Source organism: Geotrypetes seraphini, chromosome 11 (genome assembly GCF_902459505.1).
Source record: "Geotrypetes seraphini chromosome 11, aGeoSer1.1, whole genome shotgun sequence".
Lineage (NCBI taxonomy): Eukaryota > Metazoa > Chordata > Amphibia > Gymnophiona > Dermophiidae > Geotrypetes > Geotrypetes seraphini.
Genome location: NC_047094.1, coordinates 121047860 through 121109944, shown reverse-complemented (window position 1 = coordinate 121109944; position 62085 = coordinate 121047860). Strand labels below are relative to the sequence as shown.

Below are 62085 nucleotides of genomic sequence, written 5' to 3'. Positions count from 1 at the left end.
AATGTTAATTATCATTCCTATTCCAGGATTTGTCAAAGAGGTCAAAGCAGATGGCTCTATGCACTATCACCTCAGTAACAACCATACAAAAATAGACAAATATAACCCCCTCCCTTTTTACTAAACCACGATAGTAGTTTTTAGCACAGGGAGCTGCGCTGAATGCCCAGCGCTGCTCTCGACACTCATAGGCTCCCTGCGCTAAAAACCTCTATTGCGGTTTAGTAAAAAGGGACCTTAGTGTAAAATATAGACAGCAGATATAAATTCAGACACATTTTGATCACTAAATTTAAAATAAAATCATTTTCCCTACCTTGTCTGGTGATTTCATGAGTCTCTGGTTGCACTTTCTTCTTCTGACTGTGCATACAATCTTTCTTCCCTTCTTTTAGCCTGTATGCTTCTTCTCCTCCAGACCTCATTCCTTCCCCCCAACTTTTCCTTCCTCTTCCCTGCCCTTTCTTTCTCTCTGCCTCCCTTTCATTTTTTTCTGTTTCTCTTCTTTCCTTCTGTCTCCCTGCCTGCCCTTTTTCTTTCTTTCTCCCTGCCCTCCCCCAAGCCACTGCCATTGCCATCGGGGACCAGGACCCAAACGCCACCAATAACAGGCCCCAAACTCTCCCCGACGTCAATTCTGCTGTCGGGAAGAGGAAGGCTGATCAGCCCAAGATCGTGATCAACCTATTGGGGGAAATGCTGCCGGGTCCTGCCTTCGCGGAAACAGAAAGTAGGCAGGACCCGGCAGGAAGAAGAACAAATGCTTCACTAGCCTGTCTCCCGCATTAGCCCATAGCGAACGCTTGCTTCAGGGCTCTCAACATGTGCGTGCAGGCTTCCCTTCTTCCCCCCCTCCCCGGACATAACTTCCGGTTTCGGAGGGAAGAGAAGAGAAGCCTGCACGCACACGTTAGAGCCCGGAGCATAAGTTCGCTACGGGCTGAAATTTCCAAGCCGGTTTTTTTGGGGGGGGGTTTAATGTTCAGCAGCGGCAGATGACAGCTGGGCGGACCGCCCAGCTAAAAGGCCCTAGGGAGAACACTGGAGAGGAAGGCTGATCGGCCGGTAGATCAGGACGGCAACACGAGTGCGATCGACTCGAGTTGCCTTCCTGAGCTACTGGTCGATCGCGATCGACGCGTTGGGCACCCCTGGCTTTGAGTATCTTATGATTAGAGGTTTCTCGGAATACATAATACAGCGACTTCACCTGCTACTGTAAACACACAGCCAAGCAAATCCTGACGTGTTGCACCCATTTATGTAATATTTAGAAGAGAATTAGCAGGGAATCTGAGAAACTATCACCCACTGGTTTACACGTCGTCACGAAATTCCTGCATGGTATGCGCAAACCTAACAAGCACCTTGAAGTAGGGATTCAGTCCTGATAGAATTCGAAAAGGAATGGCTAGTTATTTAAATCAGTGGTTCCCAACCCTGTCCTGGAGGACCACCAGGCCAATCGGGTTTTCAGGCTAGCCCTAATGAATATGCATGAGAGAGATTTGCATATAATGGAAGTGAGAGGCATGCAAATCTGCTCATGCATATTCATTAGGGCTAGCCTGAAAACCCGATTGGCCTGGTGGTCCTCCAGGACAGGGTTGGGAACCACTGATGTAAATTGTCTAAGGCAGGGGTGTCCAATGTCGGTCCTCGAGGGCCGCAGTCCAGTCGGATTTTCAGGATTTCCCCAATGAATATACATGAGGTCTATTTGCATGCACTGCTTTCATTGTATGCTAATAGATCTCATGCATATTCATTGGGGAAATCCTGAAAACCCGACTGGATTGCGGCCCTCGAGGACCGACATTGGACACCCCTGGTCTAAGGGACTAGGGCAGGGGTAGGCAATTCCGGTCCTCCAGAGCCTGAGCCAGATCAAGTTTTCAGGATCTCCACAATGAATATGTATGAGATGGATTTGCATGCACTGCCTCCTTGAGATGCAAATCTATCTCATGCATATTTATTGTGGAGATCCTGAAAACCTGACCTGGCTCCGGCTCTTGAGGACCGGAATTGCCTACCCGTGGACTAGGGCGACCTCCCCATCTTATAAAAAACAGAGTAAATTTTGGATGACCTGGGAACCTTATATACAGCAATTATCAGTCAGAGCAGGCAGTTTTGCAGTAAATTCATTACATTTGTAATCATAAAGTGAAGCACTATTTATTAGTAATATTTAGAAATGGGATGGGAAGGAGGGAGGGTGTGTTGGGAGGTACTTTACGGTGTTTCAGTTGTGATGATAATTGATTGTTGATTTCCTTGAATTTATATATCTACAATGCATTAACTGAGTTGAGATGATATTCTTTGTAAGATTTTTGTTATGTATATTTTATTTTTAAAACTCAATAAAAATGATTGAACATTAAATTGTCTAAGAGGGAATAAGAGGAAGTGGGCTGAGCTCCTGGGTGTTGCTGCAGCTGCAATTAGAAGTACTGTGGTTTTAAGCAAGAGTGACTAATAGAGCTTTCTTAGCAGCGTTTTTAGCTGAGGTTCAGCACCATGAAGTGGACAGCTCCCGTGCCCTAGAGAAACAGCCGCAGCAAATAGCTTGCCTTGCTGCTTTTCGGATTCTTGAAATGTGTGTGGAGAGGGCGATACTTTTAAGAAAGCAAGCCTATGAAATGAATGGCATTATTCTTTAATCTCTGCACCAAGTCTTCAATGTGTAGATTTTCTGGAAAATGATAGCATGGATTCATGGGCTAGAAGCAAAATGGTCTAGTTTTAGAGGGAGGGACCCCTTTTGCCATGAAAGGATCGTCGTCATTCTTTGCAGCTAATATTTTGCTGATTCGATCATTATCATTTCTAAGAGCTGTGCCATGTAATACAGCAGCTGGAAGAGGTCTTTGACTAAAGAACGGTGCTGCAGATTTTTCTTCCAAGACATACTATGTTGAAATACCCGTTTTGGGACTTGAAGGATGCAGGTGAGGGCAAAAAGGTTTTGCTTCCTCAAGACCCAGAGTAGCTACATATGCATGCTTTCTAGCAGAGAATGACATGGGGACAAACTTTTCCCTGTCCCCGCAGGAACTCATTTTCCCATCCAGTCCAGGCCAGATTTTTTTCTTGTCCTTGCCCCATTCCTGCAAGCTCTGTCCTCAACTGCACAAGCCTCAAACACTTTAAAATCATAAGTGTTAGAGGATTGTGCAGTTAAGGCAGAGCTTACAGGAATGGGGAAAGACAGGGACAAAACTCACGGGGAGAAAGGGTAAAATGCGTACCTCGCGGATCTAAAACCGCACGTCCTTAAAAATCTGAGGTCCGTGTCCATGCCGCTCGTAGTTTCTGTCTCTTACAGACCTCTATGAGATTTTAGCTCTGACAAATCCATCTCAGCATAGGGAGGGAAAAGTATTAGGATCCGTCAGCGCTAAAATCTCATAGAGGTCTGTCAGAGCCAAATTCTATGTCGGGCTTAAAGGATAAGCAGAGCGCAAAATGGTTAAACAGCCCTGTTAAGCGCCGGGTTTTCTGGATCTCCTGAAAGAGACCTCCAATTTGTGATCCAGGAAGCCTGATTCACTATAGTGCACCCTTATTTTAAACTATAATAAGATTCGGCAGACTTAAACCTATACATAAGAAGGCTTCTGCTCTGCCGCTCCAGCACTAGTCTCTGGCTCTGACAGACCTCGATGAGATTTTAGCGCTGATGGATCCTAATACTTTTCCCTCTCTATGCTGAGACGGATCCGTGAGTGCTAAAATCTCATAGAGGTCTGTAAGAGACAGAAACTAAGAGTGGCATGGAAACGGACCTCAGATTTTTAAGATCCGCGAGGTCCGTCAGGTCCTTGAGGTCCGTGTTTTACCCTTTCCCCTCGCCGGGACGGGACAGGAAAATTGAGTTCCCGTGGGGTCATTCTCTACTTTACAGCATAAGCAAGGAAACCTTTTCATCCTTTCCAAGAAAATATATTTCCAGAAGATCATCCCCAATAACAAATTCTACATCTGGACTGCTGTCTGACAAGAACAGAAAATAATGACGCAAATAAGGAGAAAGTTTTCAAACCTTTGACCAGGTTATTCGAGGTTTTGATGCATTTCATTCATGATATTGAATATACTCAGTTCAAATGCCTTTACAATTTGTACATCTTCAAGTGTTCCATGTTCGCTGGGAGGGTTCTCCCTGGTGGATACAATATTACTCACACCTTATGAAAACTAAACCAATTACACAGGGACCAGGGTTAGGGTTACCATATGGCTCCAGAAAAAGGAGGACAGATTGAGACATCCGGTTTTAATTCCATTGTCTCATTTTGTCCTCCTTTTTCTGGAGCCATATGGTAACCCTAACCAGGGGGGGGGGGGGGGAAAGAAATATTTTCAAAGAATTTATTCCAACTATAGCAGGGGTAGGGAACTCCGGTCCTTGAGATCCGTATTCCAGTCGGGTTTTCAGGATTTCCCCAATGAATAGGCATGAGATCTATTTGCATGCACTGCTTTCAATGCCTATTCATTGGGGAAATCCTGAAAACCCGACTGGAATATGGCTCTCGAGGACCGGAGTTCCCTACCCCTGAACTATAGCACCAAAAGGAAATTGATGGTATTGTCCTTTTCTAGATTTTAAAAGTGCTCACTCTGTTTCAATTTAAATACTTCAAAGCAGAAAAGGAACCGTAATTTAAATCATCAGATCAGGAGATTAAATATGCACAGAAGTATATAAAAACAAAGAAGATTTGGAAAAAGAATAATTCCAAGGTTCAAAAAGAAGCAGGAATCTTAATGTGGAAAGTATTTTTGTGTCACTTTCTAGGGTTATGGTTAAGTGAAGCAGAAAAAAGAATAGTCAATAGAATTTCCTGCAGCCTATGACACAGGAAAATTACGCATAGTAGATTTCATACCCTCAAATAAACTTAAAAATCTGTTTAAGACTCTGATGTTGTTTGCAGGCGCATTAACAGCGGGATCTGGATAGACCCTGCTGTCTGCCTACATATATATATATATATACACATAATCACCAACCCCTTATCTTTACCCCTTTCTTCATTCTCAAAAACCACTAAGAGTCATTTTTGTTGGTAAAATTAGCCGCAGCTCAGTTTATTAACCAAACATATAAAAATTTAACTTCATTAACATAATGAATTTGAATAAACCAAAACCTCCCGAGCTACAGAGTGTCTTAATTTATTCCCTCAACCCTGCCACCACAGCAAGAGTCAGAGGGGTGGCATGACCCTCATGCCCCTTTCCCGGGTCACCTGACCTACCGGGCACGGCTCCCTGCCGTCCCAACACTCATCACCTGATGAGCCTCCTGACCCTGTAGCTCAGGAATCCGCCACAGGCCTGTAACCTTACAGGCCCCCCCCCAATAAACCGAGCTGAGGCTACACACCCAACCCAAGAACCCTCTCACAACCTACGGAGAAATCATCCAACAGGAGATCCCAACCAACATCAGAGAGGTGTACTCTATCCCTATGATACAGACCCGCACACGTGACATCCACCCAGTCATGCAGGATCTGACCACCCCCAAACTCCACCACCCATTTTCCCACCTGCCGATTAAACTTCCCCAGCCCCCTGGTCCAACGCCTAGACGCTAGACACCGAGGCCGGGGAACAACGTCCGACCAAACCACCCTAGCCCTCGGGAACCACTGAAACACTACCCGCAAGTCATCTTTGATCATGTTGATGAGTTGTCTCCCAGACATGTTATCGAAATCATTACCCCCCAAATGTAACAAGATGATGTCCGGATGACGGGTACAACCGCGCTGATCCGCCAAAAAAGACAGCAGATGACGCCATCGCATGTCGCGTTGACCCCACCAGGACACACGGGACTCCGCGATGACCCAAGCCAAGATGACGTCCCCCTGGGCGGATAGTTGCTCGTTCACCGGCCCAATGAATGAACGAATGGCCCACAATCCAAACGGAATAACCCCTCCATCTGGCATCTGAAAAGCAAAACAACAAGCTCAGCATAGTACAGTACCACACACCCGCCCACACTGCAACACCCAGATTCTCCCCACTCACTGGCCCCTATTCCCTTCCTCCGCTCCCGATACGTCGCTCCCAGGTCTAATGTAACCCCGAAAAGCTCCAGAAACCCAGCGCCCGATGCGTTGAATGCCGGCCTCTGGCAAGCCAGCTGCACTAGCACTCGTCGCCACACCAATTCGGAAAGAGTGCGTCCCGAACCGCCCAGGCTCCATTCCACATCTCGCCAATACCCGCCGCAAAACAGCCAGGAATTGGAACCGCGACAACGGAGCCCCATCCGCATGTATAAACAGGACCGGAGAATCCCCACTACGCACTGCTAAATAAGCTCCCATCCGTTCAACGGGACAAGAGATACACCCGGCCACACGCCTTAGCAAAACCCACTGACCCCGACCCTCTTGGTCAGTTTTAGAACTGACCACATAAACATGTACCGACTGAGAACCCAAATGCACATGAGAACCCCCTACCTCTGGCCCCATCCGTGGCACTGACCAACAACTCGCCCACTCGAAACGCACCGAAAAAGGCCAAAGAATAGGCAGCCCGAAACAAACAGGCCTCGAAAGGGGAACTAGCAACCTCCGGCAAAACCTGAAGCAACCGCACCAGCAGCTCATGCCGAATCGGCAATCTAGTGTCCCCCCTCTCAGGCACTGCTCTACCCATGGCCCGAAGCAAACGCTGCAGCATGAAACTGGACGAAGGGCAAGCCTAACCCAGAGCCCGGCAGAAAAAGGAAAAACCAGCCAAACGCCCACGCACCCCCCCCCCCCCCGTGAAACCCCAGCTCTGAAGGAATCCAGCACAAAGTCCTCCAGGAAGGACTCGGCCACATCCCCCGGGGACCAACCTCTACCAGACAAAAAGAGCGCTACTACCCGAAACCCTGCAGAATACCGGGACCACGTGGCAGGAGCTACCGACAGGCGGAGCATCTCCCAAACTCCTTCACGTCCAGGCGCCACAAATGCTCCGGCATCGCAGTACCTTCCTCCGCTGCCTCTGGCGCCAGCCGACGAAACTGCTGAAAATTGAAACGGGATAAAGCGTCAGCAATTCCATTCTGTATCCCAGGGACATGACGCGCTCTAATAAACAAGTTGAGCCGTAAGCAGCGCAGCACCAACGCCCGCATCAGCCCATTAACAGCTAAACAGCGGGCAGCCTGTCTGTTAACCACCTCCACCACACCCATGTTATCACACCAGAAAACAACTTTGCGATCACGCAACAGGTCAGGCCACAATTCACAGGCAACTACCAAGGGGAATAATTCCAGAAGAGTGATATTTTTGGTAAGACCCCCCCCTCAACCCAATCCGCAGGCCACTGCGCAGCGCACCAAGCACCCTTACAATACAGACCAAAACCAACTCCACCCGCAGCATCAGAGTACAGTTCTAGATCTCCATTAGACACCCCCGGCGCCTGCATAGGCAAGATGCCGTTAAAATCCCGCAAAAAAACAAACCCACATACGGAGGTCCGCCCGCACACCCGCTGGGAGCCTCAAAAAATGCTTCCTGTCGCGCACCCCTGCTGTGGCCGCAGCCAAGCGGCGGGAAAAAGCTCTTCCCATGGGCAAAACCCTACATGCGAAATTGAGAGAGCCCAGCAGTGACTGGACCGCCTGCAATGTGGTCTTCTGCGAAGCCAACACGAGCTCAATAAAACCTATCAACTGTTGAACTTTGGCCGTCGGCAGGCGCGTCACCAACGCCACCGTATCCAACTCAATATCCAGAAACAACAGGGAGGACACCGGACCCTCCGACTTCTCCTGGGCCAAGAAGAACTCCTCTGCCAGTTGCTCAAAAACCTCCTTCAACCGAGCACAATCATTAGAACCCCCAGCACCAATGAACAGAAAATCGTCCAAATAATGTACCACCGAATCCAAACCCGCCTGCCGCACCACCACCCAATGCAAAAAAGAACTGAAGAGTTCAAAATAGGCGCAAGAAACGGAACAGCCCATAGGCAAACAACGGTCATAGAAATAAGCGCCATCAAAACGAAAACCGAGAAGAGGATAAGACCGCGGATGAATGGGTAACAGACGAAAAGCAGATGCAATATCGACCTTTGCCAACAAAGCACCCCTACTAGCTTTCAGAATGAACTGCAAGGCACAATCCACAGACGAATAACGCACAGAACACAGGTCACGGGGAATACCATCATTCTCCGAGGCGCCAACCGGTCTCGAAAGGTTGTGAATCAAGCAAAACTTGCCCGGCTCTTTTTTAGGGATCACCGCCAATGGTGAAACCATCATTTCCGGGAAAGGGCGCTCGTGGAAAGGCCCTGCAATCCGACCGAAGCTAAGTTCCTCCCTCAACTTATCACGAACCACCGCAGACAATTGAGAAACAGAAACCGCATTGCGCACCCGTGCAACCGAAATCTCACCCTGAAAAGGAATCTCAAAACCAAAAGAAAAACCACGTTCCAAAATCTCCGCCGCACGAACCTTGCCATAACGGCGCAACCACGGACGCAAGGCCCCCACCCGAATAGGAGTGGGCAACTGCCCCGGCAAACCCTCATTTGCTCGCAGCGGCCGGACCCCCCTGCTGGACGTTTTGGGCACTTGAGGGCGGAATGCGGCTGTCCACATTGAGAGCAGACATGGCGGAACCTGCAGTCTGGGAACGGACAGCTGGATTTGTTAAATCTCCAACAAAAATCTGATCTCCCTCCCACTCCCGCCCCCGCCCCCACCCCTGCTCGAAAGGGCCGACCACCCCCCGCACTCCCTGGCGGGCCACGGCCACTCACCACAGGCGCACTCAAAGGCTTGGCTGACATGTGTGTGAGCCACAAGTTAACATCTTGCGTGCCCCACGACATGTGGGCATTCTCCTCCATCTTGTCTCTAAAAGCCTCGTCGTAGTTAAGCCACGACCAGCCCCCAAAACGCTGATAAGAATCAAGTACGGAGTCCGCATAAGCCAACAACAGCCCATAGTCCCCTGGACGCGCACGCCCCCAAACACTAGCCAGCCGCAAAAAGGAGCGCATCCAATTAAGGATGGACCGAGCTACTGGTAACTGCTTAGACTCACTAATCCCACGCTTCGATTTCTTCCGACTGCGACGATGAACTCTGCCCTCCATAAGCTGAAATATATCAATACAGGAACGCCGCCGAATCTTGCGCCGCAGTGCTCTCGGTACTTTCTCCCAGAGTTCTGTCAACGCTACTAATGCCGGAGCACCCCGACTCGGCCCAGCCGGCGCCTCGCCACCGCCAACCACTGAACCGCTCGCGCCGCCAGTAATATGCCCAGAAGAAGACGCAGAAGACGATGAAGAAGAAGAGGAAGACCCAGAAGAAGATGACCCCCTACGCCGCCTCCGTCTACCCCTCCCACGCTTCCTGACCTTCTTCCCCCCAGCAACCACCGCAGGCGCCACATTACCCGATGTAGATGGTCCCGCGACGATCTCCGCAGCCGACACGCCACTCGCAGCAGGACCGGCCTCCGAAGTAGATCCGTGTATAGACACAGAGGCGCTGCCCCCAGCAGCCCCCACCGGAGCAGAAAAACCAGCAGTGCCACCACCAGCCCCTGCCCTCGCCGTCTCTGGGTCGCAGGACACCGTCGCCACCGCTCTTGCATCCCGCTGCATCTCCGACACGCCTCCAGCTGAGCTGGACGGATGGCTCCAGGCTGCTTCAGTGCTGTAGGGGCGCTCAGGCGCCGACGAACCCTGTGAAAATAAAGCAGAGCCAGGAAACCACCAACAGGCATTTGCCAACCCGGCCCCCCAAAACCAGAAGCCCCCAAACCACCAGGGTAGCCACTTCCCCCCCAAGGGGAACAAGAGGAACCCGGCCCCCAACCTACCGGACCCGCCCACCATTGAGGAAAACCCCACGGAGCACCCCATGTACCCTGCAAACCAGAAGGACAGGGGCCCAGACCTCCGCCCAAAGGGGTCTGAGGCCTCGCCCCTTCAACTACCGCGCCCAACGCACCGCCCCGCTCCCCCCTCCCACCAACCGGTAAGGACTCACCACCCCTTGCAGACCCACCAGCAAATACTAACCCCCCAACATCAGCCTGAACAGCAGACACCCCTCCAGAGCCACCTTCCACAGTTAACCCAGTCTCCTCCAACAGTGCACTAGAAGTGCCTGAGCTGCAGCCAGCCGGCCCGGCAGAACTCTTCCCGCCCGACTTCCCCTTCCTCTTCTTAGACTGTGACCCTGCACATGGCCCCGCAGCCCCAACGGAAGCCCTCCCACGCAAACCCAAACCGGAGCTGGCGATCGCGATGGCCGACAACGCCTCCGCTTTCGACCGCCTCTCCGGCCTACCAACCCCACTGCCACCCACCTGCTCGGACGGGTCCTCCACCAACGAGGAACCCGCCAACAGGGAGACCTCTACTTCCTCCTCCGACGCCGACTCAGACTCCCGACGAGCAGCCATAATGTTTATTGTTTTTTTATTTTTATTTTTTGGCAACAGCACGAGCCCGCTCTGCACACACGTGCCGGATGAAAAAACCGCCCTGGAGGACCTGAGGAGGAGTCGAGTCCTCCAGGGTGCCGGCTATAAACCCTCGCCCCCGCGCCGATCCACCAATTAATTTAAACTATCTACCCTGACAGGCTCTACAACCAATCGATGCCTGTCTATTTCTGCCCTTCCCCCTAACTACCCTAACCCGCCTACTCCCCCAGCCGACGGGCAGCGCGAGGGCTCTACCAGCCCCGCATTACTTCCGCCCGTCGACACAAGGTCTTGGGCTCCTATTTTTGTTACACCACCTCCTACTACTTATAGCTGCTAAATTTCCTTGACATAATCATTTTCCATAAATCAACTGAGACTTTCCTTTGTAAAAAGTTTGATTCAGACTTTTCTGTCTACTCATTTTGATTTGTTTATATTGTACTGGGTAAGAGGCAACATTGGCCCAAATTCACTAAGCAAACCGACCCCTTAGCAACCCCGGCACGATTCACTTACCTGTCTTCCGACCAACCTCCGATCCGCACATGCAAATGAGGGCTACAGCATGCAAAGTAGGCAAGGATGCGATTCACTAAGCAAAACCCTGCAACACCGACTGGGCTGGCCGATCAAAAAAAAAGTCGCTGAAGCCTTTTGCAACTGCCCTGCCTTCTGCAGCCCCACTCTCTGCCCTGTCAGCCCCGAAGTCCTGCCAGCCCCGAACTCCTGCAGCCCGATCTCTCCTGCTGCCCCGATTCTACCACCCTTCCCTGTGTGTGCACAAAACCCTTCCCTTAAGAAGAGGGAACAGTAGTAGGGACAGTAGTGTCCCGGCGGGTCTCTCTCAAGCCTCGCCCCACTCCAGCACCACCAAGATCGATTCCCCGTAGTGCAAGCCCGTGATTTTAACCCGCAGACTTAAGCGGGTTAAAACCACGGGCTCCAAATGTCCTGTTTCACATTCCCTTTCCCTCTGCCCTAGAAAAAAAGTTACGTTTTTTTTAAAAACGGCCCTGGCTCGAACAGGTATGCGCAGACCAGCATGCATGCAGATCGCGCAACAGCGATCCGTGCGGGCAGATGGGGGCATTCCTCCGATCGCCCCCATCTGCATATTTTTCCTTTCAGAATTTGTCGGACCTGCCCCCGATTGGGCAGGTAAGTGAATCCTGGCCATTTATCGCATCTAGAATTATTCTCACCCAGCATCAGCCGTGTTTATGGAATATCAGGTGTCTAGAAGATATTGTCTCATTCACCACTCTGCACTGATTTTTGAGAGGTTCAATTGATACCGATATTAGAAAGGAAGCGCAGTGATTTTTACGTGATCTTGATTCTTTGCTCAAAAACAGACCCTGACGTAGGCAAGTCTGCTGAAACATGCCACATGTCAGATCATTTGAGTAGCTCCAATAAAGTACTTCCTTCATCCCACTTTTGGCTCACAGCATTTTTCTTGCTGGATTATTCTACTGTAACACATGATCGTTTACTACAGTTTATGCCACTCAGAGCACATAATTGGTATGCAATTGAATAATGCAATTTGTATACAAAATTTTTGAGTGGTGTTATTCATGGAAAAGTAATGCCATCTCAGAGCTGACATTAGGAACAGGCACAAAGAATAAAACCTTGCAAACTCCCCCCCCCCCCCCCACACACACACACACTCCACACACATACACAAAAAACGATCCCTCTACTCCCAGGAGATAAAGAGTCTTTGTTGAGGTTCTGGGAGGGGTGTAGAAGCCTTCTGCTGGGGAGTCACATTGAGGGGTTTTACTTTATATACCAACCCTGTTCATGGCCCAACTCCTTCAATAAGATAGATAACATTTTGTGAAGCTTATTCTAAGTTGTATTATTAATTTACTATGGGGGTTACCTGCCTTCAGCACTGGTTTTTCCATCAGTTAATTAAACTGTGCTATAATACAACATGTCAAAGCTTAGTAACTTCCCTTCCCCTTATTTCCTTTCTGAAACCCCAGAGGGAGGGCTGTTTTGTTTCTGGTCCTCTTCTGGCTATCTCTGGGTTCACTAAGCCTTCTTGAGTCTGTAGAGTCACCCTATGCTCCTACTATATTTCTTTTCCTGTCTGCTCATGGGTGATCTTAGTACCCAAAGACTGAAGATAGACCTCGGTCCTTCTTTCTCCCCAGGTTCCACCTCTTAACCTTTCCCTCCCCGATACTTTTCTGCAATTCATTTGGTAGAAGCTGATGTCAAAAGGGACAAAATGCTAATTCAAAGCTGCATTTGCAGGAAAAGGTAGTTCATTACATGCAAAATTGTATCTAAATTAAAAAAATTAATGAGCTGTTTCAGTGCAAATTCTTTAAAGATGTCTCATTAATGTTAACATTCAGAAAACCAGGCATGTGAAATCAGCTTATTTCTACCATTTTTCATGACAAAGGACTTTCACTCTCAGTATTATCCCTGTGGTAAATTTCACCAGTTCTCTCTATGTGTACAATTTTTCTCTTAGAAAATGTCCATACGACTCTTGTTTAATTTAATTTAATTTTTTTTTTGTACACCACTTATAGCCTATGAGGGGCAAAATCAAAAGATACATCTAAGTCCGATTTGGATGTGGGGCGCTAGTCGCCCAAAGTTGGCACCGGTAAAATGTCCATTCTTGAAAAACACGTCTAAACTATTCCTTTTTTTTGAAAATCATCTATCTGTACATCCAGGCGTTTGTTCATACAGAACGCCAGTAGGTCTATCTTTATACCACTTTCTCAACCAAAAAATTGTCCAAGTCCCAAATGCTCAGAACAAGTCCTTTTGGATGTGGGAGGGGTCATTATTGTGATGGACTGGCCACCCAGACATGGGAACAGAGCAATGGGGCACCTTTCAGGGCACTGCTGTGAACTTCACAAAGGAATGACAGATAAACATCTCATCAGAACTCCCTTATAGGTCATGGTGAGCCCCCAAAACACCCCAAATCCACTATACCCACCTGTCTACAACCCCAATATCCCTTATGGCTGAAGGTGTCACCTATATAGCAGTACAGTAGGGTTTGGGGGGTTGGTGGGCTCATATTTTCCACCATGAATGTAGTGACTTATGGGCCTGGGTCCTGATCTCTGTGGTTTACACTGTGCAGCTCTACTAGGCTTTCCTATACCAGGTGCTGATGTTCCGTAGGCAGGTATATATATTTTTATTCTGAACTTTGAGGGGTGCAATGGGGTTGTAGCATGAAATGATTTTATAATTGTGATAAGATCTTAAAATATGTACCATGATATAGTTAATGTTGCTGGGGTTATGAATTTTGAATTTTAATTATTGCCTGACCCAATAGATCATTTTATTCTGAGGGACTTAAAGTAAAAATGATATGGTTTTATAATTTTGCTTGGAGTTAAAATGTTTTTATAGTTCTTCTTGGAGTTAAGATGGTTTTATAATTATTAATTTGATGGATTTTAAAAGTGAATTTCTGATATGGTCTTTAAGTCAGTACAACCATCTGTTTAGAAGGGTGTTAAATGCCCCCATTCAATAGAACACAAAAGGATGGACTGAGCCATCACCTTCAGAAAGTGTTAAGTACACGTATTCAGATAAGACAAAAGACATGGCCAGGGTGCATACCAGAGCTAAGCATCAGTGGAAATAGATTAATAGAAGCTCTTCACACCAAAATCATCTCTGGGCTACTCCAATCAGCAAGAACAATAGAAGCTTATCACATCGTTTTAAATCACTCAGACATAGATTCACACCACATTCAGCAAGGACTCTCTATATTGGGACATCTTTCCAAGCCATTGTAATTCAACCATCATCCACCTAGGAACAGAGAATGGATTCTATTTTTAGAACAGGTCTCAACCCTATAAACATAAAGTGGAATCCGTTCTCAGTAGGGAAGATGCTCACTCTCCCTCTGGAACCAGCCTGGATCAAGTTACAATTCTGAAGGCATCGGCGCAGTGCGCCACGGCCTCAAGGAAAGCTAACAGAATGTTGGGTATCATTAAGAAGGGTATCACGACCAGGACGAGGGAAGTCATCATGCCGCTGTATCGTGCAATGGTGCGGCCGCATCTGGAGTACTGTGTCCAGTACTGGTCGCCGCACCTCAAGAAGGACATGGCGATACTAGAGGGAGTACAGAGAAGAGCGACTAAACTGATAAAGGGAATGGAAAATCTCCCATATACCGACAGATTAAAACAGCTAGGACTTTTCTCCCTGGAAAAGCGGAGACTTAGAGGAGACATGATAGAAACCTTCAAGATCCTGAAGGGCATAGAAAAAGTAGACAGGGACAGATTTTTCAAATTAAGGGGCAACACAAGTACAAGGGGGCACTCGGAGAAACTGAAAGGGGACAGGTATAGAACAAACGCTAGGAAGTTCTTCTTCACTCAGAGGGTGGTGGATACATGGAACGAGCTTCCAGAGGCTGTTGTAGACAAGAAAACATTAAATGGTTTCAAAGAAGGTTTGGATAGATTCCTAGAAGAAAAAGGGATTGAAGGGTACAGATAGATATATACCACTGCTCAGGCAATGGGCTTGATGGGCCACCGCGGGAGCGGACCGCTGAGCAGGATGGACCTCTGGTCTGCCTCAGCGGAGGCAACTTCTTATGTTCTTATGTTCTCCTCCATAGATCATCATGCTGCTTCACTAGGCCATGCAACTTCTGCTCCATTTTAAGGACTATTCACATTGTGAGTAACTTTTTGGAATCCAGATAAATTATTCCTTCTGCTTTAGCAACATTTGCCTTGTGCAATCTTTATTGTCTTTGCTCAAAAGGTCCTATCTATAACAACTGCCTACCTGCTTGATTAAAGTTTCAGTTTGCTTATAAATGTTCTGAGTCTTAGGGCTCCTTTTATGAAGGCGCGCTAGCGTTTTTAGCGCATGCACCAGATTAGTGCGCGCTATAGCGTGCGCTAGCTGAAAAACCACCGCCTGCTCAAGAGGAGGCGGTAGCAGCTAGCACGCGCGGCATTTTAGCGTGCACTATTCTGCGCGTTAAGGCCCTAACACGCCTTCGTAAAAAGAGCTCTTAGGTCTTGAATAAGTATTTATATATATTTAATTGTTATTACAGAGTTGTTTTAACCAAGCAAGCTAACTTCCCCCCCCACCCCCAATTAATATTTCTTTATAAAATATATTCCTCTCTATGAGGAATATATTTTATTGGTGGAGATTAATAATAATTTCATTGGTGGAGATTAATAATAATTTTTATAACATATTCATTCTCACTTTTAACATCCGTCACTAAACTTAGCAGATCAGTGCTGGTATCTACTCCAACCTAACCACCTTAGGCTCTTGGGGATTTTTCCTTTTCATAGCTAAGGGAAGTGTGTCGGTATTTCTAGTTCACTGTATCTAGAGCAGTGGTCTCAAACTCACGGCCTGGAGGCCACATGCGGCCCACCAGGTACTATTGTGAGGCCCTCAGTATGTTTATCATAATCACAAAAGTAAAATAAAACAGTTTCTTGATCATATGTCTCTTTAGCTATAAATTGAGATTGAGAGGGGACATGATCGAAACATTCAAGGTACTGAAGGGGATAGACTTAGTAGATAAGGACAGGTTGTTCACCCTCTCCAAGGTAGGGAGAACGAGAGGTCACTCTCTAAAGTTGAAAGGGGATAGATTCCGTACAAACGTAAGGAAGTTCTTCTTCACCCAGAGAGTGGTAGAAAGCTGGAACGCTTTTCCAGAGGCTGTTATAGGGGAAAACACCCTCCAAGGATTTAAGACAAAGTTAGATAAGTTTCTGCTGAACAAGAACGTGCGCTGGTAGGGCTAGTCTCAGTTAGGGTGCTGGTCTTAGACCAGAAGGCCGCCGCGTGAGCGGACTTCTGGGCATGATGGACCACTGGTCTGACTCAGCAGTGGCAAATTCTTATGTTCTTATGTACAATATTATTATTAAGACTTAGCCCAAAGGAAAGATTTATAAACTATAAAGCGTTTTACCTTATGCAAAATTGTCATTTCTTTAATAAGACATTAACTGTTTTTTTTCTGAAGCCCTCCAAGTACCTACAGATTCAAAATGTGACCCTGGAAAGGGTTTGAGTTGGAGACCACTGATCTAGAGTGAACCGAGCTCTTATAAATGCTGCACTAAATCGTGTCTCACTCGAGCAGCCAGATATATAAAGAAGTCAGTACCGTGAATGATTCCATAGCAACATATCTCAAAAAAGTCTTGACAAACATATGCCCAAAAATATGTTATTATCCTTACTTTGACATCTCTGTCCATAGTAGTGTAAAACACATTCTGGTGATGATGCTAACATGACGACTTCTTGAATCAAGCCAGAAAATGAGCAAGGCTTAATCTGGAAGGATATACGAGTATGTACAAATGACAGCAAGGCAACCTAAAGACAGAGCTTCACTTCAACAGAAAATGCAATAAGTCTTGCTCTTAAACAAGCTTTGCTCAAGGGGAGAGTGTGGCATAGTGGTTAGAGCTGAGGTTGTGGGTTCAAGCCCATACTGCTCCCTGTGACCCCCGGGCAAGTCACTTAATCCCCCCCAGGTGCATTAGATAGATTGTGAGACAATCAGGACAGACAGGGAAGGTGCTTGAGGACCCGCATAAATTCACGCAAACCATTCTGAGCTCCCCTATGAGAACAGTAGAGAAAATTGAACAAATAAATTCTGAAAATAGGACTTAAGGGGGAATGTATCAATGTGTGCTACTGTTAAGATGAGTTAGATCTCATTGCAGAAAATGGTCCCATGTGTTAAAACAGCACAACTTGTGATAAAAATAACTCATCTTAATGGTAGCACACATTGATACATTCCCCCCTTACTGTTCATACATGCATTTGGCTCTGAAAATAAGATTTAGGTTAATGCTAACTACTGTATCTGATTTTGAATCAGATGAAAGTTTGATACAGCACAAAAACTAATATTGTCCTGTAGTGCAACCATAAATGATGTTTATGATATTGGGCTCCTTATACAAAGCCACGGTAGCAATTCCTGGTGCAGCAAATGCAACAAAGCCTATAGGAACTGAATGGGTTTTGTCGCATTTGCCACGTGGGAATCACGACTGTGGCTTTGTAAAAGAAGCCCTTGGATTTGCAGTGGAAAAATAAAGTCAATATAAATATAATTTGTTCATTTATTTTGACTGTTCATCTTTTAGATCGATTGCACAGTCCTTGGTTCTCATCAAAAAATCATTAGGAGGATGCAAATCATCCAAAAATATGGCTGTGCATCTAATTTTCAATCTAAATCAGAACATGTAACACCATACTATCGAAAGTTGCATTGGCTTGTGGTAGAGGCAAGAATAATTTTTAAATTAGAAACATAGAACCATGATGGCAGATAAAAAGGCCAAATGGCCCATCCACAGCATCCACTATCTCCTCGTCTCCCTATTGGCTAAGGCTCTTAACATTTGCATCTCCTCTTCCTATAGGCTAAGGCTCTTTACACCTGCATTGTGATTTCATAGAACTTTATAGTTATGGAAACATAGTAACATGATGGCAGATAAAAAGGCCAAATGGCCCATCCGCAGCATCCACTATCTCCTCGTCTCCCTATTGGCTAAGGCTCTTAACATTTGCATCTCCTCTTCCTATTGGCTAAGGCCTTTACACCTGCATTGTGAGGTCATAGAACTTTATGGTTATAGAAACATAGTAACATGATGGCAGATAAAAAGGCCAAATGGCCCATCCGCAGTATCCACTATCTCCTCGTCTCCCTATTGGCTAAGGCTCTTAACATTTGCATCTCCTCTTCCTATAGGCTAAGGCTCTTTACACCTGCATTGTGATGTCATAGAACTTTATGGTTATAGAAACATAGTAACATGATGGCAGATAAAAAGGCCAAATGGCCCATCCACAGCATCCACTATCTCTTCCTCTCTCTAAGAGATCCCACGTGCCTATCTCAGGCTTTCTTGAATTCAGACACAGTCTCTGTCTCCACCACCTCTTCCAGGAGACTGTTCCACACATCTACCACCCTTTCTGTAAAAAAAGTATTTCCTTAGATTACTCCTGAACCTATCACCTCTTAACTTCATCCTATGCCCTCTCATTCCAGAGCTTCCTTTCAAATGAAAGACTTGACTCATGTATATTTAAACATCTTTATCATTATCTCCCCTCTCTCATCTTTCCTCCAAAGTATACAGATTGAGATCTTTAAGTCTGTCCCTATACGCTTTATGTTGAAGACCACGCACCATTTTAGTAGCCTTCCTCTGGACCAATTCCATCATTTTTATATTTTTTTGAAGGTGCGACCTCCAGAATTGTACACAATATTCTAAATAAGGTCTCACCATTTAGAATATTGTGTATAATTCTGGAGGCTGCACCTTCAAAAAGAATTAGAAAGGATGGTTCGTATTTATTATAAAACGTTATATGGTCTTGTACCAAGTTACTTTTGAGATCATTTTAAACTAGTAGAAAACAGACATTCTTCACAATACACAATCTTTTTATTTTCCCCCTCAATAAAAGGTTGTGTATACAAAAATATTTCTTAAATAGAACCCTATCCTTTCAGGCAGAACTTTGGAACAAAAGTTTTAATAATAATAATAACTTTATTTTTATATACCACAAACAGTTCTAAGCAGTTTACAAGGAAAGAGACTGTATATAGACAGCGACATTACAGAGAACTTTCGAAATTACATTGGCATGCTAAGTTTAGTCAGGTTTATCTGGAAGTGTTTTGGAAGTACATCAGGCTGAGGTACATCAGGTTGAAGTGGGGTCAGAGAAATTTAGTGGTTTGATCTTTAATTCTTCTTACCAGGTCTTTTTAGAAGATCGTTAAAAATGTATCTGTTTGATAAATATGTATAAACTAGATAAGTTAATAGTTTCTTAATGTTATATTTTATATATAATGTATTGTCTTGTGGTGTAAATTCTCTGTGTTTTTACAGTTCTTATTTCTTATTGTAAACTGCATTGAACCGTGAGGTACTGTGGAATATAAATAAATTTATTATTATTATTATTTATTATATGCATAGGGATCTCTAAAGCAGTGGTTCCCAACCCTGTCCTGGAGGAACACCAGGCCAATTGGGTTTTCAGGCTAGCCCTAATGAATATGCATGAAGCAAATTTGCATGCCTATCACTTCCATCATATGCAAATCTCTCTCATGCATATTCATTAGGGCTAGCCTGAAAACCCGATTGGCCTGGTGTTCCTCCAGGACAGGGTTGGGAATCACTGCTCTAAAGTTCTATTATACTGGGGGTAAACACCTCTTGTGGTCCTTCTAATTAATGTAATGTGATTTTTCTCTGCCACCCAGTGTTTCTACAACTACAGAGAGCTCGCCTTGGGAGGTTCTGATAGGAAGAAACCTCATTTTGGAGGGAAAACTGAATAAGCAATAAAGAGTTGGGTAACTCAACCATCGTACCATATTAGAATAGGAGTCTTTGGCTAGCCGAGCCATTGAACCATCACAAATGAAGTGATAGGGGTTGTTCAGGAAACTGCACCACACAGTACTGTAATGCTTACCTTAGAAAAGGGAAAATAAAACGGTTTCCAGAGGATAACTTTAAAAGCTGAGACAACAAGGCCAGGGTTTCTGCAGTACCTAATATTAGCATGTATTTTGCTAATATATCACCAAAACAATGATGTGAAATTCTTCAATCTTATCTTTAAATCCGCAATATGTACATCAACTCCCCAATTACTAAAATATCCGAATAAAATATGAATGTATCGCACGGCCTCAGCCCCACCACTCCACTGCCAATTATAAGTTTATAGCGGGAAGCATTACGTGGACCTTCATCATTAGTCAATAAATAATCTTTTTCTTATATAAATATTTTTTCTTAACTTTTTCCTTTAATTTAGATTTTCATATTACACCTAAATTAAAGGAAAAAATATTTATATAAGAAAAAGATTATTTATTGACTAATGATGAAGGTCCACGTAATGCTTCCCGCTATAAACTTATAATTGGCGGTGGAGTGGTGGGGCTGAGGCCGTGCAATACATTCATATTTTATTCGGATATTTTAGTAATTGGGGAGTTGATAATATAGCGTGCATCATTGCCCTTTAACACACATTAAGGGCTCCTTTTACGAAGGTGCGCTAGCGTTTTTAGCACACGCACAAGATTAACGCATGCTATAGTGTGCGCTAGCTGAAAAACTACCGCCTGCTTAAAAGGAGGCGGTAGCAGCTAGTGCGCGTGGTATGTTAGCGCGCTAAAACCGCTAGCGCACCTTTGTAAAAGGAGCCCTAAGGTGCGTTAGGGCACTAACGTGCGGAACAGCGCACGCTGAATTGCCTGGCATTAGTTCTAGCCACGTAGCGCGCAGTAATATCCTGCATGCGCTAAAAATCTACCGCACCTTAGTAAAAAGAGACTTAAGGGGCAAATAACGCACATTAGAGCCATACTACATATTAATAACTCCCCCTACCCTTATAACCCACTAAACAAACTCTTCCTCTAACCATGTCTTTTTCCTCTACTGCACTGATTATTACAACATGTTGCTTTATATCACCCCCGTTTTTATTGTACTCCTGTTGTTAAAAAAAAGAGGAAATCACATATTCCCTTCATGTACAGAACTTATACACCCTTGCTGGGTAAGATCACATTCTGAAGTCGGCTGCACAAATAACCTAGAGTACTCACAGCTGTTATTAAACATAAAAACAATTATTATTCTAAACCATATCATAACACTGCTGAGATCAGACTTGTTTAACATGCAGGAAAATCTGCCAAAGCAACAGACGCACAGAGCCGGAGGCTGCTTCAAGCTGAAAGGATAATTTAACGTGATTGGAGAGAAACAAGATCCTTCCAAATTACTTATAAAGGCCAATCATTTTTTCATCTCGGAAATTGTCTGTGAAATATATGGGCATATTCACATTACAATCTTTTATGTGCATGCGCCATTTGTTCCTCATCTAATAGACAAGAGCTCATTTAATTCTACAGTGTCTTTATCTAAGGCAATCTAAAAGCGTATCTGCTTCATATTTAAATTTAATGCATTGACGCTGATGAATTCTTCTGGCTTATTATTATGCACGAGCCTCTCAGCAGTGCAAATAAGAAAAAGTTCAGTGCTGCAGCCAGGGAACAGAAACATTTTGGGAATATGGGAGTCTTTGCCTTCAATCACTTATGTTTCGAATTAGGTTGCCATTTCCTACAAAATATATTTACTGGCAATCTGGCAGGGTTACAGAGCACATTATTTATATGATATAAATGAGAAGAAAAAAATCCCCCAAACATCCCTTCTATGTAATATCATAACCCAGTCATTGCATTAACGGTTCTTAGTATTCTAAAGGCCAAGGCCTTGTTTCTCCTTCAGATTTGAATAGAGAATGACATGGGGACAAATTTCTCCCCGGTCCCACAGGAATTCATTTTCCCATCCCATCCCCGCAAGTTCTTTTCCTGTCTTTGCCCGATTCCTGCAAGTTCCATCCTCAAACACAAGCCTCAAACAGTTGAAAATCCTAAGTAGCAACATTCTAGAGCTCAGATTGTGATGTCATAATGCCTCATTCCACCAATGCCTAAGCTCCGTCCTCATCTGCACAAGCCTCAAACCCTTTAAAATCCTAAGCAGCAACATTCTAGAGCTCAGATTGTGATGTCATAATGCCTCATTCCACCAATGCCTAAGCTCCGTCCTCATCTTCACAAGCCTCAAACCCTTTAAAATCATAAGCAGCAACATTCTAGAGCTCAGATTGGATGTCATAATGCCTCATTCCACCAATGCCTAAGCTCCATCCTCATCTGCACAAGCCTCAAACACTTTAAAATTATAAGTATTCCAGGCTTGTGCAGTTAAGGCAGAGCTTACAGGAATTGGACAGCGATAGTGACAAAACTCACGGAACAGGATGGGGAAATTGAGTTCCCCTTATTCTCTAGATTAGAACTCATTATATACCCATTCTGAATTTTATTGGTGTTTCTGTTGTGCAAGTCTTCCCTACCACCTAGTCCAGGGTCCTCTAAATGCTGCTTCCGCCATGCTCCAAGCCCCTAGTGCGCCATTGAGAAATTCCTGGACTAGAAATCATAGTAATACAATACATGACAGCACACAAAGACAGTGGCGTAGTCAGCTCCAGTTCCCCATCGCACTCTCAGTCACCCAGCCCCATTCTCTCACCCCACTCGTCATTCAACTCCCACACCCCCTTCCCCCAGTTTATCACTCCCACTTTCCTGCTCCCTAATAGCCAATTCCCCGGCTCTTCCCTCCTCCGATTACCCAATATGTAAACCACTTTGACTGTAACCACAGAACGGTGGTACATCAAGACCCATTTCCTTTCCTCCCAGCAGCCACTCACCTCCACGCTTTTACTTCCACCAATCACCCATCCCCTTGCTCCTTCCCCCAGTGCCCCTAGCCAGTCCTCTCCATGCTCTATCCTTTCTGCCGCTCAACATTCAAAATAAAATAGTTTTTGGAACAACTGTTGACCTATTGTGAAGGTTTGTCACACCTCTTGTGCTCTCTTGTACCACAGACAGCCTGAATGGACCCATGAAAGGCTTTCAGTCCTTGAATAAGAAACAAGTGAAGGAAAGCATTTTTAAAAATACTATTTTTGCCTTCAAGTTTATTAGGTGTTTCTATTTATTTTATTTTTTATTTATTCATTCAATTTTCTATACCGTTCTCTCAGGGGAGCTCAGAATGGTTTTACATGAATTTATTCAGATTCTCAAGCATTTTTCCCTGTCCTGGTAGGCTCACAATCTACCTAATGTACCTGGGGCATTGGGGGGAATAAGTGACTTGCCCAGGGTCACAAGGAGCAGCGTGGGTTTGAACCCACAACCCCAGGGTGCTGAGGCTGTAGCTTTAACCACTGCACCACTCTAGAAATCAAAATGTAGTAAAAGTGAGCCAAGTATAGGACAGTGAAGCCATTGTGACATCACTGATGAGGTTGGCTCTTAGGCATTGGTGGAAAGAGGCATTATGACATCACAATACCAGCTCTGCTTATCAGAGGCTGAAACTTTTCACACTATTTATTTATTCAATTTTCTATACCATTCTCTCAGGGGAGCTCAGAATGGTTTTACATGAATTTATTCAGGTTCTCAAGCATTTTTCCCTGTCCTGGTGGGCTCACAATTTACCTAATGTACCTGGGGCAATGGGGGGATTAAGTGACTTGCCCAGGGTCACAAGGAGCAGCACTGGGTTTGAACCCACAACCCCAGGGTGCTGAGGCTAGAGCTTTAACCACTAGCTGTGTCACACACTCCCCCCTACCGCCTACCAAGGTTTATCTAAGCGGTTTTACAATCAGGGACTCAAGCATTTTGCCTATCTGTCCCGGTGGGCTCACAATATATCTAACGTACCTGGGGCTATGGAGGACTGAGTGACTTGCCCAAGGTCACAAGGAGCACCGCGGGACTTGAACCCACAACCCCAGGGTGCTGAGGCTGTAGCTCCAACCACGTACACCTCTTAAGAATAAAGCCAAGCATTCTAGTATAGCTAATTATTGGTCACTACCTGGACCATCTTAATATAAAAGTTTTTGTTACGACACGGGCAGCATTTTCTTGCGGCGTTTGGACGGAGTCATTAGCACTGTATTACATGCCTGGAGCCATTTTTTGACCGAGCTGCACTGTCAGCGCGCCAGTGTCCTGCATGCTATTGACGGTGTACCTTTGGTGACCTGTTAAATGCGTGCAGGACATTGGCGTGCTGACAATTCCACCCCGACATTTGCACGCAGGATTAATGCGCATGCCACTCTATGCCTTTATGCCTTCCCATTTGTGCTCTGAGGGGGTGTGGGGGGGGGAACGCCCTCCCCACTACACTTACAACTCACGCGTGCTCTGATGGGGGATGTGGGGGGGGAACCCCCACTATACTCACACTTTCGTTCAGGGAGGGTGTGGGGGAAACGCCCCCCTCCCACTACACTTACAATTCACGCTCTCATCACGTAAAACTCGCTCCGGGGGGACAATTCTGCCTCGACAATTCAATTTCCTTCATGCACGCACTTGTCACTGCGCACATTTGACTGAGCGGCATTGTCGGCGCACCAATGTTCTGCACGCTATTGACGGTGTACCATTTTTTTTTTTAGACACACCTTAAATCAGCGCCATCTACTGGATTACATGTCTACCTCGGAGGAAGGCTTTCTAGTGGAAGCTGAAACAGGGGCCATATTGGGTCCAAAGATATAAGCAAAAGGACTCTATAAAAGGCTTGGATTTTAATATATGCAATATTCTTTTTATCTTATGATTATTCTTAATAAATTGCAATTGTTCCAGAGGTTGATGTGCACCGTCCCTTCCCCACTTGTTTTTTGCTCTGTTCTGCTCTGCGTGGGGTTGAGTTTTCCTTTCTAATCTAATCTTCTATTTGTGTGTGGCTCATACTACCTATACAGGCTCAAGGCAACTGTAAAGAGAGGTAGGAGGGGAGAGAAAGAGAAGGGGGAGAGAGGAGGTGGATAGGTAAGAGGGAGAGGAAGGGAAGTCTTTCTCTTGTGGAGTCCATCGTAATGTAAAACAGAGAAGATTATGAATACATAAGGAAGTAAACAGCAATTCCAATCAGCATTTTTTATTTAGAATTTTTAAACCAGTCTTTAGTGAAGAAGGCAGTATAAAAATGGGATGAAATATTTCCTTGGTAGTGCTAAAAAAAAAAAAAACCCAACAAACCTCTGTCGCTATAAAGGATCCTAAGAGCTTCCAAGAAAACATCAAATCTCGTGCCAAATTGGGCAGCTTTTGAGCCTCACCAGAAGCACAGTGAATTAAAATAAAATAGCCATTTAGCTGACTGGCAAGTGGCCCGAGGTAAACTTGTTTCTTTCTCATCCCTCATTCTTCGCCTTCTGCACTTAGTTAAGGAAATTTGCTCCGAATGGGAAAATGATAACAATGTCCATCACAAGAAAATCATTTCTGTAATCAGAAGTCATTATAAGCTTCAATTCATGGGGGGGGGGGGGGGATTTCTTTCTACTTTGTCAGTATCCAAAACTGACCACATCGTTCTGTGTTGAAGAAGATTACTTGGAACTGCTCTTTATAAATACAATCGGTTTATGAAACCCGGTTGGAGAAAATGAAGCGCTAGGCCTTTACCGTCCCATCGTTTTCCACTCACAGCCACAACTTCGGCATCTGAAAGAGAGAAAAGGAGATGCCATTCCAGAATTGAGGTGCTCGCTCATTTCTAGAGCGCTACAGAGGTCTCGGTGGGCGACACATTGGCCTCCAGTGACCACAACATGGTATGGTTCAATCTTAGGAAAGGTTTCACTAAATCTAACACGCTGACCAAGGTCCTCAAATTCAAGGACACAAACTTCCAAGACATGGGTTCCTTTGTTCACCAGGCGCTACTAAGCCAAGCAAAAACCGATAGCGTGGAAGAAATGTGGTCGACATTGAAAGCCACCATACAAGAAGCGACAAACCGCTATGTTAAATTAGTAAGTAAGCGGCGAAGAAACAACAAGCCACAATGGTTCACTGCGGAGATCTCGGACCTCATCAAGGAAAAGAAAAAAGCTTTCATCTCTTACAAACAATCGGGGAAACAAGACTCTAGGGCAGACTACCTGACCAAGTCAAAAGCAGTCAAAACAGCAGTCAGGGAGGCTAAATTTCACATGGAGGAGTCTCTGGCAAAGAACATCCAGAAGAGAGATAAATCCTTCTTCAGGTATATCAGTGATAGAAGTAAAAACTCTGGCGGGATTGTACGTCTAAGGAAACCAAACGGAGACTATGTGGAAAAGGATTCCGAAAAAGCCCAGCTATTAAATGAATACTTCAGCTCAGTCTTCACCCGTGAAGCGCCGGGGCTTGGCCCTCAACTACAGACAAGGGCAGACTCAGTTGACCCATTTAGTAACTTCGAATTCACGCCCAGCAGTGTCTACGATGAGCTGTCAAAACTCAAGGTTAACAAGGCAATGGGGCCTGACAACCTACACCCCAGGGTGCTTAGGGAGTTGAGTGATGTCTTGGCAGAGCCACTGTCGGCACTCTTCAACCTCTCCCTTAGTACGGGAAGCGTCCCGTTGGACTGGAGGACGGCTAACGTCATTCCACTCCACAAGAAAGGCTCAAAGATGGAGACAGCAAACTAAAGACCAGTGAGTCTAACATCTATAGTGAGCAAACTTATGGAAACTCTGATCAAACGACAATTGGATAAGATCCTGGATGAGGAAAATCTACGGGACCCCCGTCAACATGGATTTACTAAGGGAAGATCATGTCAATCCAACCTGATCAGCTTCTTTGACTGGGTGACGGGGAAGCTGGATGTTGGGGAGTCCCTGGACATCGTGTACCTGGACTTTAGCAAAGCATTCGATAGCGTACCACACCGCAGGTTGCTGAACAAGATGAGTTCTATAGGATTAGGTGACACATTGACGAAATGGGTTAGGAACTGGCTGGGTGGTAGGCTTCAAAGGGTAGTGGTGAACGGCACCCCCTCAGAAATGACGGAGGTGATCAGTGGAGTGCCACAGGGTTCGGTCTTGGGACCGACCCTATTCAACATCTTTATAAGAGACTTGGCAGAAGGGCTTCGAGGTAAAATAGCATTATTCGCCGATGACGCCAAACTAAGTAATGTAGTGGGAAAATGCACAACGGACGAAGATTCAATGCCCGACAACATGATGCACGACCTACTCCTACTGGAGCGCTGGTCTAGGACCTGGCAACTCAGCTTCAATGCCAAAAAATGCAAAGTCATGCACCTAGGCAACCACAATCCATACAAGACTTATACTCTTAATGGTGAGATCCTAACAAGAACGGTTGCAGAACGGGACTTGGGGGTGATCGTCAGTGAGGACATGAAGGCTGCCAGCCAGGTAGAGCAGGCCTCATCCAAGGCAAGACAGATCCTAGGTTGCATTCGCAGGGGTTTCGTCAGCCGTAAGCCGGAAGTCATTATGCCATTGTATAGATCCATGGTGAGGCCCCACCTGGAATACTGTGTGCAATTCTGGAGACCACATTATCGCAAAGATGTGCTGAGATTGGAGTCGGTTCAGAGACTGGCCACCCGGATGGTCTCGGGACTCAAAGATCTCCCGTACGAAGAGAGGTTAGACAAACTGCGGCTATACTCGCTTGAGGAGCGCAGAGAGAGGGGGGACATGATCGAGACGTTCAAGTATCTCACGGGCCGCATTGTAGCGGAAGAAGATATCTTCTTTTTCAAGGGACCCACGGCAACAAGAGGGCATCCGTGAAAAATCAGAGGCGGGAAACTACGAGGTGACACCAGGAAATTCTTTTTCACTGAAAGGGTGGTTGATCGCTGGAATAGTCTTCCACTGCAGGTGATTGAGGCCAGCAGCGTGCCTGATTTTAAGGCCAAATGGGATCGACACGTGGGCTCTATTCACTAGGCAAAGGTAGGGGAGGGTCATTAGGGTGGGCAGACTAGATGGGCCGTGGCCCTTATCTGCCGTCTATTTCTATGTTTCTATGTTTCTATGTTACTGTACAATACATATTCAAGAGACAGTACCTGCTCAGTAGAGCTTACAAGCTAATCAAGCGTACAAACAGGACGAGGGGCTTAGGGAGTTTCTCAGAGAGGGAATGATGAAAACAGGCATGGGAGCTTTACAAGCGAGTGGGAATTAGGACTTAAAAGCAATCTCAAAAAGGTGGGCATTTAGCCTAGATTTGAATACTACCAGAGGCGGAGCTTAACGTACAGACTCAGGTAGTCTGCTTCAGGCGTGAGGTGCAGCAAGAGAGAAAGGAGGTAGCCTGGAGTTGGCAGTAGAGGAGAAGGGTACAGATAGGAGGGACATATAGAGTTGCTTCCTTGGTGCTTTGGAGGTCATTTGGTTCGTTGGAGAAGGTGCTACATATGAGATTTTGGTTCTCTGGAAAGGCATTGAATGCACTGGGGAAGGTATTACAGATGATATTTAGATTCCCCGAAAAGGCACAGCTGATGACTTATAGCAGCTTAGAGATTGGCTGAGCTCCAGGGACACTATGTAAAGCTTAAAAGGCATGTGAGTAATCTGGAAATTCTGTTCTTGGACATTTTAATTAGAAAATCTAAAGACCGTTTCATTGCCATTGTATATTGAAGCCCCACAGGCCATTCCTGCTTGTGTTCTACAATCCTCTCCAGTAGCCACAGACTTCCAAAAAAACTGCTCTTACTTGCCATTTCAATGGATATGCCCCCATCATCCAAAATGGACCAAGAACGACTAGCAATAATAATAATAACTTATGCTGGAATTCAAAAAAACTAAGCAAAACTTAAAACAAAAACATAACAAAACAAAATAACGCAAAACATACATTTTTAAAGTTATAATGTGCGCAGTCAGTCCTGATGAAGCAGGTTTTGGGAAACACGATTGGTGTTGAGGAAGCTGCTATCGTGGATTGTTTGAAGATTTTTGCACATGAATTTTCAACATTTTCTCTTTGGGGACATGGAGTATCACTTTGAGGGATTTAATTAATTGATCACGTGGGCTATCCCGGCAGCGATTCATCTTTCAATGGACAGCATTCCGCCTGACCGTCTGAAAACACTCTTACAGCACAGAGATGAGCTAAGTACTAAGGGCCCGTGCTGTTCCCGGCACTCATTGAGTTCCTATGAGCGTCGGGAGCAGCGCAGGTGATTCAGCGTGGCTCCCCATGCTAAAACCGCTAGCGCGGTTTAGTAGAAGAGGGGGCAAGTCTTCAATAAGTTTTGATTTGCGATTCATGGATATTGAGAGTGTGACAATCTAGTGATAATATTGGCAGGCAGGTAGGGCATGCTATGATGCTTGAATAATATCCATATAAACACTGCTGCCTGTGTTGGATGGGTGGTTCTGACTGAGTACATTATAACTTAAAAAATTTATGTTTTACGTTAATTTGTTTTGTTATGTTTATGTTTTAATTTTTGCTTAGTTTTTTGAATTCCAGCAAAAATTATTGTTAGGTTTTGGGAATTCGGTATTTAATTAGAGTATTCTCCTAAACAGTTTTTTTTATTAGCAATAATAATATTCATCAAAATGCATTTACAAAATATAGCAAATATATCAGTAGTGGACCTCTCAGATCAGTGGCGTAGTAAGGAGAGTGCGGGTGGAGGGGAAGCGGTCTGCCCACAGGCGCAGTCTTCCGAAGGGCACAGTACCCAGCCTCCTCTCCGCACCTCCCGCTCCTCTCCATGCCGTGCGCGCACACTCCTTGCCTTACCCCTTCGCGGTTTTGTAAAAGGAGGGGTTATTGTATTTAGCTTAGAAATAGCAAAATCTAAACCTGAAACAGTAATAGAAATACAGTCCACCTCCGAAATTCATGGGGGTTCCTTTCCAGGAGCACCCATGAATTTTGAAAAACCGCAAATATTGTTTGCAGTTTAGGAGTGCTTTCTGCGGCAGGCAGATTTCACTTGGGGGAGACCCCGATTGCCAGTGGGGGGCCGCAATCTCTGAGCCGGCAGTTTTGGCGGGAACTTCGCTGCTTCTGCTACCATGGCGGTGGGTGATCAACTGCCGTGTCCTTCCCTGGAGTCCCTCAGTAGCTCTGCTGGTGACGATCAGAGGCAGAAGAGTACGGTCTGTGAATTTTCCCCTGACTTTATTTTGGCAGAGCCGGTAACATACTTTCAAAATGAAAGTCGCTTTGTCATGGGGCAGTCATTCGCAGTATTTTCTGACCGCCTCTTCCCAGGAGAGATGGTCAGAAAATACCGCAAATGACTGAGTCCGTGAATCGTGAACTACGAATTTGCAGGGGTATACAGGATACACATTTAACAGCTCTGCAGAACAATTATAATAGAAATATGATAAACGTCAGTAAAATGACAAACAATTAGAACTATGAATCAAATAGAATGCTCTTTATGTCCTCAACAATATAATGCATTCAAGGTAGGCATAACTATGAGGAGAAAAGACCTCAGTGTCACGTTGGATTTAGTAAAAATACCTAATCCTCCGGACAAACCAACTCCAAAAAAATATTGTGAAGATGCAGACACATCCTCGATCTGGAAAAACTCCACACTCTTTAAATTCTATACTTGAGTAAAAATATTGATCAAATAAGTAGCATAATAACTTTCAAATGTTACAACAGCTCAATAGCTACATAATATCAGTCCTCACAAAACTCAAAGCAAAGAAAGAAAAAACAAAAACTTATCTGCAGCAGAAATTTCTTCCACACAGAGTGTGAGCAGGGTGCAAAAAAGAGGTATTTAGAAAGGGTCTGAGTACATCCAAACTAGAATGGTGCTCTTCAATGGACCCTCTTCAGCAAACTCCCCGACGGGGCCCCCCTTCCGCTACAATAAGCTTCGTCAGGGGAAATATGCTGCAAAAACAAAAAACATTATACAAAAAGCATGAGATAAACTTCAACATAGCACATCAATGATCTGCTACAATTCTGTAGTACCTTCAACCGCTTCAAATTTCTTGCCACCCAAATGGCTGAGGAGTCATGTACGTTTTTTGACGTACATGAAAACCTATTTCCGGGACACTGAGGAGCGTCCCGGAAATAGGTTTTCATGTACGTCAAAAAACGTAATGTTGTCAGAAAAAACAGCACTAAAAAATCAAAAATATAAAGAGCAAACACTGAAAAACAAAAAAGGCGGAGAAATGTCTAAGTCCGTTTGGGCCTAAGTCGCAAGTCGCCCAAAGTCGGACACGGGAAAAGGTCCATTTTCGAAAAATATGTCCAGCATATTTTTTTTTTCTAAAATCGTCTAACTGTACATCCAGCTGTCTGATCGCCCAGACCGCTAAGTCACCCATCTTTATACCCCATTTTCAACCAAAAATTTGTCCAACTCAAAAACACTTAGAAAAAAGACCTATGAGCATCGGAGCAGTTACTGCCACCGCTGGAAGTATAAACCGCGCTATGGTTTTGTAAAAGGCGGGGTTAATGATTATCATTTAAATATGAGGAGGTTTCCAATATGGCAGACATACGTAGGGTTATCAGACGTCTGGATTTCGCCGGACATGTTCTCTTTTTGAGGACCTGTTCGGGGGTCCGGACGGATTTTCATAACCCGGCACTTTGGGTTTTGAAAAGCTGTGTTGGGCAGGGAACAAGTCTGCACATGCGTGGCTGTCACGCGATGATGTCATCACGTAGCGTCCGCGCATGAGCGGACTTCCTCCCTGCCCGACAAAAGCAGGCGGTGGGGGTGTGGCTAGGGTGGGCTTGGGGGCGGGGCTAGGGCATGGATGGGCAGAACTAGGTGGTCCGGATTTTCCGAAAGGAAAATCTGGCAACCCTAGACACACATATCTACACCCGCTACTTTTCTCTCGGATCAGTAGCATGGAATCTTGCTATCCTTCGGGATGCTACCAGGTACTTGTGTCTTGGACTGGCCACTGTTGGAAGCAGGATACGAGGCTAGATGGGATTCCTATGTTCTTTTATTAACGGTCTCTTTTACAAAGCCGCGTTAGCAGCTGCCGCACAGCAATAGCCCCGAAGCCCTTTAAACCTCTATGGCCTTCGGGGCCGTTAGCACAGTGCGGCGCAGTGCTTTCCCTGCAGCTCAGCTCAGGCCCCCGGCTCCCTCACGGACCTCACAGATCTGAACTGCACGTCATATCCTTAAAAATCCGAGGTCCGCACCACTTTTAGTCTCTGGCTCCGACAGAGCTCTATGACAATTTAACTCTGATGGATCCTAGCATAGGGAGGGAAAAGCATTAGGATCTGTCAGAGTTAAATTGTCATAGAGCTCTGTCAGAGCCAGAGACTAAAAGTGGCACGGACCTCAAAAATGGCGCGGACCTCGGATTTTTAAGGACGTGACGTGCAGTTCAGATCCGTGAGGTCCGCGAGGGAGCCGGGGGCCTGAGCTGAGCTGCAGGGAAAGCGAAGGCGGACTTGTCAATGCACGGACCTCGGACTTTTAAGGACGTGCGGTTTTAGATCCGCGAGGTCCGTAAGGTCCGTGTTTTACCCCTTCCCCATATCCATTAATCAAACCATTCATTTTACTCATACACAGCAAGCAGAGAGCAATCGGCAACCACAAGGGCATACAGGTACTGTGAAAAAAATGAGATGATTTAGTTAATCCCCATCTGACTTTTATTCAGAAACAAAAGGTTTAAGGTTTATTAGACCTGATTGTGAATGCTGATTCTTTATTAGATTCACCAATCATCTTCGGAAGTCTAGCTACAATATAAGATTACAAATTAGAAAAGCACTTAGAATACATATGAAATCTTTTCTACACATTGGTTTCCGGCTAGTAATAGGACGGTGCACGGAGGAAGATGTTAAGTTCAGCAGGAGGGCAGACAGGGATTAAACAAATGGTAAATAGACTGTCTCCCAGCCCCCGATGCACGATCTTAGATATAGCGGCACTAGAAAAGATTCAAAGAAGAGCGACCAAGATGGCAAAGGGGATGGAACGCCTCTTGTATGAGGAAAGACTAAAAAGGTTAGGGCTCTTCAGCTTGGAAAAGAGATGGCTGAGGGGAGATATGATTGAAGTCTACAAAATCCTGAGTGGAGTAGAACGGGTACAAGTGGATCAATTTTTCGCTCCGTCAAAAATTGCAAAGACTAGGGGACACTCAATGAAGTTACAGGGAAATATTTTTACAACCAATAGGAGGAAATACTTTTTCACTCAGAGAATAGTTAAGCTCTGGAACGCGTTGCCAGAGGATGTGGTAAGAGCGGATAGCGTAGCTGGTTTTAAGAAAGGTTTGGACAAATTCCTGGAGGAAAAGTCCATAGTCTGTTATTAAGACATGGGGGAAGCCTCTGCTTGCCCTGGATCGGTAGCATGGAATGTTGCTACTCTTTGGGTTTTGGCCAAACCTGGGTTGGCCACCGAGAGAACAGGCTACTGGGCTTGATGGGCCATTGGCCTGACCCAGTATTCATATGCTCTTATGTTGTTCTTTTTTTTCTGTTTTTTTGTCTTGATGGAGTTACATACAGGGCTGGCCCAACCATTAGGTAGAAGTAAGCAATCACCTAAGGTAGCAACTTTAGGAGCTTTCTAGGAGCAGCAACAATCAAAGTAAACCAATGTTTTTTGACATTCACATAAGCAAAACAAAGTGGGAAGGTGGAGATGTTCCAGAAGGAGTCTTTATTGACAGTAAGATAAAAACAAGCAGCAACTCATTGCTGCATGCGTTTCGATATACAAGGTGCCTTCCTCGGGAGTCTTGAAATTTGTTGTGTTTTAAAGGTACCTTTTGGAGGGGGAAAAAAAGCCGTTGCTTCTCTTATAAAGAAGATTGAGACTGGCTTTCTTTTGATTTCCTATCAAGGGTCAAACTCTGTGACGCCATCCGTAACAGAAAATGTCATTGCAGTGTTTTTTTGAGAGCCAGTCTAAATCTTGGCTCGCTGCTGCCGAGGGCTATGCCCCCCCCCCCTCTGTTGGCTGGGCTGAGAACTTTTCAGCGACCCCTCGTAGAATATCATGTCCAGAATTTCCAGTTGCACTTTATGAATTTTGTCCCAGGTCCCTAAGATGCCCCAGTTTAATGTATGTATTTATGTTGTGCTTTCTCCTTGGTCTCTCGAGGTAAGTTACATTGATACAGAAGAAATGATAAACAGTAGTAGTAATACAGCACATATTTCCCTGTCCCCGGAGAGCTAAGAATCTAAAAGCTAGAATTACCACATTAACATTCATTATTGGGAAACAAGTGCTTTTTATAGAATAACACTTAGCGTCGATCCTCTGAGTGCCAGACTTGTGCCTGCTGAAATATCGAATAAATCCTGGCACTCAAGTTGGGCACGCAACTGTATGGAACACTCCTGTCCCGGCAAACAAAACAACAATTGGCGCTCAGTCTCTTTTATCACGATGGGCTTGACATGATGGGCTTGACACCAGGGCCTGCCTCAGGGGTCTCGCGGCAATCGGATCTCACAAAATCCGCAGACGCGCATTCAAGGACTTAGCTGACAAAAGATGACTTGAGCCCCAACGCTGTCACGTCTTCTCCAATCTCCCCAACAAGTGACCTTGTTTCACCAATGTTTGGCTCATCAGGGGAAGAAACAATACAGCCTTGAAAAGTGCAGCCACGCTGAAACCAGCTTCTGGAGAAGACGTGACAGTGTTGGAGCTCAAATCATCTTTTGTCAGCTAAGTCCTTGAATGTGCCTCCGGGTGACTTTGCCCTTTTCTAAACCTGAGTTGTCCTGGGAGGGAGTTTTTTTGCCAGTGAAAGTATCAAAAGCAGTTTTGATTTATACCTTTTGGTCTATACTGCTACATTAGTCTGAGGCATTTCTCTCTTTTTTTGGATGCATGCTGGGTTTGAAGAGGGGGGTACCTCGGTGCCACGATCACACAACATTTTGAACCATTATACAAAAATTCTAAATCACATAAAGGTGACAGTGTCGTGGCTGGCATAAGAAAATGGATGAGCATGCTCAGGACTTAGTTTCAGGCAATGCACACTGAGGGAGAACTTAATAGGGAATGGGAGGAGAGGGTAAGACTGGAGGGAGAGAAGAAAGAATGAAATCTGAGTGGATAGCAAAGCAGAAAAGGAAGAAACAGAGGGAAGAGCTAAAAGGACAAGATCGGTGTAATATAGACAGACGTAGGTGAGGTGGGAAAGAATACACAGAAGAGAGGAGAAAAGGCAAATAACAGATATTGTAAAGAGAGTTAGGAGAAAAGAGAAAGAAGAAAGAGAGACGAGGACCATTAATGTTGGAAAAATAAAATGCCTAGTCAATGGTAGAAATACATCCACTGTGAGGAACAGCTGACTCAATTGGTGGTAATGGATCCAACACGGTCCACGTTTCGGCGTATACGAGGCTTCCTCAGGGGTCTAGGTCAGTGTATACATGATTGATTTACTGGGTAGGATGTAAATGCAAACCAAACACTCCTTGTTCGATAGAGAAGCCAAAGTCGAAAAAGAGTAGATGTGTTTGCCTTGATTCTACTTTTTAATAAACAACATTTCAAGACCATTACATTCCACAGTTTCTGCGGTTACCAAAGTTAGGCACCAGGATGATCCATGTTAAGCACATATTCTGTAAAGGGTGCTCTGCATGGAGTGTTCTTTATGGAAGATTTGCTTAATGCATTTCACATCCAACTTTGGGTGCAAGCCTTCACATCTGCCAAAGGCTGGTATAAATCTCGCTGACCAGCCGATGGTAGATTGGCACTCAACTGTAGGTATTTTATAACATCAGAAACCTAAATAAGGGGAGAGTGTGGTGTGGTGGTTAAAGCTCCAGCCTCAGCACCCTGGGGTTGTGGGTTCAAACCCACGCTGCTCCTTGTGACCCTTAATCCCCCCCTTGCCCCAGGTACATTAGGTAGATTGTGAATCCTCCAGGACAGGCAGGGAAAAATGCTTCAACACCTGAATAAATTCATGTAAACTGTTCTGAGCTCCCTTGGGAGAACAGCTTAGAAAATTGAATAAATACCGGTAAATAGTGTGAAGAGTTTCAGCCTCTGTTAACCAGAGCTGGAATTGTGACATCAGTCTTCACGAGGGAGAATACAACCAACATTCCGGAACCCGAGGAAATTGTAATAGGAGACCAAAATGATAAGCTGGTCAATTTAGAGGTAAGCCAAGAGGATGTACTCAAGCAGATAGACAGACTAAAAAGCGACAAATCGCCAGGTCCGGATGGCATTCACCCAAGGGTAGAAACATAGAAACATAGAAAGATGACGGCAGATAAGGGCCATATAGCCCATCAAGTCTGCCCACACTATTTACCCACCCCCTTAAGTCTTCTGACCCCTTAAGTATAATTGTAATTATACTGTCACTCTACTGACCCGCTCATTCAAGTCCTAGTGACCCTATCCCTTGGCATGACCCCGTAGGGATCCCACATGGGTATCCCACTTGTTCTTGAAGTCTGGGATGCTGCGTGCCTCGACCACCTGCACTGGAAGCTTGTTCCAATGCTCGATCACTCTCTCCGTGAAGAAGTACTTCCTTGCATCTCCACGAAACTTCCCTCCCCTGAGTTTGAGTGGATGTCCTCTTGTGGTCGAGGGTCCCCTGAGAAGGAAGATATCCTCTTCCATCTCGACCCGTCCCGTGATGTACTTAAATGTCTCAATCATGTCTCCCCTCTCTCTGCGCTCTTCAAGAGTGTAGAGCTGCAATTTGCTCAGTCTTTCCTCGTACGGGAGACCCTTTAGCCCCGAGACCATCCTGGTGGCCATCCGCTGAACCGATTCAATTCTGAGCACATCCTTATGGTAATGTGGCCTCCAGAATTGCACACAGTACTCCAGATGAGGTCTCACCATGGCTCTGTACAATGGCATCATGACTTCAGGTTTCCTGTTGACGAAGCTTCTCTTGATACAACCTATCATCTGCCGTGCTTTAGATGAAGCCTTCTCCACTTGAGTGGCTGCCTTCATGTCAGCACTGATGATTACTCCTAAGTCTCGTTCTGCCGTAGTCCTGGTTAAAGTTTCTCCATTCAGGGTGTAAGTTCTGCAAGGATTTCCGTTACCGAGATGCATGACCTTACATTTCTTGGCGTTAAAGCCCAGCTGCCACATCAAGGACCAACTTTCTAAAGTACGCAGGTCTTGCTCCATAGCATCTTGTAGATTATGGCCGTTTACTATATTGCATAGTTTGGCGTCATCAGCGAATAAGGTTACTTTGCCTTGAAGCCCTTGAGTCAGATCCCCAATGAATATGTTGAAGAGGAGTGGGCCCAGGACCGAACCCTGTGGCACTCCGCTAGTCACCTCCGACATTTTAGAGCGGGTACCGTTAACTACCACCCTCTGAAGTCTGCCATGAAGCCAATCTTTAACCCATGCAGTTAGAGTCTCTCCTAATCCCATCGATTTCATCTTGTTCAGCAGCCTGCGGTGTGGGACGCTGTCGAACGCTTTGCTGAAGTCCAGGTACACGACGTCCAAGGACTCTCCTGAGTCCAGTCTTCTTGTTACCCAGTCAAAGAAGTTGATTAGATTTGACTGGCATGACCTACCCTTGGTGAATCCATGTTGGCTGGGATCCTGGAGATTTCCCTCGTTCAGGATCGTATCTAATTTATACTTAATTAGTGTTTCCATGAGTTTACACACTATTGAGGTGAGGCTTACCGGTCTATAGTTTGCAGCCTCAGCCTTGCAACCCTTTTTATGTAGAGGAATGACGTTGGCTGTTTTCCAATCTAACGGAACTTTCCCCGTACTTAGTGAGAGATTGAAGAGCACTGCTAACGGTTCCGCCAGAACGTCTCTCAATTCTCTGAGCACTCTTGGGTGTAAATTGTCCGGTCCCATGGCCTTGTTTACCTTTAGCCTTGCCAGTTCGTTGTAAACGTCCCCAGGTGTGAACTCAAAATTCTGAAACGGGTCATCCACGTCTTGTTTTATCATCAACTGTGGTCCGTGTCCCGGTGCTTCGCAGGTGAAGACTGAGCAGAAATATTCATTTAGTAGTTCTGCTTTTTCTGAGTCCGCCACCGTGTAGTTCCCGTCCGGTTGTCTAAGGCGTACTATACCGTCTGTATTCCTTTTCCTATCACTGATATACCTAAAGAAGGATTTGTCCCCTTTTTTAATGTTCTTTGCCAGAGTTTCTTCCACTCGAAGTTTGGCCTCCCTAACTGCTGTTTTGACCGTTGCAGATCTGGTCTTATATTCTACTTTAGTTTCTCTTCTCTGCGTACGTTTGTAGGAAAGAAATGCTTTTTTCTTTTCCTTAATGAGGTGCGAGATCTCTTCAGTGAACCATTGGGGTTTGTTGTTTCTTTGTCGTTTATCTACTGATTTTATGTAGCGATTAGTTGCTTCGTGTATGGATGATTTTAGGTACGACCACATAGTTTCCACATTGCTGGTCCCTGCATGGTCCTGCAGCGTCTGATGAACGAAATCCCCCATGCGTGCGAAGTCGGTGCCCCGGAATTGGAGCACCTTTGTTTTTGTAATTGATTTAGGGGATCCTTTCCCAAGGTTGAACCATACCATGTTACGAAATAGCGGAGCCACTTCGACAAATATGCAACCTATCCCTAAAAACCGGAGAGATCCCGGAGGACTGGAAAATAGCAAATGTCATGCCCATCTTCAAGAAGGGCTCAAGGGGCGACCCAGGAAACTACAGGCCGGTGAGCCTGACCTCAGTCCCGGGAAAGATGATGGAGGCACTGATTAAGGACAGCATCTGTGAACACATCGAAAACAATGGGCAGCTAAAACTGAGTCAGCATGGCTTCTGCAAGGGTAGGTCATGCCTCACAAACTTATTGCACTTCTTTGAGGGGGTGAACAGCCAGGTGGATAAAGGGGAATCTATAGATATCATTTACCTCGACTTCCAAAAAGCCTTCGACAAGGTACCACACGAGAGACTGCTCAAAAAGATATGGAACCACGGGGTGCCAAGGGGAGGTCCACCGATGGATCAAGAACTGGCTGGCAAACAGGAAACAGAGGGTTGGCGTAAAGGGCCATTACTCGGACTGGAAAGGGGTCACGAGCGGAGTTCCACAGGGGTCGGTGCTGGGACCGCTCCTGTTCAATATCTACATAAACGACCTAGAAGCGGGAACCAAGTGTGAGGTCATAAAATTTGCAGATGACACCAAACTATACAGCAGGGCTCAAACGAGGGAAGACTGCGAAGATCTCCAAAAGGATCTAACGCAGCTGGAAAAGTGGGCCGAAAAATGGCAAATGAGCTTCAACGTAGGGAAATGCAAGGTCATGCACGTGGGGAAAAAGAACCCGATGTTCACTTACAAAATGGGGGGAACACCACTAGGGGTCAGTAACCTGGAAAGAGACCTGGGAGTGATGGTAGACGCAACACTGAAGGCATCGGCGCAGTGCGCCACAGCCTCAAGGAAAGCAAACAGAATGTTGGGTATCATTAAGAAGGGTATCACGACCAGGACGAGGGAAGTCATCATGCCGCTGTATCGTGCAATGGTGCGGCCGCATCTGGAGTACTGTGTCCAGTACTGGTCGCCGTACCTCAAGAAGGACATGGCGGTACTTGAGGGAGTACAGAGAAGAGCGACCAAACTGATAAAGGGAATGGAAAATCTCCCATATACCGACAGATTAAAGCAGCTAGGACTTTTCTCCCTGGAAAAGCGGAGACTTAGAGGAGACATGATAGAAACCTTCAAGATCCTGAAGGGCATAGAAAAAGTAGACAGGGACAGATTTTTCAAATTATGGGGCAACACAAGTACAAGGGGGAACTCGGAGAAATTGAAAGGGGACAGGTTTAGAACAAACGCTAGGAAGTTCTTCTTCACTCAGAGGGTGGTGGATACATGGAACGCGCTTCCAGAGGCTGTGGTAGACAGGAACACATTAAATGGTTTCAAAGAAGGTTTGGATAGATTCCTAGAAGAAAAAGGGATTGAGGGGTATAGATAGATATAGTCCACTGCTCAGGCAATGGGCTTGATGGGCCGCCGCGGGAGCGGACCGCTGGGCAGGATGGACCTATGGTCTGACTCAGCGGAGGCAACTTCTTATGTTCTTATGTTCTTACATCATAATGCCTCATTCCACCAATGCCTATGAGCCAACCTCATCAGTGATGTCACAATGGATCGATTGTCCTATACTTGGCTCACTTTTACTACATTTTGATTTCTAGACTAGTGCAGTGGTTAAAGCTACAGCCTTAGCACTCTGGGGTTGTGGGTTCAAACCCACGCTGCTCCTTGTGACCCTGGGCAAGTCACTTAATCCCCCCACCCAATTGCCACAGTACCCTTAGCTTTCAGGGTCACACTGAGCATACACTTCACACATTATATGTGTATCAATATAATAATATAAATGAGTTTTTCCAACTTGTCTTGACTATTCTAACAGGGAAAATATGTATTTGGAAAGGCACTATGAAAGTCAGGCATGCATATTATAGAATAGAGGAGATCCATACATATCTCTTAATTAATGCCACTAAAATGCTTAACTACGATGATTGATAGTTAGGGCCTAATTGACTAATTAGTTTAGGCATGGATATGGGTTCGGCACCCAAATTTTGGTGACCTATACAGAATCCAGGAGCTAATGACCAGATTTAGAGCCCTTGGCCCGTTGCCATAGCAAACCTGCTGCATTGTTCCTGGCTTCAACATCATTGCTGAAGAGTATGACAGTATAAAAGCATAACCCAGAAGGAAATAAAATGCTTACAGATCATGCAAAATACCTCAATTACAATTATATTTAATGCAAAGAAGTACAATCACGTTACGCTACTTGGGGGTAATGGTGGACATGACAATGAAGCCGACGGCACAGTGCGCAGCGGCCGCTAAGAAGGCAAACAGAATGCTAGGCATAATCAAGAAGGGTATTACAACCAGAATGAAAGAAGTTATCCTGCCATTGTATCAGGCGATGGTGCGTCCGCATCTGGAGTACCGCGTCCGATATTGGTCGCCGTACCTTAAGAAGGACATGGCGTTACTCGAGAGGGTTCAGAGGAGAGCGACGCGTCTGATAAAGGGGATGGAAAACCTTTCATACGCTGAGAGATTGGAGAAACTGGGTCTCTTTTCCCTGGAGAAGAGGAGACTTAGAGGGGATAGGTTCAAATCAAATGCAAGGAAGTTTTTCTTCACCCAAAGGGTCGTGGACAAATGGAATGCGCTCCCGGAGGAAGTGATCCGGCAGAGTACAGTACAGGGATTCAAACAGGGATTGGACAGATTCCTGAGGGAAAAGGGGATCGTGGGGTACTGAGGGAGGTGCTGGGGTGTTGCATAAGTATAGACAGCTCACCAGGTCGTGCAGGTGCAAGGCCGGAGGGTTAGGACATTGATGGGAAGATAGGACTTTGATGAGAAACCTAGGGGGCAAGGGGGCCCCTTCTGGTGATTAAGGCAGGTCATGACCTGTTGAGCTGCCGCGGGGGCGGACTGCTGGGCGGGATGGACCTCTGGTCTGACCCGGCAGAGGCACTGCTTATGTTCTTATGTTTATGTTCTTATATGATAGAGACTTATAAGATCATGAAGGGCATAGAGAGAGTAGAGAGGGACAGAAAGAGAGAGAGAAAAGGAGACAGAGAAAAATATATAGAGAGAGCTAGAAAGAAAGAGAGAGAAATGGAGAGAGACAGAAATAGAGAGAGAGAAAGAGAGAGAGATATAAAGAGAGAGAGAGAAAGGGAGAGATAGAGATAGAGAAAGATTGGAGAAACTGGGACTCTTTCCCCTGGAGAAGCAGAGACTTAGATGGGACATGATAGAGACTTACAAGATCATGAAGGGCATAGAGAGAGTAGAGAGTAGAGAGGGACAGATTCTTCAAACTTTCGAATAATAAAAGAACAAGAGGGCATTCGGAAAAGTTGAAAGGGGACAGATTCAAAACGAATGCTAGGAAGTTCTTCTTTACCCAACGTGTGGTGGACACCTGGAATGCGCTTCCAGAGGACATAATAGGGCAGAGTACAGTACAGGGGTTTAAGAAAGGATTGGACAATTTCCTGCTGGAAAAGGGGATAGAGGGGTATAGACAGAGGATTACTGCACAGGTCCTGGACCTGTTGGGCCGCCGTGTGAGCGGACTGCTGGGCACGATAGACCTCAGGTCTGACCCAGCAGAGGCATTGGTTATGTTCTTATGTTCTTATGTTAATTAAGGCCCACTGGCCTATAAGATCCTTTTACTAACATTTAAAACCCGTGTTCCTAATCTTCCAGATTTCATTAACAGACTTCTTATTCCATACATCCCTCAAAGGTCCCTCCGCTCCACATCTCAAAACTTACTCGCCATCCCATCTTTAAGACATATCAGTACAATGCGCTCAAAACATATTTTATTGGTTAGCACACCGTCCCTCTGGAATGCTACACCGAGTTACTTATGAGAAGACACCTCTTTAACTGACTTCAAGCCCAAATTAAAAACCTACTTGATTAAGGACACTTTTAATGTATAACCATCCTGTTACGGGCACGATCTTTCTGATTTTTATTTACTTACCTGACATTAGATCCCTTTCCCTGTGTTTTCTTTCCATGTTTGTGCTTTTACTCTAAATAATGTAGTTCTACCATTTCCCTCGTGTTCCTGCTTGTCTGTTCGCCTTGTTAGTCCTTTGTACGACAACTAAAACGTAGGAGTCCTTTTACTAAGGCACGCTAATCAGTTTAGCGTTTGCTAATTAATATAACGCACACTAAAGATTAGCGCACACTAAATCAGCTAGCGTGCCTTAGTAAAAGAGAGGAGTTAACGGTTTGCATTTATAATTGTATTTTTTTTTTTAACCGCCTTGAAGTTTTATTTAGCAGTATAACAAATTTTACGAAACTTAGAAACTTGGGCCCTCTATTACGAAGGTGCGCTAACCGATTTAGCACGCGCTAAACGCTAATGCATGCATGTTAGTCTATGGACGCGTTAGCGTTTAGCGTGTGCTAATTCGATTAGCGCGCCTTAGTAAAAGAGGGAGTTGGTCTATGAAAAGAATGGAAAACTCCCAGGAATGGTACTAGAATCCATGCACTGGTTCCAATTAAACTTAAAACAAAAAAAAGAGGATCAAAAGAGGAGACTACTGCCATATCCTCTCCCCCTCCCCCCCCCTTAATAAATAAATAAATAAGAAGATTGTGACATTTAGACTGTTTGAAAAAAATCAGTAGATTTGTGATCACACCCTTCAGGAACAATTTTTCAGTCTTACTAGCAGAACAGGCTCCCAGAGATAATTAGTGCCACTGGGGTATAAATAGACCGTGAACCAGATGGAAAGGCTGTGATGATTTATACCTAGTTCAGCTATCACATGTTCAGTTTGTGCTCTGCAACAAGAGCACTTTATGCAAAAAAAAAAAAAAAAAAAAAAAAGGAGCTGAAATAGAGCTTAGCTACCGTATTTTGTGGAATTGCTGAATTAGCCAGAGTTCTGATGCTAGCCCACTGTTAAAGAAAAGGGAAGGGGTAAAACGCGAACCTCATGGACCTGACGGACCTCGCAGATCTAAAACCGCACATCATTTAAAAATCTGAGGTCCGCGACAGACCTGGATGGCAATTGAGCGCTGACGGATCCGTCTCAGCATAGGGAGGGAAAAGTATTAGGATCCGTCAGCGCTAAAATGTCATCGAGGTCTGTCAGAGCCGCGGACCTCCGATTTTTAAATTTACTGGGGCTGCAGGAAACCGGCTTAAAGGATTCGTTTTAGAGCCGCTCCAGCACTAGCACTAGTCTCTGGCTCTGACAGACCTCGGTGACATTTTAGCGCTGACGGATCCTAATACTTTTCCCTCCCTATGCTGAGACGGATCCGTCAGCGCTAAATTGTCATCGAGGTCTGTCAGAGCCAGAAACTAACTACAAGTGGCACGGACCTCAGATTTTTAAGGACGGGCGCGAGGTCCGTCAGGTCCGCGTTTTACCCCTTCCCTTATGAAAGTAACATGAGTCTTTTAAACGGAAAGCAGTCGACTTGGTTTAAAGAAACACAGTCAGAGCAATGACTAAGGAATATGCTCCAGTAACGGTGGCTGGCAACTTTGAAACCCTGCAATGATATTCTTCTAAAATGGGCAGACTAGATGGGCCGTTTGGCCTTTTATCTGCCATCACATTTCTATGTTTCTGGAATATTTCTTTGATAAGGGGAGAAGTTATCAACATGGGCTACCAGTAAAAAGGATCATTTTACCATCATTCATGGTGTTTTAACACAGGACCCATTGTATGCAATGAGACCTAGAAATTAATAATTGGGATTACAAGTAATATAACCTGTCTGAATGGTAGCCCACGCTGGTAGCTTCCCCTCTAATTAAAGAAGAAATAAATGTTTTTAGAAATTGAAATCACTGCTGTTCGTAATAAAAGTGAGCCAAGTATAGGGCAATCAAGCCATTGTGACATCACTGATGGGGTTGGCTCTTATTGGTGAAAAGAGGCATTATGACATCACAATCTCAGCTTTGGTTACCAGAGACTGAAACTCTTGACACTATGGGAGGAAGCTATCAATGTGGGCTACTGTTAAGATAGGTTATTTTTTCCTATTTAAGATGGATTATTTTTTCCTTTTTAAGATGGATTATTTTTTCCTATTTAAGATGGGTTATTTTTTCCTATTTAAGATGGGTTATTTTTTCCTATTTAAGATGGATTATTTTTTCCTATTTAAGATGGATTATTTTTTCCTATTTAAGATGGGTTATTTTTTCCTATTTAAGATGGATTATTTTTTCCTATTTAAGATGGGTTATTTTTTCTTATTTTAGCACAAGCCCATTATATGCAGTGAGACCTATTTACTAGCCACTAATATCTTGAGTCCATCTTAACAGTAGCATACATTGATAACTGTGCCCCTAAAAGGGCAATTTTTAAATTTCCCAGAGGGAGTGCTTCTGTATGAGACGCGGGACGCGCGATGCGGCTTCATGTACACTGCGGCTATGAGGAGGAGAGAGCCAGCCACAAGATATCACCGGGGGCAGCGGACCGCAGGCCTCATAAAATGGGCAGGTGGGCCTTGAGTTTGACACCTGTGTCTTAGATCATAACTTTCCAAATGTGGGTCAGACTTCCAAATGGGGGTCACAAAGCCTACCTTTGGGATCATGACCTAGGTGCATCATTATTCTGTACCTCCAGAGGGGTCACACAATTTTATTTGGCCATAATCATGGGACCATAGCCACAAAAAGATTGGGAAACACTGTTTCAGACTGAACAAGAGAGACATTGTAGAAAATGATTAATAGTTTTTAATCTCATCTATTTTTTTATCACAGGTTTTATACCTCGCAAGATATATAGAGCCAGGATTTAATCTGTCAGCAAAGACTGTTCTTCTAGGGGCAAGATTGCGTTGGGTTTTAGAATTGATTGCTAGTACTGGAATGATTTGCCTTTCTAGTTGTACAGGATATGATTAATTTATGCAAATAATCCAGAATGAACATTCAGACCCTTTCAACCAAGATGAGCAATTATGCAGGAAAGGAATATTTAATTCTTTCTGAAACCCTTTTGTTAAAGAGTAGATGTGTTTAGATTTTTGAATTGTGCATTTTCGTCAGTATTCAGTCAAAAAAAGTTTGGGTTACCTGGGGAGGGGTGTCAGTCAGAGATTTATGTAGTTTTGGGTAATACACAGAATACAGAGATCTTAGGGTGATCCACTATTAAGAAATCAAATTCTTTGTGATGTAGTCTCCCTCTAAGGCCATTCTCAAAGTAGAATCTATTTCTTCTCTTGAATGCTTCAGTCGGATCTTTATTTAATTTCTCATAAAAAGTCCTGTCCATTATTTATCTCTCTGTTTCTTTCATGCACTCATTAGTATTCATAATCACGATACCACCCCCCTGGACAGCTGGTTTTATGATAATACTATTGTCATTCTTAAGGGACTCAATTGCTATATTTTCTTCCTTCGTAAGGTTGCAAAACACTTTCTTATCACTATTTTCCATTTCTTGAATTTCCTTCATAACCATGCTTTCGTAAGCTACTATTAGGGGATGGGGGTTACCCGGGGGGGGGGGGTCTGTTTACTGTCACATTTAATGATGAAGAGGTCAGTGTAACTTGTAGTATGTCTTGAGAAATGATCTATAATCTTCAATTTCCTAGTAAACCGAAACAACTAGTGTCAAGATGGAAGATAGACCTTTATTTATTACTGATCATTCACTGATGGTGTAGCCCTGGGTTAATATTACGCACTAGAAGATAAGGAGTAGTGCATATGTTTCCCCCCATGACAGCAAGTGAATGGTGTAAAGGGTGCAGTTTAAAATTATCAGTGCTGTACAGCTACAATTATTTTATGTGATATATTGCAATTAACAAAGCGGTTTAAAATAATAAAAACCAAGGGTGAAAGTTAAAAATAAATCAATAATCTAATCTAATCTAGGCTTGGTTTTATATACCAAGACATCAATCCAAGAAAGCTCGACTCGGTTTACAATAGTTAACTTAACAAATAAAGACCATGAGGAATGAGACCAACGGCCTCTTTTACAAAGTCACGCTAGCGGATGCCGCACGGAAACAGCCCTGAAGCCATCTAATTCTCTATGGGCTTCGAGGCCGTTAGCGCAGAGGAGCCGCTAGCGTTGCTTTGTAAAAGAGGCTGCAAGTTTCGGAAGATTAATTTTCAAAGTGTTTAGCAAATAAAATAGTTTTTAAAGATTTACGAAAAAGTTGAAGGGAACCAGAACTCCTTAAAAGGAGTGGGAGATCATTCCAAAGTTGAGAAAGCTTAAAAGTCAAAAATTGAATGAAAATCTTGACTCCTTTTACCTCTTTCTTGGAAGGAAGAGATAATTTAAATTGTTGATTACCTCTTGCACAGGAAAATCTGTAAACATTTCAAGATAAAGGAAGGAGAGGGGTAAATATACCATATAGGATTTTAAAAACCAAGGGTGAAAGTTTAAAAAAATCAGTAATGACAGACAGGGTAAATAGACCATGACAAGGAAACTAACTGAACACAAATAGACTCACAAAGGAAGGGAAGGCTTACAATGTGTTAAAACGGTGTCAGGTCAAAAGCGCACCGGGACAAAGGCGCGAGCAGACAACTGAGCGCAGTGCGGAGATGCGCGCCGAAGAAAAAGACTGTTTTTAGGGGCTACGACGGGGAGTGTGGGGGGGAACCCCCCCACTTTACTTAATACAGATCGCGCCGCATTGTGGGGGCGTTGGGGGGTTTGGGGGGTTGTAACCCCCACATTTTACTGAAAACTTAACTTTTTCCCTGTTTTTAGGGAAAAAGTTACGTTTTCACTAAAATGTGGGGGGTTACAACCCCCCACAACGCCGCCGTGATATGTATTAAGTAAAGTGGGGGGGCTCCCCAACAAAACCCCCCATCGCAGCCCCTAAAAAGTCTTTTTCTTTGGCGCACGCCTCCGTCTTGCGCTCAATTGTCGGCGCACGCCTTTGTCTTCCGCGTTACTGTATATGAACCGTTAAAACAGTGTCTCTCAAGCTATGTGCCCCGAAGAGATTCCAGAATTTGACTTTATTTTAAAAAATTCCCTTCATAAGTATACATAAGAATAGATGGCACATATGTTGTGTACGCAAGAGTCTGTCAATGTTTTGAGCATCTGCGTGCGTAAGGATACAACCGCCCAAACAAGCATCATTTTTTTAATGCGATTGGTCCTTGAAAACTAACGACAAGTCATTTTTTATTTTCAAGTTTTTATGCTTTAACTTGAGCAACAAATCAATCAAGGCTTTGTTACCATTTGGATCTTATCTTTGTGAACTTGGATTTTCAGCTCTGACAGAAATTAATTCGGAAAAAGAACGATTGCAGATGGTGGATGATGAAATGCGTGTTTGCTATCGAGCCATGTTTTGGGTTAATTTGCACTCAAAAACAAGCCCATCCATCGCATTCATTAGCAATTCTGTTCTCTCTACTTTAGTCTCACATAGCTTAAAGATCTTTAAATAAATAACGCTCCGATTTAATTTTTTGTTGGTGTTTTCTATTTTATCATTTCAATTATAATGCGCCGTGAAAAACATTGGCTCCATTTGCACCTTTTATAAAGGTGCGCTAGCGGTTTTAGCACGCGCTTAGTGCACGCTAAAATGCCACACGCGCTAGCTGCTACCGCCTCCTTTTAAGCAGGTGGTAATTTTTCACCTAGCGTGCGCTAATCTTGTGCGTACGCTAAAAACGCTAGCACACCTTAGTAAAAGGAGCCCTTAGTGTGCCGTGAAAATCATTTGCTCCATTTAGTGGGCTTGATGGACCATTGGTCTGACCCAGTAGGGCTTTTCTTATGTTCTAAGTGTGCCGGAGCTAAAAAAAAGTTTGAGTGACGCTGTGTTAACGGGAAGAATGAAGAGAGAAACAACAAAAGGTTACATAAAAAGTATACATGTTAACCAAAGTACAAGGAAGTCGTATCGAATACCTTTTTGAAGTAATAGGGTTTTAGTTGTGACTTAAAGTTCTTGAGAGATTTTTCTGACCTTTATTATAGTGGTACAAAGTTCCACAGTGTAGGGGCCATGACTGAAAAACTAGAATCCTGGTCAATACTCAGAAACATCTGCCTAAAAGTTTAAAGGATACTGAAAACCCTGACTCAGGATTTGTCTTAGACAGAAACCTTAGCTGTGTCAAAAAAACTTCCTTCCTTCAAAAATCTTCAGCTAATAGACAGATGGACACCCGTTCCTCCACCAAACATTGTAGGACAGAGTGCCTCCTTCCCTCTTCCTTTCCCCATGTGGTCCAGCATCTCTCCCTCTTCCTTCCCCCTCCCCCTGCCCAACATAATTTCTTCTTGCCCCCCCCCTTTTACTCAAACCTTACTTCATCTTGCTTCCTGTTGCCAAAAATGTCAGCACCCCTAATCCCCCCCAAAAAAGGAAAAGAAAAGAATTGGCATGAATCCTAGTTCTCAAACACCATGCAAGGGTGTGCTGGTCCTGCTCCCTTTGACACCCTAAACAAACCGTATTTTGCAATCCGGGACATATCTTCTAATATGCCCCTCTTAAAATTCCTAAACTGTATATTGTAATTTTTCGATGTATTTTTTGTAATTCGCGACCTTTTCCTAACAGGTCCTCTTGAAAATGTCTTAGCGTACTGTACACTTTATACTTTCACATTCTTAAAGTTGATGTACTCTGTATTTCCTCTAAATATCTGCATATTGTAAATCGCTGAATGTCCAGCTCTCTTGAATGTAAACCGCCTAGAAGTCGCAAGATTGTGGCAGTATAGAAAAATAAAGTTATTATTATTATTATTATTAAAAGATGGCACAGATAGCAAGTGCTGATGAGAAGAGCGAAGATCCCTCTTGGGCGAATAGGGAATTGGAGAACTAGACAAAAATAAGGGGAGCCCAGAGGACTGGATCTGAAAGGTGAGTGCATTATACTTGAATGGTATTCTGTAAGGAATCGGAAGCATATGTTCGGATTTGAACAAAGGAGTAATATGATCATATTTTGAGCGGCATTAAAGGTGATGTAGGGTTTTGCACAAGCTGAAGGTTTGAGACAGTCCTCCCTCTATCTTCAGAGAGACTAGATCACTTGGAGAAAATCCTCCTGGGAAGGGTTGAGGAAGAAGTAGGTGAGGATGGTTTAGGCTGACCTCTCCTCTCCTTCTCCCCTCAAATAGGGAGGCTCCAGATTTTGTGGTGCCCTGTAGTCACTGAAGAACGTGTATGAATGGATACTGGATGTTTATCCAATAGACCAGTCACATTTGAGGTACTGGATATACCACTTTCTCTTTCCCCATATATCCAAGACATCATCCAAGTTCGATTAAGTAACACCTTCCCACCGACTTCTGCATTGGCTGCCGATGGAGGCACGTGTGAACTGTGAAGTTTAAGTTTGGTTGTTTTTGCTTTAAGGTACTATTCGGTTTAGCCCCTAAATACATAACTGACCTTTTCTCTTTCTCAACCAACAGACATAAGAGAAGCTCACACTTGAATTTTGTTTCCCCTCTGGTTAGAGGATGTAAATTTAAAAGACATCATCAACATCTTTTCTCACATCAAGCAGCATTATGGGGTAAAGATCTAGAACAATTGCTTACGCCTACTACTTATGGGGAATTTAGGAAATGCCTAAAAACATATCTGTTCTTGAAGTATTTAGGCAACTAACCTGTACAATCTTATTCCACAATAACTGATCCCTAGAGCTTTTAACTTTGTTAATTCCACTCAATTTGTGTTTTTTTTTTTTATTTATTTGTGAATTTTTCAAATATAACAATCAAGTATATACTTGTACAGAAAGCAAAATTCAAGAAATAAGAAAAGAAAATAGTTCAAACTTAATATATAGTATATAAAAGGAAAAAAAAAAGTTTTTATTTTAAATCTCACTCAAGTCCTCATCATTTGAAATCCAAGATTAAGTAAAAACGGAGTTTAAGCAATCATCAATGATAAGAAAAAACAGTTATAGGTAAATCTGTGCGAGGAAGTCATTTATCATTTTGTCCATCTTGCGCTTTCTCCAGCAATTCTACTCAATTTGTAGCATCTTTTAATCATTGTAAACCACATAGAACTTCACATAGTCCTGCAGTATATAAACTGTTATTATTATTATTATCTCTTAAGAGAAAGAGAAATTTGTACCTTCAATCACACTGGTCTTGAAATCACCAGCTTCTCAGCTCCATTGACTCCACCAGTGCTCCAAAGGGGCTAAAAAAGGATTTGGCTTGTGGCCACATGCCACAACACTGGCACACCCTTGTACTTCATCAGAGGCTGTGTTGCTAAGGCAAAGAACTTGCTGGACACCTCTTATTCCTCTCGGTGTGGTCTTCCACCTCCTTTCGAAACCCAAAGCATTACATTTCTGGTGGCACTCTACCAAAGAATAATTCCCACTCTGCTGACTTCCGCTCATACTGATGTTAGCTTAACAATTCCATCTCGTCTTGAACTCCTACCAGTTAATGCTACTATACAAAAAAAAAATCTGCCAAGTAAAAATTCTAAAGCACTCAGTGAATTTGGAACACGCTAGGCATGTGGTCAGCATGATTCATTTCCACTATGCAACAGTGTCTTGGCTTGCATTTTCTTTTATTACAATTGGCAGCTGACGTGTCTGCATGCAGAAATAAACTGTTCCATCTCCAACACAATTACCACATCTGAAGAATTTCATTCTAATGCTCAGCTTTGGATTAGATAACACCATAGTTTAATCTACCGGCCAGGTTGAGGAGAAAAGCTAATGGGTCGATATTCAGTTGAGTTTCTTTTTTTACATGCCGACTGCCACCTGCTAATTTAGATCCAGATATTCCATGCTAGGCAAATCTGGGCATCAGCAGCAAATATCCCAACCTCTGTAATGCCCAGAGGTTATTCAGGTATAGCTGACGTTCAGTGCCATACCCGCCGAGCTAACCAAGCAGTTAGGGCTGTCTTTTCTATGACTCTATGGGCTCCTTTTACAAAGCCAGGCTAGGGCCTTAACGCGTGGAATAGCGCACGGTAAATTGCCGCACACGCTAGCCGCTGCCGCCTCCTTTTGAGCAGGCGGTAGATTTCCGGCTAGCACGCGCTAATCCGGTGCGTGCGATAAAACCGCTAGCGCGGCTTTGTAAAAGGACCCCTAACTGCAGAGTGCCATGGTGGTCGGAGTCTTCAGTAGCACTATATAGTGCCCACTTGCACCACACTGAATAGTGACCCTCCCCCTCCCCCCCTCCCTAAATTAATAATGTGTCCTTTAAGGTGATTTATTTGGATTTACCCACTTGTAGTTCTCCCCTCCTTCCTTTTTGTCTTGTTTTGGTCTGGTATGATTTAAGTGTTTTTACCCTGGTTTTTAATTGTAAATCGCTTAGAAATGTTTGTAAGCGTTTTATCAAATTTTAAATAAAACTTGAAAATTTCATAATCTAATTTTTGTACCTGATGGTTAAGCGACTTGCCCAAGATCACAAACATCAGTGGGATTTGAACCAGTCACAGGGAGATGTCCAGCCTGGCAATCTAATTTAAAATTTATTTAAAAACATGTATATCTGCATATCCCGAAATCTATGCGGTTTACAAGAAAACATACATAACAAAGCTAAAAGAGAAGAAATTAAAACAGAATATACAATGCTTCACACTCCCAAAACAAAAGGGAAAAAAAACACATTTTCACCCATTACCCAAAGAAGAAAAGGTCCTTTGATACAAATTTGTCTTCCCTCCTTCAGCTCCCACCACGAAGCTCCAGAGCTGCAAACCACGACAGCAAAAAAAAAACAACCAGGGGGAACAGACATCTCTCTTGCCTTTACTTTATTATTCTCACACATTCCAAGGCAAAAACCTTCTTTCTTTTCTCTGACACTGACCCATGGCCATTAAATTGGAAAATGGAAAATTGATCATTGTCCAGCCATTGCAAAAAAAGTGGCCTTATCGTGTAGAAAAGACCTAAATAAGGAGACAGTGGCGGAGGAGTGTGTGGCGCATTGGTTGGATCTACAGCCTCAGCACCCTGGGGTTGTGGGTTCAAAACCCGTGCTGCTCCTTGTGACCCTGGGCAAGTCACTTAATCCTCCATAGCCCCAGGTACGTTAGATAGATTGTGAGCCCACCAGGACAGAGAGGGAAAATGCTTGAGTACCTGATTGTAAAAAGCCGCTTAGATAACCTTGATAGGCGGTATATAAAATCTTAATAAACTTGAAACTTGACACTAAAGGCTACTTTTTGCTGCCGCTTAGTAAACATAACATAACAACCAGATTTCTAGACCGCATAACCATAAGTTCAATGCGGTTAACAAAAGATTATGTTAGTGAAATACATATTGAATTATGAAGAATGCCAAGAGATCTAGTTAGTCAGAAATTTAGAGAATAGAAATAATTTTCAGCACTTTTCTAAGATGTTTATTAGGTTTTTTTCTCATCATTTTCTTCACTTTAGCCGAGTTTCCCTTTGAAAGTTTAGTTCTAATGCAGTCATTTTCCATAATGTCCTTCTCCACTTATTAAGTCAAAAATTTAGCCATCTTTCAATCAGTATTGTCAAGGGACCCCAGTTCCCTTCCCTCTTGCACCAAATCTTGCATTCCATTAAGGATTAGATCTAAAATAGCTCCTGTCTTGACAGTGCTTAGATCTGTACATGAAGAACGACACGGTACTACTTGAAAGGATCCAGAGAAGAGCAACTAAAATGGTTAAGGGGCTGGAGGAATTGCCGTACAGTGAGAGATTGGAGAAACTGGGCCTCTTCTCCCTTGAAAAGAGGACATGATCGAAACATTCAAGATACGGAAGGGAATAGACTTAGTAGAGAAAGACAGACTGTTCACCCTCTCCAAGGTAGGAAGAACGAGAGGACACTCTCTAAAGTTGAAAGGGGATAGATTCCGTACAAATGTAAGGTAATTGTTCTTCACCCAGAGTGGTAGAAAATTGGAATGCTCTTCCGGAGTCTGTTATAGGGGAAAACACCCTCCAGGGTTTCAAGACAAAGTTGGACAACTTCATGCTAAACTGGTGAGACTGGACTCATTTGAAGCATTGGTCTTGACCTTGGGGCCGCCGCGTGAGCTGACTGCTGGGCAGGATGAACCATTGGTCTGACCCAGCAGCGACAATTCTTATGTTCTTAACTGCTCCAGGGTGCAATTGTTTATTTCATCTAGAAACTGTACTTTTCAATCATGGCTCGATGTGACATTCACCTAGTTGGTATAGATGAAGACAGACTAGGGTCCTGCTTTAGAGTTCTCGCAGTGACACTATGATATCATTGAGCAGTGTGGAACATTCGGCGCAGCTCCCTGCGCTAATAATCTCTATCGCGGTTTAGTAAAAAGAGGGGGGGGGGCCTAGTGAGGTTGTTGTATGAAACTCTGACCTTTTAGATCCTGGTGACCTTGCTGGACAGTCAGTATCTGATCATCATCAACCTGCTGGCACTGAAAGAATTCATTTCTAGGACATGTCGCCTGCCAACCCATCCATAGCATGGCGAATGAGCATTTCCTTACATCTTTCCTGTGTTAAGTTGCACTGAATAGCCGGTAAAGTGGAGAGTGAGGCTTCAGGGCTGTCGTAAGCAGGCATATCTCCGTTACGAGGGGTTCATTTCTTCCTTGGTGCGAAATGCTGCTGCTCAGACCACAATGACGCAGCAAGTGTGATTTTTTTTTTTTTTTCACGGCCTTTAAATCTGCCCCTCTGTATTGAAGTTGTTTACTTCTTTTAAGGATTTATTTCACTCAGACGTGGCGGTGTACTTATATTCCAGCAGAATTAGCATCTGACATGTTTTCACTTAGCAATAAAGGAAAATAGTCTTTGAAGCCTTGGCCCATTTACTGCCAACTGGAGCATAATGTTTATTCCCCCTGCAAGATCTATTAAATTAACAGCTGGCGATATAATGGGGAAAAATAGGGAAAAGCGATTAGAAATCCTGCTGAACTCGTTTCAGTTCTTAGGGCATCGATTTAATTTATTCTACATGGTTAATAGCATGACAGAATTAAAAATAGGAATATAGTAACATAGTAGATGACGGCAGATAAAGACCCGAATGGTCCATCCAGTCTGCCCAACCTGATTCAATTTAAATTTTTTTTGTTTTTCTTCTTCTTAGCTATTTCTGGGCAAGAATCCAAAGCTTTACCCTGTACTGTGCTTGGGTTCCAACTGCCGAAATCTCTGTTAAGACTTACTCCAGCCCATCTACACCCTCCCAGCCATTGAAGCCTTCCCCAGCCCATCCTCCACCAAATGGCCATATACAGACACAAACCGTGCAAGTCTGCCCAGTAACTGGCCTAGTTCAATATTTAATATTATTTTCTGATTCTAGATCCTCTGTGTTCATCCCACGCTTCTTTGAACTCAGTCACAGTTTTACTCTCCACCACCTCTCTCGGGAGCGCATTCCAGGCATCCACTACCCTCTCCGTAAAGTAGAATTGCCTTTGAATCTACCACCCCTCAACCTCAAATTATGTCCTCTGGTTTTACCATTTTCCTTTCTCTGAAATTATAGTTAAGGATAAAAAGATAGTTGGAGGAAGAACTGATGACTGATCATACGTCAGAAAAACCCCCCATTATTTTTAAAATTTCATTCATTCCTCTAGTAATATTGCTTTATTATTTTTTTTAACTCAGACCTTACATAGTTACACAGCAACGTGATGGCAGATAAAGGCCAAATGCCCAACCAATATGCCCATCTGCAGCATCCACTATCTCCTCCTCTCCCTAAGAGATCCCATGTGCCTGTCTCACACTTTCTTGAATTCAGACATAGTCTTTGTCTCCACCACCTCTGCCAGGAGACAATTCCATGCATCTGCCACCCTTTCTGTAAAAAAAAAAAAGTATTTCCTTAGATTAAGCCTGAGCCTATCACCTCTTAACTTCATCCCATGCCCTCTCACTCTGGAGTTACCTTTCAATTGAGACTTCCTCATGGGTATTTATGCCAAATAGGTATTTTAATATTTCTATGATATCTCCGCTCCCCTGCCTTTCCTCCAAAGTATATATATTGAGATCTTTGAGTCTGTAGTGTAGCCAGTAGTTTAGTGAACCACAAAGATGGGGACTTGGGCCCATACTCCACTCTAACCACTACACTTAGGGTGGGATTTGTGAGCCTTCCAAACCTTATCTTAATCTCATTGTGTCCACATATAAGAGACGGGTGCTGAAAAATTCCCAGCTCAACCAAGAAAAGAATGATGTGGAGCCATGAAACCTACAAGTTATTCCACACTTTTCTTGACAATTTTCGTTTCAATGATATGAAATGAAATGAAAAGTGTCAAGAAAAGTGTGGCATAACTTGTAAATTTCATAGCTCCACATCATTCTCTTCTTGGTTGGGCTGAGAACTTTTCAACAGCCCCTTGTATTGTGACGTCATAATGCCTCATTCCACCAATGCCTAAGAGCCATCCTCATCGGTGATGTCACAATGGCTTGGTTTCCCTATATTTGTGCTCATTTACAAGATACATTTGCTTCATTGAAACGAAAAGTATCAAGAAAAATGTGGAACAACTTGTAAGTTTCATGGCTCCACATCATTTTCTTCTTGGTTGGGTTGAGAACTTTTCAGCGGCCCCTTGTAGGTGTCACCTGTAGGCATAACATAGGCAGGCTGCACCACCTCATTCACTCCAGCCCCCAGGCCTATAACAGAAGTCACAGAGATATAACATTGGGAATAACAGGCCACAACTTTATATTACTTTGGGAATAACAGGCCACAACTTTATTAGCATTATGTAGGAAATAACTCCCTAGGAAGCACCTGAGCCAAAATCCCTCTTTAGGCCCACTCCCCTCCCTGCCTTCCAGTGGGGGAGCATGCACATTTTTGCTTCTGTGACCTGCCCTCCTCATTTTCCGGCGAGGCCACTGCCTGACTCTGTCAGTTCACCTGCCCTGCAAGCCAGCGAGGCGGACATGCCTTGATGGTTGGCGTAGTATGCTCTCTCCGCAAGAATCCATTCTCAAATTGGCCGGAATTTTCAGGGCTCGGGTGCATCCGCTGTTGTGACGGGAGCCCAAAGGAGAAGGCTTCTGCTGCTCCCGGCGCTCGGTATTTGAATCCCCCGCTGAGGGAGAAGCTCCGCCCCCATTCCCCGACTCACCCTATGAGGGCCCGGCCCTCGCCTCTGACGTCGGGGGTGATGTCTGAGGGGCCTGCGGGAAGTTGGGAAATGGGGCAGAGCGAAGGGCCAAGCTCCCTCCGGGCAGCCGCCATGTTATCAGCAGCATGCTCGGAAGGCCGTCGCTGCTGGCATTAGGGGCTATTGATTGGGTACAGTAGGTTTTGGGTGGGTTATGGATTGCTTCCCATACAATATAGGGGGTTATGGTGAGATGTGTATCTGGAACCTTTTATGTGAGGTTCCCTGCATCGCCCCCTAGGGTGCGCCACTGCTCTGCTGGGAGGTCTGTGTGGCCAGTCTGCCTGGCTGCTGAACAAGTAGGAACTTGAACCATTCTCCCTACTCCTCCTTTTCAATTCTCTTTCCAAGCTAAAGTTGAAACTCTGTAGTAAGTGGGGCCTGTAACTACTTTTATGTTTAAGCAACAGGGTATATTATAAATATTTTCCCTCAGTACTCCCACTTTAAAAATTGCTATTATTATCATTGTTGTTGTTATTAGAAACTGCATCCAAGGATAAATTATTTTGACCAGAATTGAGGTTTGAAGTATGTATTACTCTTTGCTTTGAGAAAACTAATGGAACATAAAGGGAAAGGAAATAAAAATTTCTGTTTCCCATAGCAACAGAGCATTCTGAGGACTGCCCAATGTTTGCATATGTCCACTTCATAGACTAAACTCATTGTAGAGCCTAAGGGATCAAATTAAGCTCTGGAACAGTGGTGAATGGTATGGAATAGCTACAGGTAAGAGTGCAATACCACTAGATACCACCAGGTGCATCTTATACCAGCGATATCCTGAATGTGACTATCTGAAAGACACAGCGACCACTAAAACTTAAGAGCAACTAATTGGTCTTAGGTCTATTTCTTATTTTTTAGGGCTTATTTACCATCTTTTTGAATAAATTTATCCAAGGTGATGTACAGCAAGAATAATTTGGAATAAGCAATAGACAATTATAACAATAAAAATATTCAAATAACAGTATGGCATAGTATGCAAAATATGTCAACATAATATGCAAAAAAGCATCTTAACAGACAATAAAGGGTGGAAGTGGAGGTAGAACATGTAGACAGTTAAGACAGAGCAACATGATTTAGATAGAAAATAAGGAGACTAGCTTATGAAAGCTGCATGTGAAGTTTATTGGTTATTGATAGCTTCTATACCACTACTAATGACTGGGCGTCGATTCAGAGCAGTCTACATGAGCCTCTGTAATGGTGCTACAATACAGAGTTAGCGTTTTTTGAGATGGCTTTTGATACAGACACATTTATACCATAGCCAATCATCCTACGTTTATACACTTATAATACTAGTATTGTGTACTATGTTCATATTAAATCCTACTCATTTGCACACATAATACCTGTATTGTGTTCTATGTTGTGTTCCTAATGGAGACTAACTAGCTCTCTCCTCTAGGTTGCTTTATTAGTTAGTCTGTGAAGAGGATGGTCTTCATCTCTTTCTTCAAATTTCTGGTATTCTTTTCTAGTTTTAATTCCTTCAGAAGGGAGTTCCACCACCTCGGAGCCATCACTGAACTGATTCTTGTCCTAACGCAGGAAAACAATCTCATCTAGGGTAGGAGTTGATAAGTAAGTCCAGTTGCAGCATGTACAGCTGATGTTAGTCCGTCTGTGTATGAGATTAGCAATTTAGTTGCTTATTCCATTAAAGGCTTAAGAGAAGAGTCAAGCTTTCACCTGCTTCCTGCAATAGAGATAGCCTTGCATGAGGCCAAGCCTTTCTGGGAGTCCATTCCAAAGTATGGAGGTTACTCTGGAGAAGGATTGTTGGTGGGTGTCACATTGGGTGATGTCCTTTGAAGAGAGTGTAGTTAGGAATATTCCTTGGGAGGACCTTTGTGACCTTCAAGTACTCTGGGTCATTTCCTTTAAAGGCCTTTAAGATCAGACATACAGTGCAATTCTATACTTATGCCTAGAGCTATCCACCACTTATATGTATCCAAGGCACCTTTAATTGGTGTTTTCATGCATAAGTATAGTAGGTGCTGTTGTACCTAAGTGCTTTAGTGCAGAACTCCAAGGTGGGGGGAGCATGAGCACACCATGATGTGGTGCCAACTGGATGCACATAACTTCTAAAATAATATTGGTCACTTGGGCATGATTATTTACTCCTGCCATTGGCGTGACATAAAGGGTCATGCTTAAGTTTTGGCATGCCAGTGTGAGTTTGTGCTAGTATTCTTTAATGACATAGGCATGCCTAAGTGCTGTTATGGAACTGGCCCCGAGTACCTCAATGTAGCACCTAGATTGAAAAGCAAGATCAGACTGTGACCATAGGAGGAAATAGCGGGCTAATCCCCACTTGGAACACGACAGGGTAAACACAAGAAAATGCAAAAACTAGAGTATATAAGAATAGCCTTACTGGGTCAGACCAATGGTCCATCAAGCCCAGTAGGCCATTCTCACAGTGGCCAATCCAGGTCACTAGTACCTGGCCAAAACCCAAAGAGTAGCAACATTCCAGAGGCTTCCCCCATGTCTTAATAACAGACTATGGACTTTTCCTCCAGGAATTTGTCCAAACCTTTCTTAAAACCAGCTATGCTATCCCCTTTTACCACAACCTCTGGCAACGTGTTCCAGATCTTAACGATCCTCTGAATGAAAAATTTTTTCCTCCTATTGGTTTTTAAAGTATTTCCCTGCAGTTTCATCAAGTGTCCCCTAATCTTTGTAATTTTTGCTGGAGTTAAAAAAATCAATCCACTTGTACCCGTTCTATTCCACTCAGGATTTTGTAGACTTCAATCATATCTCCCCTCAGCCATCTCTTTTCCAAGCTGAAGAGCCCTAACCTTTTTAGTCTTTCCTCATACGAGAGGAGTTCATCCCCTTTATCATCTTGGACGTTCTTCTTTGAACCTTTTCTAGTGCTGCTATATCTTTCTTGAGATAAGGAGACCAGAATTGAACGCAATACTCTAGGTGAGGTTGCACCATGGAGTGATACAGAGGCATTATAATATCTTTAGTCTTGTTAACTATTCCTTTTTAAAATAATTCCTAGCATCTTGTTTGCTTTTTTGGCCACCGCCACACATTAGGCAGAAGGTTCTTTGTGCTGTCTACAATGACACCCAGATCCCTTTCTTGAGTGCTAACCCCCTAGCATCCGGTAACTTTCATTTGGGTTATTCTTCCCAATATGCATCACTTTGCATTTGTCCACAATAAATTTCATCTGCCAGTTGGACGCCCAATCTTCCAATTTCCTAAGGTCTGCCTGCAATGTTTCACAATCCGCATGCGTTTTAACAACTTTGAACAGTTTAGTGTCATCTGCAAATTTAATCACCTCACTCATCGTTCCAATTTCCAGATCATTTATAAATAAGTTAAATGGCACCAGTCCCTGTACAGATCCCTGTGGCATGCGGTTTATTCTCCTCCATTGAGAAAAATGACCATTTAACCCTACCCTCTGGTTTCTATCCAATAACTAATCCACAGCTGAACTTCTCCACCAATCCCATGACTCTTTAATTTTCTCAGGAGGAACTTTGTCAAAGGTTTTCTGAAAATCTAGATACACTATATCAACCAGCTTGCCTTTATCCACATGTGTATTCACACCTTCAAAGAAGTCAAGAAATTGGTGAGGCAAGATCTCCCTCGGATTACTGTCTCATTAAATCATGTTTGTCTACATGTTCCACAATTTTATTTTTTGTAATTGTTTCCACCATTTTGCCCAGTACTGAAGTCACCATCAGTGTTCAACCTTCTAATCCAATCCAATCCTTGGGAGCCAACCTAGATCTCACACGAATAAAACATTTTACCTATGCAGATGACATATCGATCATACTATCCATAATGGCTGCATTAGCCAACACCCTAACCACTGTCAAAAAAATGTATCCACATTATAGAAAATTGGACCTCCACCTACCACCTCAAACTAAACAAAAACAAATTCCTTTGGCTAGGACACTCAACTGACCCACACTACATTCCAAGGATTACAGTAGATGACAGACTCTCTATTAGAACTACAATCCCAAATATTAGTAGAAATTGATAACCACCTACCCATGAAGGGCCAAGTACAACCAATAATAAAACAATCTTTCCTTGTGATGAGAAAGCTAAAATCCATTAGAAAATACTTCGAAACAGAGGCTTTCTGAATTTTAGTTCATTTCCTAATCCTATCTCGACTAGACTACTGTAATGTAACACTAGTTCTTTGCTTTAAAACATTGCTATTGCATCTACAACTAGTTCAAAACGCAGCAGTAAGACTCATATAGACTATGGAAATCGGAACACCTGCAACCCTACTATATCAAACTACATTTACTGCCCAAAAGTTTAAATTAGGCATCACAGTCTTTAAGATCCTGACAGGGAATGCCCCCAACTACCTGAGTTGGACACCCTACTCCAGGGTGCCTCCAACAGATAGTCCACCAGAACTTTTTTCCACTTACAAATCCCAGCATGCAACCATATAAAGTCTACTAGGCAAATTACCTTATCCATCCAATATCAATTAGCAAAATGCTGGAACCACGACCACTGACACTATGATCTTGTGACCACTCTCAGATATAGAAAACTTTTTAAAGTATCTCTGTACCAAGACAGGGAGCTAGCCCAGAAGTAGCTGAAATATGGTAATTGTAAAAGCCTATTTCTAAACTGTCCAATGCAGCTCCTGGGACATAATAATGAGCCAAAGATGACCTACTTGAACTTGTAACTATGTATTTGTAACTATAACCTAACTGTATTAATTACTCTATTGATCTACCTGTACTAGCAACTCTATTGAATGTCTGTGTCAAACTATCCATTGTAACTTCCTGGGTAATTGACCAAATCTCTTGTAATGAAATCCGAGTTTGAACTGAATAGGTAAAGGCAGAATAGAAAACCTGATTAACATAACATAAATACTTTATACATGGGACCATACAGCTTGATGAAGTCATAAAGAGGAATAAAATACAACTTCTATATGGGGGTTTAACCAAAATTAGTCATACAGCAGCGCACGTCACAAATGACGTGATTATCCAACAAGATTTTAGATCTCGGAACAACAAAATCTAAATCAACAGCCTGAAATGTGGAAAACATTTTTGATTTGTTTTCAGCTATCTTACTGTTGCCTTATACCTCATACAATTCTAGCCTGACTAAAAGACCGTCTCTTCGAAATCCATTGCTCACTATACCCCATGTCTCACACTT

General features: G+C 44.0%; 1 protein-coding gene across 1 annotated transcript; it reads right to left on the bottom strand.

Annotated features, from left to right (window-relative positions):
• Nucleotides 1-5190: 5190 nt before the first annotated feature.
• Nucleotides 5191-56918, bottom strand: LOC117368875. The gene is made up of 3 exons (XM_033962620.1): nt 56806-56918; nt 9456-9747; nt 5191-5975 (listed from the first exon to the last, which is right to left on the bottom strand). The coding sequence occupies exons 1-3, from the start codon at nt 56916-56918 to the stop codon at nt 5394-5396; spliced, it is 987 nt and encodes a 328-aa protein (XP_033818511.1). The 3' UTR covers nt 5191-5393.
• Nucleotides 56919-62085: the final 5167 nt, after the last annotated feature.

What these genes read in the sequence shown, in the direction of transcription:
- LOC117368875 (XM_033962620.1), bottom strand. Translation starts at nt 56,918, where the DNA reads ATGGCGGCTGCCCGGAGGGAGCTTGGCCCTTCGCTCTGCCCCATTTCC. An exon ending in GAGGGCCGGGCCCTCATAGG is followed by an intron (nt 9,748 to 56,805) that starts GTGAGTCGGGGA and finishes TTATTTTCACAG; the next exon opens with GGTTCGTCGGCGCCTGAGCG. An exon ending in CGCGGGACCATCTACATCGG is followed by an intron (nt 5,976 to 9,455) that starts GTAATGTGGCGC and finishes TTTGCTTTTCAG; the next exon opens with ATGCCAGATGGAGGGGTTAT.